Consider the following 58,412-nt stretch of genomic DNA (forward strand, 5'->3'; position numbering starts at 1 on the left):
CTCTATAATTTGCTCTCCTTTTGCACTCTCTCACCACTCTCTTCACCTTTCTTTTACTCTCCATATACTCTACTCTTCTTATAACACTTCTGCTTTGTAAAAACCTCTCATAAGCTACCTTTTTCTCTTTTATCACACCCTTTACTTCATCATTCTACCAATCACTCCTCTTTCCTCCTGCACCCACCCTCCTATAACCACAAACTTCTGCCCCACATTCTAATACTCCATTTTTAAAACTATTCCAACCCTCTTCAACCCCCCCCCCCACTACTCATACTTGCACCAGCCCACCTTTCTGCCAATAGTTGCTTATATCTCATTCGAACTTCCTCCTCCCTTAGTTTATATACCTTCACCTCCCTCTTACTTGTTGTTGCCATTTTCCTTTTGTCCCATCTACCTCTTACTCTAACTGCAGCTACAACTAAATAATGATCCGATATATCAGTTGCCCCTCTATAAACGTGTACATCCTGAAGCCTACCCAACAACCTTGTATCCACCAATACATAATCTAACAAACTACTTTCATTACATGCTATATCATACCTTGTATATTTATTTATCCTCTTTTTTATAAAATATGTATTACTTATTACCAAACCTCTTTCTACACATAGCTCAATTAAAGGTTCCCCATTTTCATTTACCCCTGGCACCCCAAATTTACCTACTACTCCCTCCACAACATTTTTACCCTCTTTAGCATTGAAATCCCCAACCACAAGTACTCTCACACTTGGTTCAAAACTCCCCATGCATCCACTCAACAATTCCCAAAATCTCTCTCTCTCCTCGACACTTCTCTCTTCTCCAGGTGCATATATGCTTACTATAACCCACTTTTCACATCCAACCTTTATTTTACTCCACATAATCATTGAATTAAAACATTTATACTCCCTCTTTTCCTGCATAGCTTATCCTTCAACATTATTGCTACTCCTTCTTTAGCTCTAACTCTATTTGAAACCCCTGACCTAATCCCATTTATTCCTCTCCACTGAAGCTCTCCCACCCCCTTCAGCTTTGTTTCACTTAAAGCCAGAACATCCAGCTTCTTCTCATTCATAACATCCACAATCATCTCTTTCTTATCATTCACATAACATCCATGCACATTCAGACATCCCACTTTGAAAATTTTCTTATTATTCTTTTTAGTAATTATTACAGGAAAAGGGGTTACTAGCCCATTGTTCCCGGCATTTTAGTTGACTTTTACAACACGCATGGCTTACGGAGGAAAGATTCTTATTCCACTTCCCCATGAATATAAAAGGAAAAGTAATAAGAAACAAGAACTATTATGATAAAATCAAAGAAAACTCAGATGAGTGTGTATAGATAAACGTGTACATGTATGTGTAGTGTGATCTAAGTGTAAGTAGAAGTAGCAAGACATACCTGTAATCTTGCATATTTATGAGAGACAAAAGACACCAGCAATCCCACCATCATGTAAAACAATTACAGGCTTTCATTTTACACTCACTTGGCAGGACGGTAATACCTCTCTGGGTGGTTGCTGTCTACCAACCTACTATTCCTTATACAGTGGACCCCCGGTTTACGATATTATTTCATTCCAGAAGTATGTTCAGGTGCCATTACTGAACAAATTTGTTCCCATAAGGAATATTGTGAATTAGATTAGTCCATTTCAGACCCCCAAACATACACGTACAAATGCACTTACATAAATACACTTACATAATTGGTCGCATTGGGAGCTGATCGTAAACCGGGGTCCACTGTATAATTCTTACACTTTCTTTTGTCCCCTTTTCTTTATACAAGGAATTATGCATGGTCCCTGCCAATTCCTAGATACCTTTCCCCCTTCCCTTTCACACATTTATTGAACAAAAGCACCAATCATTCAAAAACTATATCACCCTCTGCTTTTAACATATGTCTTTATCCCATTAATCCCAGCTGTACTACAATTTTATTTTACCCACTGCCTTATACACCTTCCCCACACTCACATCTGGCTCTCCTTACTCCTAAAAGATGTTATACCTCCCTGGACAATGCATGAAATCACTGCCTCTCTCTCTTCATCAACATTTAACAGCTCCTCAATATACTATTCCTTTCATCTCTCCAATACCTCCATCTCCCAATCTAATAACTTCCCTCTTTTGCTTTTACCTGTTAAATCCATTTATTCCCTAGGCTTGCTCAACTTATTAATATCACTCCAAAACTTTTTCTTATTCTCAGCAAAATTTTTTAACAGAACCTCACCCATTCCCATTTGCTCTTCTTTTACGCTCCCTCATCACTCTACCTCTCTTTTACTCTCCATATACTCCACCTTCCTCTGGAATGGTAATTTTTTCTCTCTTATCACTCTCTTTACCTCACCATTCCATCAATCATTCCTCTTCCCTCCCACACTCACCCTCCTATATCCACAAACTTCTGCTGTACACTTAACTCTGCTCCATACCTCTTCAACTTTCTCCTCATTACTTATACTCTCAATAGCTCATCTACTCCCAACAGTTGCTCATATCTTACCCTACCTACCTCCCCCTTTAATTTATAAACTTTCACTTTTCTTTTACTCACTAATGCCATACTCTTTGTACCTCTCTATTTCTAACTCTCACCGTAGCTGCAATTTAAAAAATGCATTCAAATATATAGAAGGAAAAATGCTGGTAAAAATACCATACTGTGTAGTTTATAAGGTAAATCTAAATTATAGTAGTTATTAAATATCTGCATCTTAAAAAAGTAAAGTTATAAAACATGAAACAAAATGGATTCATGAACTGAGAAATATGAATTATAAAGAATGACTTAAGATATTAAAATACAGAAGATAATAGATACATACTAAACAAAAATTTATAAAAATATGGAAAAGAATATAGTACTGTACAAGTATTTCTTGGAGCTAGCAATGTAAAAGTAACGTACAGCAATGGAATTGGAATGATATGTAAAGCCCAATGTGTGCAAAATGTTTTCACTAATAAAGATTTTCTCTCCTTCTAAGTGCCAAGAAAGCCAAATCAATATAAAATGATACTGGAAAATATTTCTTCACAGTACAGTATAACAGTCTGAATAAAATCTGAAATTATGTACCCAAACAGAAGATTTGTACAAAAAACTTAAAACACGAGGGACTTTACAAACTGTTGTTAATACAACATAATTAAAAATAGGTATTGATACAAAATATATCAGGGCTCCAAATACCAGGAATAAACTATGAACCTTACACATTAGCATACTTATTACAGTACAGAATATTGTAATTTCCATTACAGTACAGTACAGTATTAATACATCAATAAAATTTTTATGATTTATATGTTGTACCTGCTGTACTCGCCAACAATTATTTCATCACAGTCCCAACAGATATAGCTATCATTCTTCGCACTTTCTGGGATGCGTGTGAGCTGCAGGGCATGTAGAGCAGTGATCACTTCAACATTAAACTCGCCTGAGCCAAGTTTCTTGTACAAGGGTTTGCCCTCTACAGCTTCACCACAAACTACACATTCATCCGCCATTGTGTTTGCCTTCTAGAGTGGTGTTATTTTTTTTAGAGATGACACTTCTCTTGCATCTGTAAGAATATATTTATTTAGAAACATACTTAGCAATGACACACATGAACTACCTTATTCAGAAAATATATACACAAACATGAATTTTACAAAACACTGTACACAGAAAAACACTATGCATATGTAATTTTATTTAGGTACAGGTACACCTAATTACAATTATCATACATAGTTTAAAATGACTGATAAAAAAAAGTATGATAATAAATGTGGATTGATGGACTGCTGAAGTCTAACTCAAGCAAGCTGAAAGAATGTCCCCCAAGAAAGTAAGGAAATGCTGAATGAATGGATGATATTGGTAAAGTGTATACAGATTGAATTTGTAGATATAAGGAGAAGACTATAAGAAAATGAGAAGATACTATACATAGATAAAATATGGTATGAATGTTTGATGCATAAGTAGTCTCCTTGGAAAATTAATGACACACATTACAGTATGTATATAAGAACATAAAATAGGTGGAATAATAGTTTATGAAGCAGCCAAGACATTGCCATGGATAATTTGCTGGAATGATGGAAGTGTATAATAACAGTATTTTGTGATTCTATTTAGCATGAAGGATAACCTGAAACAATGTACAATCTACAGTGTAAAAAATCTTTCGTAAACATGTAATACTTCTTTTTCTTTCAACAAACTGGCTGTATCCCACTGAAGCAGGGTGGCCCAAAAAGAAAAACAAAAGTGTAGTTTTTTAAATTTAGTAATGTATGCAGAAGGGGTTACTAGCTCCTTGCTCCTGGCATTTTAGTTGCCTCTTATGACATGCATGGCTTACAGAGGAAGAATTCTGTTCCACTTCCCCATGGAGAAAGTAACAATTATTTAAACCAAAAATGTATCAGCATTATCTTCCTCCCATTTTCATTTTGGCACTTTTTCACCTTGTCTTTTTTTATAATTTTGATTTATTGAATAACTTTTCATCTTATTCCTCATCCCTGAAACAGAAAATTATCCTCACTCTACTAATGAGTGGAGCTGTAATTAACACTGTGTACATCAATATTTTCTTTGTAAAATATATATAAAAATGCAATGCTCAACAATTAAATTGATGTTGTGTAGACATATATAAATATATCTTGCAAAATAAATATCTTAACCCTTTTATTATGTAAGGTCTATGTTTTTAAAATTACAGTGGTAGTACCTTGAGTTTCGAACAGCTCCCAACTTGAACAATTATGTAAGTGTATTTTTGTAAGTGCTTTTGTAAAAAATGCTCTCAAAGTTGTTGCTGGCTACAACCCCAACTATGGTGCTAATGTGAGAATTGTGAGAATGATGTACATAGCCTATGTTAGGTAATTAATTCATTATGCTGCTCCCATGTTGATATTAGCTAGAGAAAGTTCTCTCCGACCCTTGGAGTTAATGCAAAATGAAGCTCTCAGAATTATTCTTGGTTGTCCCAAATCTACAAAGGTTCTTAATATGAGGAAGGAGCTTGGTATTTCTAGTATCAGTGATAGGATTGTTGAGATTAACACAGTACTTGGTATTAGAATGTTAAGAAATGAGCCAGACACTGTCACTATGAATCTTACCAAGTGTCTCGAAGTAAATACACACAGATCTAAATGGATTGTGAAAATGTGCAATTGCATTAAGTTTTATAACCTGCATGAACTGTATCACTGTAGACAACAGGAACATTTCACCCCTCCATGGAAGATGTGTTCATTTCATATCATATACCTGCAAGTCCCTCCCATGAAGCTCATTGCTAGTAATCCCTTCCTTAAATCACTTGTTAAAGCAACTGCTCAAGAAGAAATTTCTCTCCTAGCTGGTAGTAATAAGTTATCACAAGTTATATACACTGGTGGATCTAAACAGGAGTCTTCTGGCAGGGCTGCAGCTGCTCGTTGCCACCTCCCTAGTTAAGAACGATAATAAACTTGTTGAACTAGGCATAAGAATTAACAACTGGGCATCTACATTGCAAACTAAATTGTTTGCAATCCTAATGGCACTAAAGCTAACTTATGATACTGAGCTCCGACTCTATCATCGTTACTGATTCTATGTCATCACTGAATGCTCTTAACTCATGCTCATTGGAGAAGCCAAGTATAGATACTCAAAAATCAGGGACAAAGGAATTAATGTACAATTGCCATGGCCCCCATCACACATTGGATTACTCCTTCACGATAAAGTTGATATGTTAAGCCAAGAAGAGTACCCAGAAGGAGAATGTAGAATATAACTTTGGTATATCTGGCCCATGGCCGGGCTCAATGTAGATAAACTCTCGAAACTCTTCAAAGGTAATGGTATGTGTCTAGCATTAGGAATAATATTAGAAGTAAATGAAAATGATTGTTATAGGAATGCAGTTAGAAGCCTGGGTAGATCTATAACCCACTAAGATAACATGAACATAGATAAGTATGTTTATGGAGCAACTTGCAATGTGAACAGACTGACTGATGTTGTAGTGGCCAGGCTTAGGCTTGGTTACAAGTACCTTCTGGCAGTTTGGGAGACACAGATGATGATCAAACTAAATGCAAATTATGTGATCAGGCATATTGTCACTCTCTTGAACACTATGTGCTTAATTGCCCACTTATTGAGGAATGCAGAGATAGACAGTATAATAACCTATGTGACATGTCAAGATATCTTATTAATGAAAATAAGATACCAGATATACTAAGCAAATTTCCTAAATTTGTAACAGGTAAGTGAAATATAGATATGTAGATATAAATCCATATGTACTCCTGTTAACCCTTTGGGGCCTAGTTCCTAGGCCTTTTGTGTATCCATATGCTCTTGCACTACCGTCCACAGGATGGATATGGGGTGCACAATAAACTAGCCACTTCGGGGGCAAAATCTAATCTAAATCTTTTGTAAGTGTATTTTTGGGGGTCTGAAACGGAGTAATCTAATTAACATTATTCCTTATGGGAACAAATTCGTTCGGTATCAGCACTCAAACAGCCTTCTGGAACGAATTAAATTCGTAACTCTAGGTACCACTGTATAATTAACGCTTAAATGAAAAATAAGAGTACAGTGGACCCCCGGATAACGATATTTTTTCATTCCAGAAGTATGTTCAGGTGCCAGTACTGACCGAGTTTGTTCCCATAAGGAATATTGTGAAGTATATTAGTCCATTTCAGACCCCCAAACATACACGTACAAACGCACTTACATAAATACACTTACATAACTAGTCGCATTGGGAGGTGATCGTTAAGCGGGGGTCCACTGTAATTTCTAGAGTTCCAAAAACAATATACGTAACAGAAAATTATCTATAGTATAACCTAAGATAGTTTTAACTGGGTTCTAATTAAAAAAGTATGAAAGAGTCCCTTAACTGAGACATGTTAACTTGTATTAGTTATTAGTCATAAAATTTAGAGGATAGACATATTAATAGCTTAACTATTATTTAATAAGCTAAAAACAACAGTCAATCACAATATACCTGGAGTATACCTGAAGAGGATTTTGGGGGTCAATGCCCCCGTGGCCCGGTCTGTGACCAGGCCTCATGGTGGATCAGGGCCTAATCAACCAGGCTGCTACTGTTGGCTGCTTGCAACCTGACGTACGAACCACAGCCCGGCTGGTCAGGTACTGACTTTAGGTGCCTGTCCAGTGCCTTCCAGAAGACAGCCAGGGGTCTACTGGTAATTCTCCTTATGTATGCTGGGATGCAGCTGAACAGTCTTGGGCCCCTGACACTGTGTTGTCTCTTATCGTGCTAGTGGCACCTGCTTTTCATTGGGGGGGATGTTGCATTGCCTGCCAAGTCTTTTGCTTTCCATAGGGAGTGATTTTTGCATGCAAGTTTGGCACTAATTAATCCCTCTAGGATTTTCCAAGTGTATATAAACATGTATCTCTCCTGCCTGCATTCCAGGAAGTACAGATTGACGAACTTTAAGCGTTCCCAGTAATTGAGGTGTTTTATCACAGTTATGTGCCGTGAAGGTTCTCTGTACATTTTCTAGGTCTGCAATTTTACCTGCCTTTAAAGGTGCTGTTAGTGTGCAGCAATATCCCAGCTTAGATAGAACAAGCAACCTGAAGAGTGTCATCATGGGCTTGACATCCCTGGTTTTGAAGGTTCTCATTATCCATCCTGTCATTTTTCTAGCAGATGTGACTGATACAATGTTGTGGTCTTTGAAGGTGAGATCCTCTGACCTTATCACTCCCAGGTCTTTTATGTTAGTTTTTTGCTCTACTGTGTAGTTTAAATTTGTTTTATACTCCAATACAGTATTAATTTCCTCACGTTTTCCATATCAGAGTAATTGAAATTTCTCATCATTGAACTTCATATTGTTTTCTGCAGCCCATTTAAAGATTTGGTTGATGTCCGCTTGGAGTCTTGCAGTGTCTTCAATGGAGGACACTGTCATGCAAATTCGGGTGTCATCTGCAAAAGAAGACATGGTGCTGTGGCTTACATCCCTATGTCAGATATGAAGATGAGGAACAGGATGGAAACAAGTATTGTGCCTTGTGGAGCAGAGTTTTTCACTGTAGCTGCCTCAGATTTTACTCTGTTTACTACTACTCTGTTCTATTTGTTAGGAAATTATAGATCCATGTACCAACTTTTCCTATTATTCCTCTATCACACATTTTGTGTGCTATTACACCATGGTCACACTTGTCAAAGGCTTTTGCAAAGTCTGTGTATACTACATCTGCATTTTGTCTGTCTTCTAGAGCATCCAGGACCTTGTCATAGTGGTCCAGTAGTTGGAACAGGCAGGAGCGACCTGCTCTAAACCCATGTTGCCCTGGGTTGTGTAACTGTTAGGTATCTAGATGGGTGGCAATCTTGCTTCTTAAAACCCTTCAAAGATTTTTATAATATGGGATGTTTGCACTATCGGTCTGTAGTTCTTTGTTATTACTTTACTGTTGTTTTTAGCAGCTGTGAGACAACCTCTGTGTCCATACTCCCTCTCCATAGGATGTTAAAAACACACGATAGGGGCTTATTGCAGTTCTTGATGAACAAGGAGTTCCATGAGTCTGGGCCTGGGGCAGAGTGTACGGGCATGTCATTTATCGCTTCTTCGAAGTCATTTGGCAACAGGATAATACCAAATAGGTTTGAGTCTACTAAATTCTGTGTCTCACTCACAAAAAATTAATTTAGGTCTTCGGCTCTGTCTGGTTAGCGGCTTGCTAAAAACCGAGTCATATTAGGACTCGAGTAGCTCACTCATTTCTTTGCTGTCATCTGTGTAGGACCCATCTTGTCTAAGTAGGGGCCCAATACCGGATGTCACTCTTGACTTTGATTTAGCATAAGAAAAGAAATATTTTGGGTTTATTTCAATTTCATTTATGGTTTTTAGTTCTTCCCGCATTTCTTGACTCCTGTAAGATTCCTTTAGCTTTAGTTCAATGTTTGCTATTTCTCTTACCAGTGCCTTCCTTCATATTACAGACATATTGACCTCTTTCAGACACTCTGTTATTCTTTGCCTTCACCTGTATAGAGAGTGCCTTTCTCTTTCTAGTTTACATGTTCTCTTCCTTTTCCTTAAAGGAATATGCCTTGAGCATACGTCAAGTGCCACAGAGTTAATTTGTTCCAGAAGTAGGTTTGGATCCATGTTGCTTAGGCTATCTTCCCAGTTTATATCATTTAGGACCTGACTGACTTGGTCCCACCTTATGTTTTTGTTACTGAAGTTGAATTTGGTGAAGGTTGCCTCGTGACTGATCACATTTTGTTGGTCTGGAGCCCTGCGCATACATGTCTGAACCTCTATTATGTTGTATCTGAGTATATTGTCTTTGATATGGTAATATTTCATATCAGATCATCATTGTTAGTGAAGATCAGGTCCAGTGTATTCTCCAATCATGTTGGCTCTAATATTTGCTGGTTTAAAGTGAATTTGGTGCAGAGATTTAAAGGCTAGTGTGTATGTGAATTTTCATCTGAGCTGCCTCCTTGGTTTATCTCTGCTATGGCATTATTTGCTACATTCCTCCATTTTAGGTGCCCTAGATTGAAATCCCCCAGAAGCAAGATGTTTGGGGCAGAAACTGGAAGATTTTCCAGACAGTGGTCTATTTTCAAAGGCTTGTATACAACCACAATGACCAGGTTTTGGTTCTTGAACTTTACTGCCAAGACTTCAACTACATCATTTGAGGCATTTAGTAGTTCCGAGCATATCAGTGACTGTGATGTACAGGCCAGCTCCCACCCTGTTGCATGTTCACTCTGTCACATCTGTATAGGTTATAACCCAGAATCCATATTTCATTGTCAAGGTAATCCTTTATGTGGGTCTCTGTGAAGCAGTCCATGAATGAAAGGTATTTTGTTGTTCGTTGTGGGCTTTAGACCCTGTATGTTTGCAAAGATGAATGTCATCGTATTGGTGGCATGAGGGGGTCTTTTTTTCCCTGGCACTAGTATCTGTTGTTTTGGAGTGGAGGCCATTGACTATGATTCCGCTCCAAAAATTATCAGAGTTGGTGTACGATTTCTGTCATTTCCTGCCAGCTTTTTTCTTTCCTGGTGCTAAAAAAAACTCTCTCTTTGGAGTGGCTGTGGCTACCCAGGTTTTCCCATGGTCTGGATGTTCTGTATCTTCTTGTTCCCTTGAGGTGATGTGCCTGACAATATAAGTTAAAGCATTGTCTTTCCTGAACTTTAGAGTGACACATTTCAGGATGGAAAAGCTTACAGGAAGGAAGCTTGCATTTTCCTGTTGTCATATGGGCATGGCATTTTCTGGGGTGGTCAAAGTTGCACGTCCCATCTGTTTTTCCAGATATTCCATGCCTGCAGGATACGTAATGCATAGAATTTGCATAGGTCTGAGTTCTGTTTGCTTTGACAATGACAATTCTTTTTCAGTAAGCAAAGTATACAACAGTTATAAGAATTGGTGAAAAGTTAGTTACACAGATTTATTGGAATGCAGAGAGAACATTTTGTGAAGTCTTAAAATTAGCTTAAATTTTATAGTACAAAATTTTGTTGTGTGAGATTATCAGAATGTTATGCTACAAATATTATTACATGTTAACATTTTTTTTTACAACATACAGTATCACTATATCATGTCATAGTTAATACTGAAATGGAGAGAAGTTGTGGTTATAACATACCTGGATATATAGTGCTGAGTTTGTATTGGGCGTAATGCTGCTTTGCTCTAAATGAACAGGTTGCTTCTGATGTACTGAATCATGTTAGTTAATCTGTGCATAATTTATACTGAATTTGAGGCATTTCTTAAAATATTTTTGAAGCAGTTCACAGATAGGGATCTTTTAGCATGTTTTAGCAGAGTTCCAGATTTTAGGGCCTCTAATTTGCATGAGTTTCTAAATAGGTTGAGTAGTACATGAGGTATATCAGAAAGAGACTTGTTTCTAATATGGCAGTTAGTAAAGGTTTTAATCCGGGAATAAAATAAATATTGACCCAAAATGAGCCTGTTTACAAATGACATTTTGCTCTAAGAAGAGCCTTATCTAGTTGGGTCACTCTACTCAAGAGTTTTATCAGCTCACTGTACTCAAGACTTTTATCAAGCTTCTCTGCTCAGAGTTTTACCAAGTCAAATTATTTTACTCAGAGGAAAACATCATGTGCAAATAAAGGTTTACTCTGCATATATCTTTACTAAATTAGCACTTAAGAGAGGACACATGACAACTGATTGAAACATCATAATTTGTCATTTGTTCCAATCAGTTTTGTGACTTTTTTTTTTTTACCATATAAGCAAGTAAGTTTATTTAGGTACAGGTACTGACAAGTACAAGTACCATACATAGTTTAACATGTGTAAATTACCTAGGATAACCCCCCAAAAAAATCCGAAAAAGTGACTGATTTACATTGGTAAGTCTAGTCATCCAACACTGGTACATTAAACCTGAGTAAGGCTTAATCATACCTTTGAGAATGAGACCACAAAGAAAATAAATTACATTCGGTTATGGTAATTATATTATTTGGCTTTAGTGTCATCTTAAGCTAAATGTTAATAAATTCTCACAACTGCATGACTATTAATGTGGCAAAAGCACTGTAGCAATTTAGTTCAGAAATTTGTAAGCACAAGCACAAATATATACTTAACTTTGATCCATATCACTTACTTTTCTTTGTAATTTTGCAAGATATGTTGATTTTTACCAAGAGGTTCCTGACTGAGGTTGCTGAGGCATCATCCATGAGGTGAGGCAGCTAGGTAGGCTATCCTTAGCTAGCACAACCATTCCCCTTGCCTATATGCCAAGTGGTAGTGACAACCTGCCACTTTATACACCCTAGTGGATCACTTGCCACCACTGCAGCACTAGCACTAGCAACCTACGCCCGTCCTCGCTGATATAGAGCTTAAGCTTTACATTCGTCCATGTTGGAACTCTCGTGTCCCCCCGACACAAGTGTTGTAGCTATGTCTACCTCGCTTCATAGGTCATGACAGGCGTTCCTAGTCCTGCCACACACACCGAGGGAGGAGCTAGATGTAGTGATGGTGAAGAACACCCAGGTTACATACCCCTGGAAGGAGGGAGATGAGGTTGAAGTGATGGAGAGAGACAGCCACTCCACCCCAGGGTTCCTCTCACAATAAACAAGACAGCCGCCGCCACTGTAGTAAAAACCTGCCACTATGATAGTCAGTTGCCACCCACTGCCACAGATTACCACTGTCCCCCTACAGTTACACTCATATACATCACTCCCACTCCACACTGACAGTATACACTTGTATATAAGCGATATTATGTCCGATATATGAGAATGGTATGATGGGTCACCTGATACGCACTAGGCAACACCAACTCCATCACCAATTATACCTCTTATATATCATATTTTTCATCTTCAGACTGAATCTAACGCAAACTATTAACCTAATATAAATTTCTCCTATTTTATAACTGATAACAACATAGAATATTCCTTTGTTCTTGTCTGTGTGCAATCCAGGTTTAAGAAATTATCATTCTTTGTTAGACTAATCAGACAATGTAGACTTATATACAGAATATGTAAATCATTAAAAGCAACTACATATATAAATACATTATATAAAATACTAAAACGTTTGTGAGGGTCTGAGGTATGGTAAGCAGGCACTGTAAACACTTGTATTTCCATTCACAAAAATATGAATCATTGAAAAATTATCACCCATTATAGATCAACCTGTATAGATCCTCTATACTAAATATCAATAAATGATTGTACGATCGTGTAATGTCGTGGAGAATAAAACTTTTTTTTTTAAATAAGTGCGTAGCCGGACGGTGGCCGTGGACATAATGGCGTGATAACATGATGCCGTCTACTCTCACATCAAAACATTTTTGCAAAACTATCACCTGCTCTTAGATTTCTGCATTGACTGACTGCTAACACAACGTTCAAACATATATTTACATTTTGTTAAATTAAAATGATTATTACTATTGCACGTAGTTTTAATAAAGTTATGTTAGAGCAATAACACGAGCATCGACAGCTTCCACGGCCACCGTGGTAATACTCGCCGAAATTAAATCCAAATGAGCATTATCGAAGATTTTTGTAATTTAAGTATTTAATGCGATTTTTAGCAGAATATAGAAGTATTATGGGCTATAGTTTACAATTACTACTCGAAGGAAATCGCGCATTAGTTAACATTTCACCATATATACCAACTTTACACATTGCAGAATAAGTATTTCTTATGCACATTGTTATTTTGGGAGATATTAGCGAAAAAGGCATCTTCATCTTGGTCGTGTAGCACGTCGAGACAAACGTCTGATCGAATGTAAACGAAGACGTGTATACACCGATGGCGGAGTAAGGGTAGGGCGAAATTAAATATCAACACGATGGACACATGCAGAACTTGCCTGGTATGGGCCGGTGGACCTGCATCTATTACTCCACTCTAATGTTTTTATTTTTATTGATAAAGATTCGCCCACACAGTAGGCTTTAACAAGTTACGAACATACCTGGGAGAGAGGATGTGAATATATATATATATATATATATATATATATATATATATATATATATATATATATATATATATATATATATATATATATATATATATATATATATAGAGAGAGAGAGAGAGAGAGAGAGAGAGAGAGAGAGAACAAATGGATTTGTCAGTTAAAAATAGGAGAGGAGAGTTATTAAATGGAGAGTTAGAGGTATTAGGAAGATGGAGGGAATATTTTGAGGAATTGTTAAATGTTGATGAAGATAGGGAAGCTGTGATTTCGTGTATAGGACAAGGAGGAAGATAAGATAAGATAAGATTTCGTTCGGATTTTTAACCCCGGAGGGTTAGCCACCCAGGATAACCCAAGAAAGTCAGTGCGTCATCGAGGACTGTCTAACTTATTTCCATTGGGGTCCTTAATCTTGTCCCCCAGGATGCGACCCACACCAGTCGACTAACACCCAGGTACCTATTTGCTGCTAGGTGAACAGGACAACAGGTGTAAGGAAACGTGTCGAAATGTTTCCACCCGCCGGGAATCGAACCCGGGCCCTCCGTGTGTGAAACGGGAGCTTTAGCCACCAGGCCACCGGAAGAGCCAGTTGTGAGTGTGGGGGAAGTTCGTGAGGCAGTAGATAAAATGAAAGGGGGTAAGGCAGCCGGGATTGATGGGATAAAGATAGAAATGTTAAAAGCAGGTGGGGATATAGTTTTGGAGTGGTTGGTGCAATTATTTAATAAATGTATGGAAGAGGGTAAGGTACCTAGGGATTGGCAGAGAGCATGCATAGTTCCTTTGTATTAAGGCAAAGGGGATAAAAGAGAGTGCAAAAATTATAGGGGGATAAGTCTGCTGAGTATACCTGGTAAAGTGTATGGTAGAGTTATTATTGAAAGAATTAAGAGTAAGACTGAGAATAGGATAGCAGATGAACAAGGAGGCTTTAGGAAAGGTAGGGGGTGTGTGGACCAGGTGTTTACAGTGAAACATATAAGTGAACAGTATTTAGATAAGGCTAAAGAGGTCTTTGTGGCATTTATGGATTTGGAAAAGGCGTATGACAGGGTGGATAGGGGGGCAATGTGGCAGATGTTGCAAGTGTATGGTGTAGGAGGTAGGTTACTGAAAGCAGTGAAGAGTTTTTACGAGGATAGTGAGGCTCAAGTTAGAGTATGTAGGAAAGAGGGAAATTATTTCCCAGTAAAAGTAGGCCTTAGACAAGGATGTGTGATATCACCGTGGTTGTTTAATATATTTATAGATGGGGTTGTAAGAGAAGTAAATGCGAGGGTCTTGGCAAGAGGCGTGGAGTTAAAAGATAAAGAATCACACACAAAGTGGAGTTGTCACAGCTGCTCTTTGCTGATGACACTGTGCTCTTGGGAGATTCTGAAGAGAAGCTGCAGAGATTGGTGGATGAATTTGGTAGGGTGTGCAAAAGAAGAAAATTAAAGGTGAATACAGGAAAGAGTAAAGTTATGAGGATAACAAAAAGATTAGGTGATGAAAGATTGAATATCAGATTGGAGGGAGAGAGTATGGAGGAGGTGAATGTATTCAGATATTTGGGAGTGGACGTGTCAGCGGATGGGTCTATGAAAGATGAGGTGAATCATAGAATTGATGAGGGGAAAAGAGTGAGTGGTGCACATAGAAGTCTGTGGAGACAAAGAACTTTGTCCTTGGAGGCAAAGAGGGGAATGTATGAGAGTATAGTTTTACCAACGCTCTTATATGGGTGTGAAGCATGGGTGATGAATGTTGCAGCGAGGAGAAGGCTGGAGGCAGTGGAGATGTCATGTCTGAGGGCAATGTGTGGTGTGAATATAATGCAGAGAATTCGTAGTTTGGAAGTTAGGAGGAGGTGCGAGATTACCAAAACTGTTGTCCAGAGGGCTGAGGAAGGGTTGTTGAGGTGGTTCGGACATGTAGAGAGAATGGAGCGAAACAGAATGACTTCAAGAGTGTATCAGTCTGTAGTGGAAGGAAGGCGGGGTAGGGGTCGGCCTAGGAAAGGTTGGAGAGAGGGGGTAAAGGAGGTTTTGTGTGCGAGGGGCTTGGACTTCCAGCAGGCATGCGTGAGCGTGTTTGATAGGAGTGAATGGAGACAAATGGTTTTTAATACTTGACGTGTTGTTGGAGTGTGAGCAAAGTAACATTTATGAAGGGGTTCAGGGAAACCGGCAGGCCGGACTTGAGTCCTGGAGATGGGAAGTACAGTGCCTGCACTCTGAAGGAGGGGTGTTAATGTTGCAGTTTAAAAACTGTAGTGTAAAGCACCCTTCTGGCAAGACAGTGATGGAGTGAATGATGGTGAAAGTTTTTCTTTTTCGGGCCACCCTGCCTTGGTGAAAATCGGCCAGTGTGATAATAAATATATATATATATATATATATATATATATATATATATATATATATATATATATATATATATATATATATATATATATATATATATATATATATATATATATATATATATATATATATATATATATATAGGGAACGTAGTAATGTGAAAAGTCAGGTGAGATATGTTGAAACTTAATTCCTAGGTACACAAGAAACAGGTCGGAAAAATTCATGGCTTGGATTCAAGAAAGACTTTCCTAGCTTGGGCCAGTAGGCCTGTTGCAGTGCTACTCTGCTGTGACCTATAGCTTCCTAGCAAGATGCTCAGCTGTGTTGCAGAAGCTGTTGCTCTGGTTAAAGATGTTTGATATGCTAATTAGTTAGGATTCCAGACTCCTGTTTCAGTGTGTCTTCTTCTTTGACAAAGAATCTTGCACCATTGTAATTGATCACTTGTTTGTGTGAGTTTCTGTGTGAAACACAGATTGTTCAGGTGGTCCATTCTGCTGGCATATTGGTGTTCAGAAATGTGTGTGAAGGTCTCTTTATGTTTCTTCCGCGTATATTTGGTCATAGTCGTAAATTGGGATACCCTTGTCATGGTTAAGACATGTTGGTGGTATTTCTTATTGGTAATATTCTTCATTTGTGGAGGCATTGATGGATATTTGGAATTTGGTGTTGGAGAAAATAATGTAGATGTGTTTAGCAATGGAGTTGTTAGGGATGACAGCCAATAAACTTACGCTTAACGTTGACAAAACCTACTACATTATGTTTGGTAGCAGAGCAAGAGATGTGCAAATTAACATTAAGATCGACAACACTCTAATTGCCAGGCATAATGAGGGCAAATTCCTAGGCCTATACCTCGACAACAACCTGAACTTCAGCACCCATATCCAACACATAACCAAAAAAGTATCCAAAACGGTTGGGATCCTCTCCAAGATACGATACTACGTGCCGCAAACTGCCCTTCTCACACTATACCATTCACTTATATATCCATACCTCACCTATGTTATCTGTGCTTGGGGATCAACTGCAGCAACACACCTAAAGCCAATAATAACCCAACAAAAAGCCGCAGTAAGAATAATCACTAAATCCCATCCCTGGCAACACCCCCCCTCCCCACTCTTCATAGATCTAAACTTACTCCCTGTTCAGTACATCCACACTTACTACTGTGCAATCTACATCTACAGGACCTTAAATTCCAATATTAACCTTGACCTAAAACGCTTTCTTGATAGTTGTGACAGAGCCCACAGGCACAACACCAGACACAAACATCTCTATGATATTCCCCGTGTCCGACTAAACCTTTACAAAAATTCAATGTATGTCAAAGGCCCTAAAATCTGGAACACCCTACCTGAAAATTCCAAAACTGCAGACACATTCATCACCTTCAAAACTACCATCAGAAAACATCTTATCTCCCTGATACACCCTGTCAACTAATAATACGAATACCACCTGGTGGTTCACACTTTCACTCGCCCATTTGACCATAAACATGCGCTGTATAGTCCTTGTGGCTTAGCGCTTCTTTTTGATTATAATAATAATAATAATTGACCATAAACAGAAATATCAATCTCAATCTCAAAATAATGAATCTTAACTAGTCATAAGTTGGCCTGTGATACTCCAATACTGAAACTATGTATAGTGCCAAAACAAAAGCATTCACATTGCTAAACTCACAACTAGTATTTAGTCACTTAGCCATAATACCAACTTACCTCATAATATTGTAATATTTTAAACTTAGATTTAATATAAGTCTGCCCGAAATGCCTAGCCATGCAAGGTGTTCTAGTGGTACACTCTGTAATTATTATTTTACTACATGTAAACCACACAATAACCAAATTCTGTAAACTCAGCATTGTAATCCTTATAGAGAATAAACTTTGAATTGAATTGAATTGAAAAAAAAGAACAGCAGTTAATGGTAAACCCACATTATTATTATTATTATTATAATCAAGGGGGAAGCACTAAACCCGTAGGATTATACAGCGCCTATGGGGGGATGGAAGGCATTCAGGCTTAATTCAGGGAACTGGAGCACAGATCCAATTCCCTAGATCAAGAGCCCCTCACCAGCATCAAGGAGCCTTCCTTGAGGGGGGTAAACCCACAGGTAGACCGAAAATCTGCCGAAAGAAAATATTCATACATTATTTAAAAAAAATACAGTTCTTTTAGTTAGCTAGTTTAATATGTTTATTATGCACCCCATACCCATCCTGTGGGCGGTAGTCAAAAGATTACAGAGGTACATAATTGGTCCAGGGACTGGACTCCAAAGTTTTGATAGCTGAGCAAGTTACAGAGGTAATGAATTCACAATTTACAAAGGTAATGAACTCACAAATTACAAAGGTAATGAACTCCGGGTAGGTCTAGTCACAATCATGACAAGTTACAAAGGTATTTACAGATTACAGAGGTACGTAATGGATCCAGGGACTGGGCCCCAAAGTTTGGATGGCTGAACTAGGTACAAGGTAATGAACTCACAAGTTACAAAGGTAATGAATACTGTAAGAATGGTTACTTACGTTTATACATGGCTACAATCATGAACAAATTATAGTGTAATGAGCAATTCACACTTCCACACCCGGTCACAAGAACAGTTCTTTTATATAGTGAATTATGTAGGGATGAACCTAGGTTCCTTGACAATAAACTCGATAAAAACAAACTTGAATGAAGCTTGAGAGACAGAGGGCATAATGAAGACGCAACAGACGCCAGGGTTGCGTCATCTTGCGTCATTGATCTGCTGCCGCTGGTTCCTCGACACGTTCACACGTGTTGGGACCCAGGCAGGTGTGAACCACTGTCGTTAAGATATTTTGACATTTCCTGAGCATTTGTGAGAGAATGTCTCCGAATTCATCAGTTTTTCTAACATTTTAACATATAATAACGCAGGGTGTGACAGTAGCTCCCCTGGCAAAGTTTACAGTTACCTATGTAACATTAGCTGGTGGTGGAAACTCCAAGATTATTTAAGGTACATAAGGAAACTCCAAGAGGTTCCTGGAGGTCAACACTGCTCAGCTTCGATTGGGCTGCAGGATTATTATTATTATAATCAAAGGGGAAGCGCTAAACCCGGAGGATTATACAGCGCCTTGGGGGGGATGTGGAAGACATTCAGGCTTAATTCGGGGAACTGGAGCACAGATCCAATTCCCTAAATCAAGAGCCCCTCACCAACATCAAGGAACCTATCCCCCTCAAGGAAGGTTCCTTGATGTTGGTGAGGGGCTCTTGATTTAGGGAATTGGATCTGTGCTCCAGTTCCCCGAATTAAGCCTGAATGCCTTCCACATCCCCCCCCCAGGCGCTGTATAATCCTCCGGGTTTAGCGCTTCCCCTTTGATTATAATAATGATAATCCTGCAGCCCAATCGAAGCTGAGCAGTGTTGACCTCCAGGAATGCTGATCTTGTTGGATGTGCGCTAGACATGTGGCTCTCCTTGCATGAGCTGTATAGCCCTTGTGGCTTAGCGCTTCTTTTTTATTATAATAATAATAATAATCTCCTTGCATGATAAAATGATGATAGATGGGGTGACTAGTGCCAAACTTCCTCTGCATCAAGTCACTGAAGTTCAGTTAAGAACCTAAAGTAGTATGCCTCTACTTTCTCAAAAAAAAATCCTGTATAGAACTCTATCATAGGCCTTACTGAAGTCAATATACACGATATCATATTCGTTATTAAGATCTACACCTCAAATCCCTTAGTGAAAAAAGTTAGGAAATTCGTAAGACAGGAACGCCCCATTAGTAAGTTAATATTATTATTAAAGATTCGCCGGTAATCGGCCGGCCCGGGCCTTTTCCAAGTGGTGGCCCGGCCTTGGCTCCCTGTCTAGGGACTGTTTAAGACTTAAGTCTCCCATGAGAGGAGGCACAAGGACCTCATCATCTTTGGGACCAACTGTCCCCAGGCCTAACCGCAAGCTAGGCCTCTCTGGTCTGCCATCCCTGTCCCAGGGGAGCTAATGGGAATGACAGGCTTGTGAGCTGCTATCGTAAGGGTTCTTAAATGGAGATATCGTAGGTTGAAGGTAGACACACTTGCTGGATGGTAACTTATATTGTCAGACTGAGACGATGAGGGATGGAGCCCGCTGCCTTGCCTGTCTGCTGAATGGTCTGCCGCCGAGTGAGTGCGGAGCAGAGGTATGAGCCTACACATGTGCATCCCGTGACGTCACACAAAGCCACAGGCCTACAAGGGATTTCGTATCTAAAGCACATGGATGATACTAATATGCTATGCTATATAATACAGGGAATACAGGGATCAGCAACTATGCTGACACTGCAAGCTCCGGATCAGGCACCTACCCTACCCTAGAAGGGCTGGGCATGGTGTCGATCTAATAAGTTTTTTTTACAGTAAGTTTTTTTTTTAAGTTTATTCAGGTAAAAAAAAAATCTAGGTATAGGTACACATAAATACAGTTACATAAATGATCATGTATGGCAGCATATATGAAAATTACTTTGGATAACCCCCAAAAAAAGTTAGACTGACCTATTTCCACAGGGGCCTTTGTAATATCTTATTTAAACCTTAAAAGTTAAAAAAGGTAAAACAGTGCTGAGATTTGATCAAATTATCTTGGAAGGCGACTTCGAATAGCTTCGGCAGTTACTCCACTCAAGGGAGGTTCCTTGATGCTGGTGAGGAGCTCTTGATCTAGGGAATTGGATCTGTGCTCCAGCTCCCTGAATTGAGCCTGAATCCCTTCCATCCCCCCCACATGCGCTGTACAACCCTAAGGGTTTAGCGCTTCCCTGTGATTATAATAATAATAATAATAATAATAATAATAATAATAATAATAATAATAATAATTCGGCAGTTGCTGATTCCCTCAGTTCTCCCACAATGGAGGTTTGGCTAATTGGTCTATAATTCGAAGCTAACAAGTCTGTCTCCCTCTTGGTAGACAGGTACCACGTTTCCCATTTTCATTTATCTGGCACTATACCTGTTTGTAGTGATATGTCGAAAAGACTAGATAATGGTTTGCTAAATTCTTCCGTACATTCCTCTATAAATTACACACATTGGGCGTGTTTCTTTCCACCTGTTGTCTATGTTTCCCATCAGTAAAATGGGTACCTGGGTGTTAGTCGACTGGTGTGGGTCGCATCCTGGGACAGTGACCTAATTTACCCGAAATGTTCAGCATAACAAGGGGCTTTCTATATAGTAGTGTGTTACTGATGTCAGCTAGGCCTGTATACCATGTACATGTATTTGTAGTAAATAAATATATTATTATTATTATTATTATTATTATTATTATTATTATTATTATTATTATTATTATTATTATTATTATTATTATCTATAAATTACGTGCGTAATCAGTCATTAATGACTGATCGTGGGTAATTTATTTTCGTCCTGGCCTACATAATTTTTGATTTCTGGAAATTCGCTAGTATCTTCCTGCATAAAAACTGAGGAAAGAAGTGTTGAAAACTGTACACATTTCTTTATTACTGACAGTAAGCTGGTCTGAACAACTTTTACGTGGTTCTATCTTCACCTTAATCTTACTCCTATATACTTGAAAGAAACCTTTTGGATTGGTCTTTTATTCTGGTGTGACTTTAATTTCATAATATCTTTTGGCTTTTCTTATTCTTTTCCTTTATTTTTCTCTTCAATTAAATATATTGATTAAGTGTCCCCTCTCTTCTGACCTATGTGATGTTTTAATCTATTGTTTATCTATTAAGGCTATTTTTGTTTGATCTAATTTCCGTATCTGGAACATATGTTGCCTGGGCAGCTTGAAGTGTGCTTTGCAAAACGTCATATTGGTGATCATCTCCACCTACCTGCTTCACAGCATAATCACCTATCAGATCGCACAGGTCCGCTACACCCAGATAATCCCTCAGCCTCACAAAATCGGCTGAACGAAAATTAAAGACCTTGCCTTGAGTGTAGTAACTCCATGATATATTGGAACAGTGATTTGTGATCGGCTTCCTCAAACTTATTATTAACCTCAAGATTGTTAATTAGTTGAAGTTCTTTTCGAATTCCTACATTCCCCCCTCGAGGGAGGAGGCTGGTTGTTGCCGGTGAAAGGCCCTCCCTTTCCTCGGATCAGACCCGATTACTTTCCATTCCACAGTGGCTGTATGACCCGTACAGACTTAACACTTACCGTGAAAACAATAGTAATCAATGAGAGGAAAATGAGCAGTAGAGTAGTTCATTCATTTCTCTCGGGAATGTTGGACAACGGACGAATGTGCAGGTTTAGTGTTGAAAATACACATTCACGGCAAGTGCTTATCCAGCTGGGGGTCACAGAGCAACATAGTATTAATACTGCAGTCAAGACTATTGACGCTTTTAATCATGTGATGATTACGGATTTTAGACATGTGATGATTACGTGTTTTAATCATGTGATGATTACGGGTTTTAGTCATGTGATGATTACGGATTTTAATCATGTGATGATTACGGGTTTTAATTATGTGATGACCCTGACACTGCTCCAGGATGGTGTTATGAGACCCACCCCTCACACTGAATTATCAGTAAGTGTCAGTTAGTCAGTAAGTAAATACGTAAGTAAATTATTATTTATGCTTTGGTACATAACATACGACTGATTACCTCAATCTCCTCCTCTTCTTGCACCTCTCTGCTTTGTATTGGACTGATGAAGCCACTGTGTGGCGAAACGTTTCCTAAATAAAGATTCCCATATGGTGCATAAGTGTCTCAATCTTCAACATATAGAGGTTAAAAGACAGTACACATAGGCGGAGAGTGAGGTGTGAGTGACGCATGGTGACCTGAAGAATGTCATATTGGGATGAGGACTGGTAGGCGAGGAGATCATGCGACTCCTGTGTTGCTGGGTAGGTGATGCTTTGCCTGGTTGAGTATCATGTATATGTACTAGTGTTTTAGAAATTTTATAGTTTCCAGTGTTACGTTCTGTTGTGTCGGTGACGGCGATTAGCGAGGCTTCTAGACACCGTCGGCGTCTAAGGTCTTGTTCGGTGAGAACGAGTCGTGCCTAATCCCAGTTCATCAGATGCCCCGTGGAGTCCTCTACCTGGAGTTTACCTGGAGGGAGTTCCGGGGGTCAACGCCCCCGCGGCCCGGTCTGTGACCAGGCCTCATGGTGGATCAGAGCCTGATCAACCAGGCTGTTACTGCTGGCTGCACGCAAACCAATGTACGAGCCACAGCCCGGCTGGTCAGGAACCGACTTTAGGTGCTTGTCTAGTGCCTGCTTGAAGACTGCCAGGGGTCTGTTGGTAATCCCCCTCATGTATGCTGGGAGGCAGTTGAACAGTCTCGGGCCCCTGACACTTATTGTATGGTCTCTTAACGTGCTAGTGACACCCCTGCTTTTCATTGGGGGGATGTTGCATCGTCTGCCAAGTCATTTGCTTTCGTAGTGAGTGATTTTCGTGTGCAAGTTCGGTACTAGTCCCTCTAGGATTTTCCAGGTGTATATAATCATGTATCTCTCCCGCCTGCGTTCCAGGGAATACAAGTTTAGGAAAGTCAAGCGCTCCCAGTAATTGAGGTGTTTTATCTCCGTTATGCGCGCCGTGAAGGTTCTCTGTACATTTTCTAGGTCAGCAATTTCACCTGCCTTGAAAGGTGCTGTTAGTGTGCAGCAATATTCCAGCCTAGATAGAACAAGTGACCTGAAGAGTGTCATCATGGGCTTGGCCTCCCTAGTTTTGAAGGTTCTCATTATCCATCCTGTCATTTTTCTAGCAGATGCGATTGATACAATGTTATGGTCCATGAAGGTGAGATCCTCCGACATGATCACTCCCAGATCTTTGACGTTGGTGTTTCGCTCTATTTTGTGGCCAGAATTTGTTTTGTACTCTGATGAAGATTTAATTTCCTCGTGTTTACCATATCTGAGTAATTGAAATTTCTCATCGTTGAACTTCATATTGTTTTCTGCAACCCACTGAAAGATTTGGTTGATGTCCGCCTGGAGCCTTGCAGTGTCTGCAATGGAAGACACTGTCGTGCAGATTCGGGTGTTATCTGCAATGGAAGACACGGTGCTGTGGCTGACATCCTTGTCTACGTCGGATATGAGGATGAGGAACAAGATAGGAGCGAGTACTGTGCCTTGTGGAACAGAGCTTTTCACCGTAGCTGCCTCGGACTTTACTCTGTTGACGACTACTCTCTGTGTTCTGTTAGTGAGGAAATTATAGATCCATCGACCGACTTTTCCTGTTATTCCTTTAGCACGCATTTTGTGCGCTATTACGCCATGGTCACACTTGTCGAAGGCTTTTGCAAAGTCTGTATATATTACATCTGCATCGGTGTGGAATGTGAAAATTGGCGCGGCTGTGTTTGTTCGGCACCCAATTATGTGTTCGTGACCAGATGCTAAAATTTGGCAAATTTTTTGGTCGTGAACCGATTTGTTCGTGTTCGGAAATGTTCGTGACCAAAGGTTTCACTGTACTTATAGAAATAAAGATATTATATTATTATTATTATTATTATACCCGGAATCCTGCGGGCGGTAGTCAAAAAGATTACAGAGGTACATAATGGGTCCAGGGACTGGGCCCCAAAGTTTTGATAGTTGAACAAGTTACAAAGGTAATGAACCATTCACACGTCCACACCCGATTATTACTGCAATGAGTTATTAATGCAAAAATTAGCTTTATTTACAGTGAGCAATCATGGTATTTTTCCAGAATAGTTTGTAATACTGTATACCACTGGATAAAATACTTTGACATATCTTGAACATTTCTGAGTGAGTTGTCTTTGAATTCATTAATTGTATTATATATATATATATATATATATATATATATATATATATATATATATATATATATATATATATATATATATATATATATATATATATATATATATATATATATATATATATATATATATATATATATATATATATATATATATATATATATATATATATATATATATAATTTTCGAAAATAAAAACGGCAATTAAATAACATTGTTTATGAAAAATAAGGAAAAATGAGAAGCGTATTTCTAATGTTGATTCCATTTGATAAAACGTATTTTTTTATTCTTTCATTGAATATTAGAACACACAAATGGCTTCATTGGTTAGAGGAGTAATAAACCATGTGATTACAAAGGCTGAGAATTGCTGTCGAGGCTAATTTTTAAAAGTTAATTCAACACACAATTATGAAATATTTTTTCCCGCGCTGGACAACATGGCGGGTGGGTGCAGGTGTTGCTCTGTCTCACACACAAATTACCTCTTATTACACGTTGTTACACTCTCAGTACCTTGTCTTTATACTTAATTTGCATTATAGGTCACAGGAAAGATAGTGAGAACACTGCATGGCGGAGTTAAGTAGTGTAAAAAGTGTATTTAGTGATAAGTTGACCTGAGTGGACCAGCATTTGCTGACCCGCCTTTTAAAAGTTGTTTATATTGGATAAAATTATAATATACCTTCCATCAAGGGGGGTTTGCTTTAATGTTGGTGAAGGGCTTTTGATCCAGTGAATGAGAACTATCCTCCCCCTCCATCCCTTTCTTTTGAACGAATCCTATTGCCTTTCATCCCTCTTATTCTGCAAGTGCTGTGTGACCCCTGCGGTTTTGATGCTCCCCAGAAATGTAATAATTATTACATGGTTTTCCTGTGATCGGGTTTGGTAATTATGGGTGAATGTTTCTGGTGAAGGCTCTGACACCCGGCTGGACGAGCCGTGTGTCTGCCGGAAATATTTGGGGTCTATATAAGTCTTTCTCAACTTAATAAATTAAAAAGTTTTAGTTTATGACAGTTAAAGAGGGCAACAGTTTACGATAATTAAAAAGGGCAACAGTTTTAACTTTTAGGTTGAAATATCAAGATATTACAAAGACCCTAATGGAAATAAGTCACTTGACTTTTTTGGGTTATCCTAAATAATAATAATACTATGTATGATAATTGTACTTATGTGTACCTGTGCCTAAATAAAATTACAATAATTAAAAAGGGCCACAGTTTATGATAAAAAGGGTTAGTTTATGATAATTAAAAAGGGATGCAGTTTACAATAATTAATAAGGACTTCAGTTTATGGCTTAGTTTATGACAGTAAGATTGTTAGGTTAGTTTAAGTTGGGCTAACAATGTTTCTTGATATTAGTCTACATTTTATACCACTTGCACAGCTGTAAAACCAACTTGATATTTTATTAATCAGACTTAAAAGTAATGATTGAAATCTGCCAATTAGCAGTTGTTTGCCATTATCTTAAAGATAATAAATCAAACTTCATAATTGCTTTGGCTCTGTTAGCTTTTAAAAAATTCCAGTCCCATTTGAGTACACCACTCATGGAAGTTCCTTGATGCTGGTGAGGGGCTCTTGATCCAAGGAATTCCTCTTCCTTGGATTGAATCGGATTGCCTTTTATTCTTCAAACATTGTATGACTCCTACGGGTTAATGCTACTTCCTAAATAATAATTATAATGATCCGACAATTATTTTTTATATTTATTTATGCATTTTTATTTTTTATTAACCACAATACAAGGATCTATTTTAAGAGAGCACCTCAGCCTACAGAGAGAGAGAGAGAGAGAGAGTAATCCTGTGATCTGTTGGACATTTCCTTCAGTAGTTTTCCCATTGACTGATAAGTTTAGTATTGCAGTTGCTGTCAAGAGTTACAAGTTAATATAGTTCATAATATCCCCAGCTGATCTCCACTTATGTATTCAGGCTCAATGCAAGCAATGTAGAAATTTAAAACAGTAGTCTGTAAAACAGCTGTGCATGTAACCTAAGTAAAGCATATTGTTAAGCATTTTATGCTTTAATGCATAGAACAAGTAAATTACTGGTTTTTTATTTCATTCCAATTTAGTTAGCATACTTGACATTGGTCATTGCATTTTAAAGGTAAGTTATTCATTTACATATGTAATAGCTCTAAGTATAGGCTCTACAATTGTCTTTATGCAGTACATATAGTATTTGTATTTCATGTACAGTGGTATCTTGACTTACGAGTGCCCCAACTTATGAGTTTTCCAAGTTACGAGCCGTCACTCGGTCGATTTTTTGCTTTGAGTTGCGAACCAAAATCCGAGTTACGAGTGAGCTTCAGATATGCCGCCACTAGTTAGTGCAGCGAATGCCACAACATCCACCCAGCATCCCATGTCTCACTCATTCATTGCACGTGGTTACCTCGCCATGGAAGTATCTCTCTCGTGTTGTGCATGCGTTTTGTGCTTTTAAGTTCAGCGATAAAGTGTAGCATTAAGAGTGTAGCAAGTAACTTAAGCAATTAAGTGATAGAGTTTGACGAATGAAAGTGACCAAAAAAGCACGAAACGAACTGAACTCCTCCAATCTCCCCTGCCTATCTTTTCCACCCTCCACCTCCGCCAGCCCAAGTCGTCTGATCTGGAGTTTACCTGGAGAGAGTTCTGGGAGTCAACGTCCCCGCGACCTGGTCTGTGACCAGGCCTCATGGTGGATCAGGGCCTGATCAACCAGGCTGTTATTGCTGGCTGCATGCAATCCAACGTACGAACCACAGCGAGGCTGGTCAGGTACTGACTTTAGGTGCTTGTCTAGTGCCTGCTTGAAGACAGCCAGGGGTCTATTGGTAATCACCCTTATGTATGTTGGGAGGCAGTTGAACAGTCTTGGGCCCCTGATACTTATTGTGTTGTCTCTTAACGTCCTAGTGACACCCCTGCTTTTCATTGGAGGGAAGTTGCATCGTCTGCCGAGTCTTTTGCTTTCGTAGTGAGTGATTTTCGTGTGCAACCTTGGTACTAGTTCCTCTAGGATTTTCCAGGTGTATATAATCATGTATCTCTCCCGCCTGCACTTCAGGGAGTACAGGTTCAGGAACTTCAAGTGCTCCCAGTAATCAAGGTGTTTTATCTCAGTTATGTGTGCTGTGAAGGTTCTCTGTACATTTTCTAGGTCAGCAATTTCACCTGCCTTGAAAGGTGCTGTTAGTGTGCAGCAATATTCCAGCCTAGATAGAACAAGTGACCTGAAGGGTATCATCATGGGCTTGGCATCCCTACTTTTGAAGGTTCTAATTATCCATCCTGTCATTTTTCTAGCAGATGCGATTGATACAATGTTATGGTCCTTGAAGGCGAGATCCTCCGACATGATCACTCCCAGGTCTTTAACATTAGTTTTTTCACTTTATCGTGTGGTTGGAATTTGTTTTATACTCTGGTGACATTTTAATTTCCTCACGTTTACCATATCGGAGTAATTGAAATTTCTTATCATTGAACTTCATATTGTTTTCTGCAGCCCATTGAAAGATTTGGTTGATGTCCGCCTGGAGCCTTGCAGTGTCTGCAATGGAAGACACTTGTCACGCAGATTCGGGTGTTATCTGCAAAGGAAGACACGGTGCTGTGGCTTACATCCCTGTCTATGTCAGATATGAGGATGAGGAACAAGATGGGAGTGAGTACTGTGCCTTGCGGAACAGAGCTTTTCACTGTAGCCACCTCAGACTTTACTCTGTTGACTACTACTCTTTGTGTTCTGTTTGTGAGGAAATTATAGATCCATCTCCCAACTTTTCCAGTTATTCCTTTAGCACGCATTTTGTGCGCTATTACGCCGTGGTCACACTTGTCGAAGGCTTTTGCAAAGTCTGTGTATATTACATCTGCATTCTTTTTGTCTTCTAGTGCATCTAGGAACTTGTCGTAGTGATCCAGTAGTTGGGACAGACAGGACCGACCTACTCTAAACCCATGCTGCCCTGGGTTGTGTAATTGATGGGTATCTAGACTGGTGGCGATCCTGCTTCAAAGGACCCTTTCAAAGTTTTTTATGATATGGGATGTTAGCGCTATCGGCGTGTAGTTCTTTGCTATTGCTTTGCTGCCCCATTTTTGGAGTGGGGCTATGTCTGTTGTTTTTAGTAAATACACTTTATAAAACCAGTTTATTTCTTTGCATTCTCTTTTATTATACTTTTATTCAATATTTCTTATTTATAAATACATTTTTCTTATTTAAAAACCCATAACCAAAAAATTAGGGTGGTTTTTTGGGGGCTGGAATGGATTAATGTCATTTCAGTTAATTTCAGTGAGGAAAATTGACTTGATATATGAGCAAATTGAGTTACGAGCTCGGTCATGGAACGAATTAAACTCGTAAGTCAAGGTACTACTGTAATTATGTACAATATTCCATCATTGTGCAGTTCTCCATTTAAATTTATTTTGATGCTGTACGATTTTGAGGTCTTCCAATATTTGTTTAGCTGTTAAGAAATGTAGAAACATGTATACTGCTGCTCTGTTTCATATTGAGTAGAGGTTTTTAAACATATGGTAATCTATCAACATGCCATTCCTCAAAGGGACTCCTCAATGTTCACAAATCCACTGCAAATGTATATAATTTCATGAATTTACATCATGGTGAATCCCATTGATTTTGGGTAGTGACTGTACTTTGTGTGTGTTGTGAAAGTGACTTTTTGAAGTATGTACATACTGTACTGTGTGTATGTGTACTCGCCTGTTTGTGGTTGCAGGGGTCGAGTCATAGCTCCTGGGTCAAGTCATAGCTCCTATGTGTGTGTGTGTGTGTGTGTGTGTATTGAAAAGGTGGTTGCTTTATTACAGTTTTTGGAGTTTGCTGTATCTTTGTGTTGTTCAAACCCTGCCAATGGTAATGCTGTAATCTAAAACAAGAACAACTTATTAAAAGCTTGTAGATTACTCGTGTAGAAACTAATATATACATGTATTTGAATGCTCACAATATTTATTTCATTACAGGTGTGTCAGGAATAGCCAAGAGCTCTCTCCAGTACTATGTCATTGATAGTAATGAAGCCCTGGAGTTCAAACTAGGTAAGAATTTAAGTTTAGTCATGATATTATTGCATTTGATAAAAACAGATTAATATGCTTTATGAAATAGTATTTATATAGAACTTACTGATACTGTATTAAAAGTGCTGGCATCATAAAAATAAATTTCTAAAAATTTCTAATAGTTGTATCACACTACCTCTTCTACTCTTGTATGAAATTGTCTTATTTTCTCTGTCAGTAGTACAACGCCAGGATATCTCCGTATTTATTTGTAATATTTTATGAATGTATGTGTAGTTTAGTGGTAGTGTTTGCCCTATAGCTGGAAGGACTTGATTCAGTCCCTAGGTGAAGTGAGAAGTATGGGTAAGTCTTTCTACACCTGCCCCTGTTCACCTGGTAATATAGATAGAGATACTCTCTCATACATAGAAGTTAGTCAGCTGTTGTAGATCTTACTAGGGGAGAGAACCTAAAAGCAATCAAATGTAAAGACCACACTGCTTGGCTTTCTTAAATTACCTTGGGTTAACCCTCAGGGGTTAATAATTCTAAGAAATTTGTTGTCTCCTTCTTATACTTTTTCCCTCATCTTCCAGTATAAGAGCAATTGCTGTTCACAAACTTTAATGCATTTTGTTGTAGGTTTTATAACATTTTAAGATTCTTTGATCAGGTTTCCAGTAGCTGTTTATATTGGCTAACCTAGTAACTGCCACTGATATTCTGTTTCCTATTCTTCGATTCCTGCCCAGTTTCATTACCTCGCACATTCATTGGTTGACCTCGAATAGCCACTCATTCTTTTTGGGTCTTGCTGCAGTCTTGTTCCAGTCCTCATGCTTTGTTGGCAAACAGTATGGAGAATCCTAATCCCACTAGCTGGTAATTTACATTTTTTAAGAACTGTATGCTACTTAAGACTGATCCTTGGGACTCCACCAGATGCATTTATGCTTTAAGACATTTTGTCTCCTGTAGCAGTTTTGATTTTTGTTCAACTGGTATGCCTTAATCCATGAGATTACTCAGGTTGACTCCCTTATATGTTCAGAGTACTATGTTGATAACCTACAGGAAATCTTGTAATATACGTACACTCTGCCCTTTATTTTCTTTCCTGCATGAATGTTGTTATCGTGTCATTTACCTTTATTAGGTTTGAGGCAGGACTTGACATTCCTGAAATTGTCCTATCTGATGAAGTAAATAATCTCGTGGTGTTTCAAAAGAGTACCTATTCTCCAGGAGTTCCAGTAATCTCCATATCTTAGCTTTACTTGTAACTTTCACCAATTTCCAAGGCATCTGGCAGTTCTCATCTAAAGCATTTTATGTAAAGGTTTGGGTACATGGCTTTCCCATAGCTTTAGGTTCTCCTTTGTGTCCATGGATGGTGATGTATATAGTAGTATGAGTTTCATTGTGTTGGATTTCCTATGGGGTCTCATTACTTGCTTAATTTTTTTTTCCTTCTTGTAATGGTTTGTCATTATTTTTGGCACTGGCTCTTGCATATGAAGACTCTGTTGAATCTTTATTTTAACCTCAACAAGTAGATCTTCATCTTTATTTATTTATTTGGCCATTTTCCTCTTTGTTTTGTTTGTTAGGCTTAGAGTCTTTTGACTTCACAAGGCCTATTAAGGTTCTTGTTTCATAATACTGTAATAATCATTTTAGGCTTTCCTGCATAGCTCATTTTTTTTTATTAGACCTCAGTCTACATTTTCTTATTTTCAGAATATTTTTGGTGTTCTTTGTGAGTGTAAGGTACTTCCATAAATAATGTGGTCAAGCATATTACAGGTAATTATTTATATTGCAGTACGATCTGTTGCTGACATTGATGATGACGAGTTGGTATTCAAACCTGACATGTCTCACCAGATATATGGAGACAGGTGAGCCTGTTATTTGACATTCATTTATATAATACATCCATCCTCTATAGATTTAAAAAAAAAAAAAAAATCTTATTTTACGAACTTGTGATTAGCAAACCTCTCGTGATAAAAAAATTCTTTAGAAAAAAAAGTACTTAGGAGTTAGCCAAATTTTTATTAGGAAATAGTTTGCTTCATACCTATACGTATAAGGTTCACCAGCACTTGGGGAAAGGGGATGGTCATAAATCCACACATTGACTCTTCAAGTTAATTTTTGTTAACAGGCTTGTTAATGTCATTATATCTTGTATAGAAAAATGGTGCACTGAATTTTAAGATGTACTTTTTGTTTAACCTATTTCCTACTAATATTCTTTTATAGTACAGTACTGTTTTATAATTTAGAGGCAAATACCAACAAGGGTTCAGTTTGGTTCCAAGAATTAGCAAGGTTACATTTAGTAAAGTACTGGTTTAAATTTATATTGTGGCATAGCAAACAGACTTATAATGTATGTATGGCAACCAACAAATAAACACTTGCAACTGTGCATAGCCAACTTAAAATATTCCCAGTAGATTGGAGCATGAGCACTTTTATTTTAAATTTTTTTCTACTAGTGTTGGCCAAGAGAGCAAACATTACACACTGGGTTGGCAGATTACATAACCATGGGAAAGCATTCATTGGGGTTTGTCTGTACAGCTAAATATACTGTAGTATATATTGTTAAAATCTCCATGGGGAAGTGGAACAGAATTCTTCCTCCGTAAGCCATGCGTGTCGTAAGAGGCGACTAAAATGCCGGGAGAAAGGGACTAGTAACCCCTTCTCCTGTATACATTACTAAATTTGAAAGGAGAAACTTTCGTTTTTCCTCTTGGGCCACCCTACCTCGGTGGAATACGGCTGGTACGTTGAAAGAAAGAAGAAGAATATTGTTAAAAAGAGTAAATAAACAATACTGTTATTGGAGTAAAGTTTGTTGTTCATTATTGCAGTGAACAAATATTTGGGTACAGTGGGCTTCGTGTCAAGCTGTATTACAGCGCAAGCCGTCTCACAACATACCTCGCCCACACTTTCGTAGAGAAGGTTGATCCTGAAAAGTTTGAGGGTGTTGAGGTATGTATTTTGCAAGGCTGTCTGCATTTTTTTATCACAATTTGCTGTTTGCAGAATGCATCAGAACCAGTTGAACTTATTGTATATCATTTATGTTGTGTTCATTACAGAGAATGATTAGATGTATCCATGATAAACGAATCTGTTTTCATTTACTGTTAATGATTTCTAAATTTTTGGTACTAGTAATCTGTTGTATGCATAGTAAACCTTGATACCTTGTTTATTTGTTAAAAGTACTGTGCAGATACAAAACAGAAATACTAATGATATTTGGTTTTCTGTCACACTTCTGCAATTGGTATGGTTGAAATTGATAGTTTTTCTAAATTAATTAGTTTATATAAATTACATAGGTGAAATGTATTGTCAGATTATATTTAAAATTTTCCTTGAAATCACTTAGTCCCTAAAATTGTTTTAATTGAAGAGCTAAATAACATTACTAAAACAACTTTCTATTGATCTGTTATCCTCATTTTTCCCATGCAAACAAACAACTTAACCTGACCAACCTTATAGTATTTTATATACATATATGTATTAACATTGAAACTAAACCAGAAGTAAATTTTCCTAGTACTGGCTAGTAAATTATACATATAAGGTCTGTAATACAAATTTTTGTAGTCTACATTATTTTTATACCTTGTGTATATAGAGAAGGTTGATTAGTTGAAGTCAGGTTGGATGACAAAAAGAAAATTGATGCTAGACCATGACAAGTCTGTAAAATTAATTTTCAGCCAGATGAAGTTATAAAGCCAATAGCAGAGCGAATCCCACCAGGATACCTGACAAACTTAAGTGATTTCTCTGCAGCACTACAGAAGGATGCCTCTTTCAAACCATTTGGGGAAATGAAGCGAAGATTTAAAATACAGTTGGGTAAGTTTGAGCGAATTATGCAAGTGTGAAGGAGGGTGATCTTCTCTTGGGGATTTGATGAGCTGTTGAATTCTGAGCATAGTAATATCCTTAAAAAAGAGTTTCAGGGAAATGGGTTAGCTAGACCTGGGATTTGGAGATAGGAAGTGCTATAGAGTATTTGCGTGTTGAAAGTACGTAATGGAAATGATGAAATATAATTGAGTCATGAACAAATGATGATGTTTCTTCTCTTCTGTAAAGACAGCTAAAAAGCAAGGTTAACCTTCCTGGATGGAGAATTTTTTTTTTTTTTTTGAATATTCTTAAAAGAAACCACAAATTTTTGTATTACATTATATGACACCTTGTTTTTTATATACAAAAAGATTCAGTTTCTTCATGGGGAAGTGGAGAGTCATCCTTTCACTGGAAGCCATGTGTGTTGTAAGAGGTGACTAAAATGCCAGGAGCAAGGGGGCTAGTAACTCCTTCTCCTATATAAATTATTAAATGTAAAAAGAAGAAAAGCTCACTTATTTTTCAGGTCACCCTGCCTCAGTGGGAAATGCCTGGTGTGTTAAAAAAAAATCTTGATAATTATGCAAATCAACTAATGCATCATTTATGAATCAGTATTTGAGATAGCTTCTTTCATATTGCCCCTCCATAAAATATGTATATTGTGAGTGTTAGACAAATAAATGGAGTGAATGGAGACAAATGGTTTTTTGGGACTTGATGAGCTGTTGGAGTTTGACCAGGGTAATATTTTATGAAGGGATTCAGGGGAAACTGGTTAGCTGGACTTGAATCCTGAAGGTGGAACGTACAGTGCTTGCACTTTTAAGGAAAGGTTTGGGATATTTGCTGTTAGTGACATCTGAACTGTCGTAGCTGAGCTCCTCTGCAAAGACAGTGATTATGTGAGAACGATGGTAAAAATTTTTTTTTTTTTTTTTTTTGGGGGGGAGTCATCCTGTCTCAGTGGGAGACAGCCGACATGTTAAAAAGAAAAAAAAGAAAGATATTGATATTAATTTCAAACTAAAAACAGTTTCCTTTGTTGATATTTATTTGCAAATCATTGTTGCTTCCTGCTGGTGTGTAAATTGACCCTACTCTTATATTGATGTATTTCATCTGTGTAAGAGTGGTAAATAAGTAGAATATGTACATGTTTATAGAGGGGCAACTGATATATCGGCTCATTATTTAGTTGTAGCTATAGTTAGAGTAAGAGGTAGATGGGACAAGAGGAAAATGGCAACAATAAGTAAGAGGTGAAAGTGTATAAACTAAGGGAGGAGGAAATTCGGGTGAGATATAAGCAACTATTGGCAGAAAGGTGGGCTAGTGCGAGTATGAGTAGTTGGGGAGGTTGAAGAGGGTTGGAATATTTTTAAAAATGCAGTATTAGAATGTGGGGCAGAAGTTTGTGGTTATAGGAGGGTGGGTGCAGGAGGAAAGAGGAGTGATTGGTGGAATGATGAAGTAAAGGGTATGATAAAAGAAAAAGTTAGCTTATGAGAGGTTTTTACAAAGCAGAAGTGTTATAAGAAGAGCAGAGTATGTGGAGAGTAAAAGAAAGGAAAAGAGAGTGGTGAGAGAGAGTAAAAGGAGAGCAGATGATAGTGGGGAGGCACTGTCAAGAAATTTTAATGAAAATAAGAAAAAAATTTGGAATGAGATAACCAAGTTAAGAAAACCTAGGGAACGAATGGATTTGTCAGTTAAAGACAGAGTAGGGGAGTAAGTAGATGAGGAGATGGAGGTATTGGGTAGATGGCAGGAATATTTTGAGGAATTTTTAAATGTCGACGAAGAAAGTGAGGCGGTAATTTCATGCACTGGCCAGGGAGGTATACCATCTTTTAGGAGTGAAGAAGAGCAGGATGTGAGTGGGGGGGAGGTGCATGAGGCATTATGTAGAATGAGTGGGTAAAACAGCTGGAACTGACGGGATCATGACATAAATGTTAAAAGCAAGGGGGGATATAGTGTTGGAGTGGTTGGTATTTTTGTTTAATAAATGTATGAAAGAGGGGAAGGTACCTAGGGATTGGCAGAGAGCATGTATAATTTTTTTCTTTTCTTTCCAACAAGCTGGTCGTCTCCCACCGAGGCAGGGTGACCCAAAAAAGAAAGAAAATCCCCAAAAAGAAAATACTTTCATCATCATTCAACACTTTCACCACACTCACACATTATCACTGCTTTTGCAGAGGTGCTCAGAATACAACAGTTTAGAAGCATATATGTATAAAGATACACAACATATCCCTCCAAACTGCCAATATCTCAAACCCCTCCTTTAAAGTGCAGGCATTGTACTTCCCATTTCCAGGACTCAAGTCCGACTATAAGAAAATAATTCCTTTATATAAAAGGAAGGGGGACAAGAGAGATCGTAAAAATTATAGAGGAATAAGTTTACTGAGTATAGGTAGTAGGTTGGTAGACAATAACCACCCAGGGAGGTACTACTGTCCTGCCAAGTGAGTGTAAAACGAAAGCCTGTAATTGTTTTACATGATGGTAGGATTGCTTGTGTCCTTTTTTTCTGTCTCATAAACATGCAAGATTACAGGTACGTCTTGCTACTTCTACTTACACTTAGGTCACACTACACATACATATACAAGCATATATATACACACCCCTCTGGTTTTTCTGCTATTTTCTTTCTAGTTCTTGTTCTTATTTATTTCTTCTTATCTCCATAGGGAAGTAGAACAGAATTATTCTTCCCTAAGCCATGAGTGTTGTAAGAGGCGACTAAAATGCCGGGGGCAAGGGGCTAGTAACCCCTTCTCTTGTATAAATTACTAAATTTAAAAAGAGAAACTTTCATTTTTTTTTTTTTTTGGGCCACCCTGCCTTGGTGGGATATGGCCAGATTGTTGAAAAAAAAAACGAAGTTTACTGAGTATACCAGGAAAAATGTATGGTAGGGTTATTATTGAAAGAATTAGAGGCAAGACAGAATGTAGGATTGCGGATGAACAAGGAGGTTTTAGAGTGGGTAGGGGATGTGAGATCAAGTGTTTACATTGAAGCATATATGTGAACAGTATTTAGATGAAGGTAGGGAAGTTTTCATTGCATTTATGGATTTAGAAAAGGCATATGATAGTTAACAGGGGAGCAATGTGGCAGATGTTGCAAATATATGGAATAAGTAGTAAGTTGCTAAATGCTGTAAAGAGTTTTTGAGGATAGTGAGGGTCAGGTTAGTGTGTGTAGAAGAGAGGGAGACTACTTCTCGGTAAAAGTAGGTCTTAGACAGGGATGTGTAATGTCACCATGGTTGTTTAATATATTTATAGATGGGGTTGTAAAAGAAATAAATGCTGGGGTGTTCAGGAGAGGGGTGGGATTAAATTATGGGGAATCAAATACAAAATGGGAATTGACAATTACTTTTTACTGATGATACTGTGCTTATGGGAGATTCTAAAGAAAAGTTGCAAAGGTTAGTGATTGAGTTTGGGAGTGTGTGTAAAGGTAGAAAGTTGAAAGTGAACATAGGAAAGAGTAAGGTGATGAGGGTATCAAATGATTTAGATAAAGAAAAATTGGTTATCGAATTGGAGAGGAGTAGTATGGAAAAGTAAATGTTTTCAAATATTTGGGAGTTGACATGTCAGCAGATACATTTATGAAGGATGAGGTTAACCATAGAATTGATGAAGGAAGAAAGGTGAGTTGTGCATTGAGGTATATGTGGAGACAAAAAAACATTATCTGTGGAGGCAAAGAAGGGAATGTATGAAAGTATAGTGGTACCAACACTTATATGAGTGTGAAGGTTGGGTTGTAAATGCTGCAGCGAGGAGGCGGTTGGAGTCAGTGGAGATGTCCTGTCTAAGGGCAATGTGTTGTGTAAATATTATGCAGAAAATTCAGAGTGTGGAAATTAGGAGTAGGTGTGGAGTTAATAAAAATATTAGTCAGAGGGCTGAAGAGAGGTTGTTGAGATGGTTTGGTCATTTAGAGAGAATGGATCAAAGTAGAATGACATGGAGAACGTATAAATCAGTAGGGGAAGGAAGGCAGGGTAGGGGTTGTCCTCGAAAAGGTTAGAGGGAGGGGGTAAAGGAGGTTTTGTGGGCGAGGGGCTTGGACTTCCAGCAAGCGTACGTGAGCGTGTTTGATAGGAGTGAATGAAGCTGAATGGTATTTGGGACCTGATGAGCTGTTGGAGTGTGAGCAGGGTAATATTTAGTGAAGGGGTTAAGGGAAACCGGTTATTTTTATACAGCCGGACTTGAGTACTGGAAATGGGAAGTACAGTGCTTGCACTTTAAAGGAAGGGTTTGGGATATTGACAGTTTGGAGGGATATGTTGTATATCTTTATACATATATGCTTCTAAACTGTTGTGTTCTGGGCACCTCTGCAAAAACAGTGATTATGTGTGAGTGAGGTGAAAGTGTTAAATGATGAAAGTATTTTCTTTTTGGATCACCTGGCCTCGGTGGGAGACAGCCAGCTTAAAAAAAAAAAAAAATGTTAAGCAGCAACACAGTGGAAGTGAATGTCATATGTGGGTTCAGAAATAGAATGACAAGGCTTGGTCATGTCAGTCATTCAAAAGTTAAGAACTGGAACTAATATCTTGAGTTCACTTGCAAACTCAATAATTGCATCACAGGGAGCAATATTGGATTAGATTTTTGTTTTAAATATGAAGACCTTTATGAATGCTAAATTTGGGTCTTGGGCTAATACATTTATTTAATGTTTCAGAAGAGGGTGAGGAAAAGACATACGAAGTTTATCTTTGTGATATCTCGGCCACAGGATTTTTAGATTATCACGAGCGTATCCAAACATTCCTCTTGTGGTACATTGATGCAGCTTCCTACATAGATGTAGATGATGACAAATGGAGATTTTTTGTTACGTAAGTTTCAGCATTTAGTGAAGACGTGTGTGTTGTTAAATATGGAACTGGCACTGTCAGATGAGTATAAATAATAGCCTCGCCTAACAATTTAAGTAAGTGTTTAATTTTTCCCTAGTACCTTTGTATCTTTTTCTTCACTCGTTTTTGTGCTTGTTCAGAGCACTACTTTTTGTCTTCCTCATGCAAGCAAGTGATGGCCATTAACTGTTATGATAGCCAAACTAGCACAATGAATTCTTTAATGTGTTTTAGGTATTTTGTTAAAATTTTTTAACTCTTGTATGTACATTCAAAACATCAGGGAAGATTATCTTTCATGGCTGTTTATCTCTTCAAACATGAGAAGCTTTAAGTTGAAATAAAGCAAAACATATATAAGCTCAAAATTGTTCTTCAAAGAGCTCTAACTAACCTTAAAGTTTTGGGACTGTGCTTTTTTTTTTTTTTCTGTACAGTGTTGTGTATCATTTTGCAAATATCTGACATTCTGCTCAACTTACTTTTCTTTTCCTAATAGGTATGAGAAGTATCTGGTTAATGGTAACCCTCAGTATGCCTTTGCTGGTTATACCACTGTCTACGAGTACTATGCTTATCCTGCTAACATTCGACCGCGCATCTCTCAGATGTTAATTCTCCCGCCATTCCAGAGATTAGGATTAGGAAGGGAAATGTTGGACACAATTTACACTCATTACAAAGATAATGCTAAAGTTCTAGATATTACAGGTAAGATGTGTGATTTTTGTGTGTTTATCTCTCTTCTTCATCTCTTCAACTTGTAGTTTCATGTTCCTGGTTGGGAAAGTGCCCACCAGGAAAGGGGAAAATTATTTTAGGAAAAGTTTGGTAAAATTTACTCCATGATTCCTAATTTTTCATGTTACCTTCCATATACTTAAACTCAGCTCTGGGACCTCATTATTTTCTTTGACTTTTTTTTTTTCTTTGTTGGTTCTGCAACTTGAAGCAATGGCTGCAGATCATGTTAATTAATTGCAAAGAAATAGTGTTACTGTATTTAAATTCCTTTTTTTTTTTGTGAATCAAGAATTTCAATTGCCAAAAAGTCCCATATTAGCCCTTTCACTGTTCATATCCCCAGTCTGAAACTTGTCCACAGTGTCCAAGAATTTTCCAAAAAAAAATTTATTTTTCTTACGAAATGGTGTAAAATATTTTTCTGAAGGTAATAAAACAAAAAGTACAAAAATTGATGAAATTACGGTTTCACTAATTCTGCTGCGTCAGCAGTATTTACGCATCAGCGATTTTGTCCACTTTGAGTCCTATTTTAGGCCAATTACATTGTTCCAGTCCACTAAATTCTTAGCTATTTTGCTAGTATGTCTTCCATTTTATTGACTGAGCACAAGAAATTGCCCTATCAACTATTTCAATTAAATAAAGTGATCAGAAATTTATAATTTGGCCAATTTCCAGAAAATTTCAAAATAATCCAACTTCAAGATAGTTTAGAATAAACAATGCAGTCATTCCCGGTACTAAAATAACATTTCCTCTATTCATTGGCTATGTTCCGAGGCTTTACACAGTTGCATTTTGATTTTTTATTCATAAAGAATTTTTATTCACAAAAATAGATTTCCTCTCTCTCTGTCTGTCTCTCTCTGTCTGTCTCTCTCTGTCTGTCTCTCTCTGTCTGTCTCTCTCTGTCTGTCTCTCTCTGTCTGTCTCTCTCTGTCTCTGTCTCTCTCTGTCTGTCTCTCTGTCTGTCTCTCTCTGTCTGTCTCTCTCTGTCTGTCTCTCTCTGTCTGTCTCTCTCTGTCTGTCTCTCTCTGTCTCTGTCTGTCTCTCTCTGTCTGTCTCTCTGTCTCTGTCTCTCTGTCTCTGTCTCTCTGTCTCTGTCTGTCTCTCTCTGTCTGTCTCTCTCTGTCTCTCTCTCTCTCTCTCTCTCTCTCTCTCTCTCTCTCTCTCTCTCTCTCTCTCTCTCTCTGTCTCTCTCTCTCTCTGTCTCTCTCTCTCTCTGTCTCTCTCTCTCTCTGTCTCTCTCTCTCTCTCTGTCTCTCTCTCTCTCTGTCTCTCTCTCTCTGTCTCTCTCTCTCTCTGTCTCTCTCTCTCTCTGTCTCTCTCTCTGTCTCTCTCTCTCTCTGTCTCTCTCTCTCTCTCTCTCTCTCTCTCTCTCTCTCTCTCTCTCTCTCTCTCTCTCTCTCTCTCTCTCTCTCTCTCTCTCTGTCTCTCTCTGTCTCTCTCTGTCTCTCTCTCTCTGTCTCTCTCTCTCTGTCTCTGTCTCTGTCTGTCTCTGTCTGTCTCTGTCTCTCTCTCTTTTTTTTTTTTTTTCAACAAGTCATCCGTCTCCCACCGAGGCAGGGTGGCCTAAAAAGAAAGAAAATCCCCAAAAAGAAAATACTTTCATCATCATTCAACACTTTCACCTCACTCACACATAATCACTGTCTTTGCAGAGGTGCCCAGATACAACAGTTTAGAAGCATATATAAAGATATAAAACATGCCCCTCCAAACTGCCAATATCCCAACCCTCTCCTTTAAAGTGCAGGCATCGTACTTCCCATTTCCAGTACTCGAGTCCAGCTATATAAAAATAACCGGTTTCCCTGAATCCCTTCACTAAATATTACCCTGCTCACACTCCAACAGCTTGTCATGTCCCAAAAACCATCTTCATTCACTCCTATGTAACATGCTCACACATGCTTGCTGGAAGTCCAAGCCCCTCGCCAATGAAACCTCCTTTACTCCCCCCCTCCAACCTTTTCAAGGACGACTCCTCAGCCCTCTTCAGCTGTATGTAATATTTTTTTTTTTGTTTTGTTTTTTTCTCTCTCAACAAGTCGGCCGTCTCCCACCGAGGCAGGGTGACCCAAAAAAGAAAGAAAATCCCCAAAAAGAAAATACTTTTATCATCATTCAACACTTTCACCACACTCGCACATTATCACTGCTTTTGCAGAGGTGCTCAGAATACAACAGTTTAGAAGCATATACATATAAAGATACACAACATATCCCTCCAAACTGCCAATATCCCAAACCCCTCCTTTAAAGTGCAGGCATTGTACTTCCCATTTCCAGGACTCAAGTCCGACTATAAGAAAATAACTGGTTTCCCTGAATCCCTTCACTAAATATTACCCTGCTCACACTCCAACAGATCGTCAGGTCCCAAGTATCATTCGTCTCCATTCACTCCTATCTAACATGCTCATGCATGCTTGCTGGAAGTCCAAGCCCCTCGCCCACAAAACCTCCTTTACCCCTTCTTTCCAACCCTTTCGAGGACGACCCCTACCCCTCTTTCCTCTCCCTATAGATTTATATGCTTTCCATGTCATTCTACTTTGATCCATTCTCTCTAAATGACCAAACCACCTCAACAACCCCTCTTCTGCCCTCTGACTAATGCTTTTATTAACTCCACACCTTCTCCTAATTTCCACACTCCGAATTTTCTGCATAATATTTACACCACACATTGCCCTTAGACAGGACATCTCCACTGCCTCCAACCGTCTCCTCGCTGCTGCATTTACCACTCAAGCTTCACATCCATATAAGAGTGTTGGTACTACTATACTTTCATACAGTCCCTTCTTTGCCTCCATAGATAACGTTTTTTGACTCCACATATACCTCAACGCACCACTCACCTTTTTTCCCTCATCAATTCTATGATTAACCTCATCCTTCATAAATCCATCCGCCGACACGTCAACTCCCAAGTATCTGAAAACATTCACTTCTTCCATACTCCTCCTCCCCAGTTTGATATCCAATTTTTCTTTATCTAAATCATTTGATACCCTCATCACCTTACTCTTTTCTATGTTCACTTTCAACTTTCTACCTTTACACACATTCTCAAACTCATCCACTAACCTTTGCAATTTTTCTTTAGAATCTCCCATAAGCACAGTATCATCAGCAAAAAGTAACTGTGTCAATTCCCATTTTGAATTTGATTCCCCATAATTTAATCCCACCCCTCTCCCGAACACCCTAGCATTTACTTCTTTTACAACCCCATCTATAAATATATTAAACAACCATGGTGACATTACACATCCCTGTCTAAGACCTACTTTTACCGGGAAGTATTCTCCCTCTCTTCTACACACCCTAACCTGAGCCTCACTATCCTCATAAAAGCTCTTTACAGCATTTAGTAACTTACCACCTATTCCATAAACTTGCAACATCTGCCACATTGCTCCTCTATCCACTCTATCATATGCCTTTTCTAAATCCATAAATGCAATAAAAACTTCCCTACCTTTATCTAAATACTGTTCACATATATGCTTCAATGTAAACACTTGATCTACACATCCCCTACCCACTCTGAAGCCTCCTTGCTCATCCGCAATTCTACGTTCTGTCTTACCTCTAATTCTTTCAATTATAACTCTACCATATACTTTTCCTGGTATACTCAGTAAACTTATTCCTCTATAATTTTTACAATCTCTTTTGTCCCCTTTCCCTTTATATAAAGGGACTATACATGCTCTCCGCCAATCCCTAGGTACCTTCCCCTCTTTCATACATTTATTAAACAAAAGTACCAACCACTCCAACACTATATCCCCCCCTGCTTTTAACATTTCTGTCATGATCCCATCAGTTCCAGCTGCTTTACCCCCTTTCATTCTACGTAATGCCTCACGTACCTCCACCACACTTACATTCTGCTCTTCTTCACTCCTAAAAGATGGTATACCTCCCTGGCCAGTGCATGAAATTACCGCCTCCCATTCTTCCTCAACATTTAAAAGTTCCTCAAAATATTCTCGCCATCTACCTAATACCTCTCTCTCCCCATCTACTAACTCCCCTACTCTGTTTTTAACGGACAAATCCATACTTTCCCTAGGCTTTCTTAACTTGTTTAACTCACTCCAAAATTTTTTCTTATTTTCATAAAAATTTCTTGACAGTGCCTCTCCCACTCTTTCATCTGCTCTCCTTTTGCACTCTCTCACCACTCTCTTCACCTTTCTTTTACTCTCCATATACTCTGCTCTTCTTATAACACTTCTGCTTTGTAAAAACCTCTCGTAAGCTACCTTTTTCTCTTTTATCACACCCTTTACTTCATCATTCCACCAATCACTCTTTCCTCCTGCCCCCACCCTCCTATAACCACAAACTTCTGCCCCACATTCTAATACTGCATTTTTAAAAATATTCCAACCCTCTTCAACCCCCCCACTACTCATCTTTGCACTAGCCCACCTTTCTGCCAATAGTTGCTTATATCTCGCCCGAACTTCCTCCTCCCTTAGTTTATACACTTTCACCTCCCTCTTACTTGTTGTTGCCACCTTCCTCTTTTCTCATCTACCTCTTACTCTAACTGTAGCTACAACTAAATAATGATCTGATATATCAGTTGCCCCTCTATAAACATGTACATCCTGGAGCCTACCCATCAACCTTTTATCCACCAATACATAATCTAACAAACTACTTTCATTACGTGCTACATCATACCTTGTATATTTATTTATCCTCTTTTTCATAAAATATGTATTACTTATTACCAAATTTCTTTCTACACATAGCTCAATTAAAGGCTCCCCATTTACATTTACCCCTGGCACCCCAAATTTACCTACTACTCCCTCCATAACATTTTTACCCACTTTAGCATTGAAATCCCCAACCACCATTACTCTCACACTTGATTCAAAACTCCCCATGCATTCACTCAACATTTCCCAGAATCTCTCTCTCTCCTCTACACTTCTCTCTTCTCCAGGTGCATATACGCTTACTATAACCCACTTTTCACATCCAATCTTTATTTTACTCCACATAATCCTAGAGTTTATGCATTTGTAGTCCCTCTTTTCCTGCCATAGCACAACATTATTGCTACTCCTTGTTTAGCTCTAACTCTATTTGAAACCCCTGACCTAATCCCATTTATTCTTCTCCATTGAAACTCTCCCACCCCCTTCAGCTTTGTTTCACTTAAAGCCAGGACATCCAGCTTCTTCTCATTCATAACATCCACAATCATCTCTTTCTTATCATTTGCACAACATCCATGCACATTCAGACTTCCCACTTTGACAATTTTCTTCTTATTCCTTTTAGTAATCTTTACAGGAAAAGGGGTTACTAGCCCATTGTTCCCGGCATTTTAGTTGACTTTTACAACACGCATGGCTTACGGAGGAAAGATTCTTATTCCACTTCACCATGGATATAAAAGGAAAAGTAATAAGACCAAGAACTATTAAGATAAAATCAAAGAAAACTCTGATGAGTGTGTATAAATAAACATGTACATGTATGTGTAGTGTGACCTAAGTGTAAGTAGAAGTAGGAAGACATGCCTGTAATCTTGCATATTTATGAGAGACAAAAGACACCAGCAATCCTACCATCATGTAAAACAATTACAGGCTTTCGTTTTACACTCACTTGGCAGGACGGTAGTACCTCCCTGGGTGGTTGCTGTCTACCAACCTACTACCTATTAATATTAATATTATATTATTTTATTAATATTATAATTGTATAAAAAATATCAACGCATTTGTAAATGCATATTAGATCTGCCATTTGACATGTATTGGATGCTTGACATGATTTGTTTACTCTTGAACATTGGCAAAAATTGAACATTTCTGCTACTCTGAGCTCAATTTCAAGCTATTTTCAATCCTGAAGCCAACAAAAATTATCTCTATTTAAGTTGTATATTTTCCATTCAATCATACGAGACCAAGAAAATTGAGAAACAGACGTAAAAACCATGTGAAAATATACCGCTAAATCACTATTTTAAACCAAAAACAGTTGCAGTTTTTTCCTCATTACACACTGTACTGCGGGATTTTATTTTTTTTGTATGGTTCACACTTATCACATAGATCCATTCTCTCATATCTCGGCCCAAATTTATTGCTCACAGCTTATCTGAGTGAGCTGAGCTCATGGTGTAATACTACGGCACTGACTGGCCTCAAAGCTGTAGTACTATGGCAGTCAGCAAAAGGATTAATAAATTGTTTTAGTAAATATTTCTTGCAACCAAGGGAAAACTCCCATTTTAACCTGACTTATTAAATAGTAGTGTGCTTTCATTAAACAGTGAGACCTTTCCCTTACATTACTGTACTGTGTTATATATTATAAAATAATTAATTTTTTTACAGTGGAAGACCCATCAGACAACTTTGCAAGATTAAGGGACTTGGTAGATAGCAAGAATTGTTTGAAATTAGATAGTTTTCAGTCCAAAAAGCTTTTAAAAGGCTTTTCAGAGGCCATGGTAGAAGAGGCCAAGAAAAAATTGAAGCTCAATAAGGTAAGTAGTGTTTATATAATCTAATGCTGGAATGTAGTGCACTGGAAACTTTACGCAATTTTTGTTTAAAAAAAAAAATTACACTATCACTGAAAATCAAGAATAGTCTTGTACTGTTTCCTGTTAGGTGTTTTGATAAATTTAAGTTAGATCTTTGACTAAACCAAAAAACTTCTGAAAATTTCACAATACTTTTATGGAATTATTGAGAAAAAAGTACTGGTGTTTCCTAAATTTAATCCTTTTTCAGCGTCAGGTACGAAGAGTATATGAAATCCTTAGGCTACGTGTAACAGACAGATCAGACAAGGAAGCCTACAGATGGTATAGGTTAGATATCAAGAATCGTCTCAATGTACAGTATAAGGTATGTTTTACACTTTTACAATACCAATTGAGCATCTTATCGATGTGTATAATCTCTTCGCTTTGTGGTTACTGGTTGAAAGTGCAAGGTGTTGAAGTTAGTTGTTTATAGTATGTGTATTTTTTGTAAGACATGTATTGTTAGCCAACTGTTCTGTGTACATGTGTGTTAAGGTACTTTTTCATCTTGAGCTTGGGGTGATGTGGCCCACAAATACACTTTTCCATTTGTGGATTAAGTTGAGTCAGTGTTGGATGCATGGTATGCTCAAGACAACTGTATTGCATTTTTGTGGAAGTATGGAAGTGGAAGTCTTCAAGGAGTATTTTATTGAACAGCTGTGGGACAATAAATACGTAATGATGAATAAATTCCCAGACTGATTTTATTTACTTGCTGATTTAACACTGAGTAGAACTGGTAAAAAGTATATGAAGGATTTTGTAGTTACAGTATTTGGATTTTTTTTTTTGCATATTACATTTGACAGCATGCTGTTGTGATTCCAATATGTAAATTATCTATTACAGATGATGCTTTTGTTGCATTTAATTACATTGACCAGCAAAGGTTTGAGTTCACTTTTAAAGACCTGTGTTTCTAACCAATTTTGGGATGCTGAAATCAAATCGTAGCTTAGTTTTGGTTCTGTCGTGGTGTTCTGTTTCTGTGAAATAGAACCCCATGATAAATAACTTCACCAAGACATAGCCATCATGATGGACATTGGTGTGGGAAATCAATAGTGAACACAAGCAAAAAAAGGCTGTAAACTGTGATGTAAATGTTTGCATGACTGTATGGAAATTTCTTTTATTTTTGTTATGCATATACATAATGAATTTACATTAAGAAAGTTCTGTCACAGCAGTAGGGCCCCGCTGTATGGCATTTCGCCTTACAGCGTATCACTAATACGGACATTTTAAATTAGTAGGACCAAAACTTGCTGTATGGCTCCCTCACCTGACTTTCTAATACGGTCACCACGCCCCACCTGTTTATTTACATTCTCTATGAGGTCCGTGAGCATCGCGTCTCATTACGTCTGTTTGGAGGGGTCATCTAAACTGTTGTATCTGCACACTTCTGGCAAGACAGTGATAGTGTGAATGATGATGAAAGTGTTTCTCTTTTGAGTCACTTTACTTAAAAAATGTTTCAAAAGGTTTTGGAGCAATTTCCTCTACTTTCCTTCTAGTTATCAACCACTGTTAAAATTATTTTCAAATATTCCTTTGTATGGGGGGTTTAAATTTATATGTTTTTTGAGTACCGCTGACACTAAGAAATATTCATTATTTATTTCCAGTGTGTTCAGTTTTCACATTTCCTGTTTCGCAATTTTGGATTCCATTTTGTCATGCGAGACATTGCACGGCAAAAAAGAGTAAGCACAACATGGTCAAAATTTGAATTAGTGAGTGTGTAAATTAGGAGAAGGTATGAAGTTAATAAAAGTATTAGTCAGAGGGCTGAAGAGGGGTTGCTGAGGTGGTGTGGTCATTTAGAGAGAATGGATCTAAGTAGAATGACATGGAGAGTGTATAAATCTGTAGGGGAAGGAAGGCAGGGTAGGGGGTCGTCCTCGAAAAGGTTGGAGGGAAGGGGTAAGGGAGGTTTTGTGGGCGAGAGGCTTGGACTTCCAGCAGGCGTGCATGAGCGTGTTCGATAGGAGTGAATGGAGACGAATGGTATTTGGGACCTGACGATCTGTTGTAGTGTGAGCAGGGTAATTAGTGAAGGGATTCAGGGAAACCGGCTATTTTTATATAGCCGGACTTGAGTCCTGGAAATGGGAAGTACAATGCCTGCACTTTAACCCTTTGAGGGTCTACAGGCCCTCTCCGAAACTCGTTCTCAGGGTCGGCCAAATTAAAAAAAAAAAATTATTATTTTTTCTTATTAAAAAATATTTTTTTTTTCTAAACATTATAGGCTAAACAAAAAAATTTTACCGTCAATGCTTACCGAGATATGGAGGCGTGAAGTTTGCCAAAATTGAACAACATCTGGTAACATCGCCGACTGCCGTCACCCGGTATTTTTCTATTTACTTTTTTATGTACTATTTTCAATTATTTTTCAATTTTCCTTTTTCTGAGTAACTTTTATGGCCTCTGAGGCCAACATGATCAGTATTTTGTAAGTTATTTCTTTTTCAATACTACACAATAAGGGCATAAACACTGTTGTCATTATTTTGTTTATAGAAAATATTTACACAAACAAACGATATGAAATGTTGTTTATTACTATTTTTCTATATTTTATATACACATATACAGTCACAGGGAATGTTTCTAGAAGTTCTGCAGCCTGTGGAATTCTTTGAAACATGGTGTCATGCACAGTGGTGTTTTACACTCCTCACACATAAAACGAGTGTCTCTGCGTTGTTGTGGGCATTTTTTTGTATGTGCACAGACGTAACACCTCTTCCGAGCCTTTTTCTTGAAAGCAGTAGCAGGCAGTTTTACCAGGAAGTGATCACCATGCTTCAGACGAGCAGGTAGTTGTTGATAATTTGGTGGGCGGTCAATTGCAGGTGCTGTTCCTTGGTACTTGAATACTATTTGTCTGATGACAGACAAACAGAATTTGCCGTACTGTGGTTTGTTTCTGGTCCTCATCTTATACATATTATAAGCATTGAGCATGGAAATGTCCAGAAGATGGAAAAAAGAGTTTTATGTACCACTTATAACTCTTGCGAACACAATCAGCAAACCCAATCTGCATGTCACATTTGTCCACTGAATGCATGTTGAAGGTGTAATCAATCACAGCTACAGGTTTTAGAATGGGTTCATTACTCTCTCTATGCTGCCTGCCACTGTCTGCCATTTCATTAGGGTGAACTGATGACAACAGTGTGACATCTCGTTTGTCATGCCACCGAAATGCCATGATGTCATTGGCAGCAAACGCCTGCACCTCACCTCTACGAGTGCCAGCGTCAAACCTGGGCATATGTTTCCGATTTGCACGCACTGTGCCACACACATCTGTCATGTTCACTCGCAAAAAAATCACTGAGTGAGGGGCTTGTGTACCAGTTATCTGTATATAATATATGCCCCTTACCAAGGTATGGTTCTATCTTTGTTCTAACCACATCACCTGAGATGCCCAATAACTTCCTGGTAATTTTGCAATGTATAACTTCCAGTGTACACAATAATATCCAATACCAGACCACTGTAACAATCACAAAGCACAGATGACTTTATACCAAAGCGTTTCCTCTTGCTTGGTATGTACTGCTTGAAAGAAAGTCTTCCTTTGAACAGAATCAAAGACTCGTCAATTACAAGCTTCCTGAAGGGATAAAAATGCGTACTGAATTTCTCTTTCAGATACACAAACACATTCCTAATCTTATATAACCTGTCATTTCTGTCAGGCCTGGTTTTGTCTGAGAAGTGAAGCATACGTAACAGCACAAATCGATTCACTGGCATTTTATCACTGAAACCTGGGGTTGCAATCAGGCGGTCTGTTGACCAATATGATTTCACTTTGTGCTTATACACATGTGGCATAAGCATTATTGTGGCAAAGAAAAGATACATCTCAGCCACAGTTGCCTCCTTCCACTGGTGTAGACGTGATTTTGGTGAAAGTAATGTGTTTGCCATGGTGTACTCGTAGTATGTGTTGCTTTCCATGACAATACTTTCTATCAGTGGTTCGTCAAAGAATAACTCGAAACATTCCAGTTCAGTGGCATTGTTCCCAAGTGTACAAGATGGCCGTATTCCACTTTGGCTGTCATCAAATTGGTGGGCATTTGGAACAAAATTGACAGTTCCTGCCAATCCCAGGTGCGGTCTGCTGGTGGGTACTGGACAATGACAGGTGGTTGTGGTTGTGGAGGTTGTGGTTGTGGAGGTTGTGGTTGTGGAGGCTGGTGTGGTGGGTGGGTGGGGGATGGTGGCCTTTGTTGTAGATCAGCTGAGGCAGCGGCGTGGGTGGCAGCATGGCCCACTGCTGGTGCCTCACCGCCGGCACCACTACCACCACACACATTTTCCATCCCAATTGCAACAGTATCATCGTCATTTTCACTCTGTTCCTGTTGTACAGCCACGGGATGTACTCCGAGATACACTCCTTCCCCTTGGAATAGCATATGGCACACTAAAAGAGCGCATATATCGTCGTATATACTGACGCTTCACTGGGGAATATTGCACTTCACTATCACTACTGGAGCTAGTTTGAAAAGCTTGTAGTTCATATTCACTATCACTATCATCACACATGCTCTCATCTGAGTCTGGGATTTGGGAAAATAGAAGTTTCCTCTTGGATTCTGGTACAACTGAACGTGAACAAGACGGCCCAGCACCAGAGGTGGAAGGCTGAGGGTCGTCTGGGTTTTCCTCACTATTACCGATATTATGGTCATTAGTTTCGGTCAAAACCTTGAAACTCGTCTTCACTGGCACTTCCATCTATATTAGAACTGTCACTAGGGAACAAAAGTGTCCCAATTCGCCGAGGAGTGAGGAGCTTCTTACCGCGAGGCATGGTGGATATTGTTTACTAAGATGGCGTTCCCACAATGCACCACTGGGTCCCAGATTTTTTTTCTACCACGCACACCGACCACACAGACCCATTCTCTCACATGTAGGCCTACCAGCCTTTTCCCGCGAGATTTGACGGCGCTAGAATTTGTGCGTACTAGTACGTCAAAAACCCCTGCGCATAAGACGTACTAGTACGTCCGAAACCCTCAAAGGGTTAAAGGAAGGGTTTGGGATATTAGCAGTTTGGAGGTATTTGTTGTGTATCTTTATATGTATATGCTTCTAAACTGTTGTGTTCTGAGCACTTCTGCAAAAACACTGATTATGTGTGAGTGAGGTGAAAGTGTTGAATGATGATGAAAGTATTTTCTTTTCGGGGATTTTTTCTTTTTGGGTCACCCTGCCTCGGTGGGAGACGGCCGACTTGTTAAAAAAAAAAAAAAAAAAATCTATTCCTTAATGGTGGTATTTAGTGGGAACGTGTAGATATTGTTTTTTGCATCTGTAAGTTAGGCTCAGAGCCCCATAACGAAGTGTAACAACTTTAGCTTCATAGCTCAAATTTGTTCCATGCCTTCATTTTTCTCATTTCAGTTTGGTGTTTATTTTCTGCCTCAGTGCCTTGTATGTCTTAGAACATTTCGTGTGTTTCACTTTACAGCGGTAGCCCAGAACCTACCCTGCTGTATAAGCGTGGTCCTCCTGTATTTTGTATAATGTTATTTTGACATAAGTGAGCTACACAACTTTAATTTCTCTTGCAAAAATAGCCTGCACTGATGATGATTCGGTCTAACTTGGTCCATTAACGAGTGTCACAGAGACGTGAGCAGGAAAAGAGCCAGAATATATACGAGGGGGGGGGGGCCAGAGAAAGGCAGTGGTGGTGGTTATGGTTGCGATGGTGGCAGCAGTGGCGATGGTAACTTTTTACTTTTTAATTTCTCTTTGCAGAAAGAAGATCGTGATATGGAAAAACTTAAGAAAGTCTTGAGACCAGAGGAGTTTGCTGCTACTATGACTGTTACAAGTAAAGATCAGCGTTTGGAGAGTTTGGAGCGTCAGTATGCGGAGTTGGAGGAGCATTATTTGCATGTGTTGGAGCGTTTGGCTGGTTCTGACCTTTCTTGACAAACTGGAAGTGATCATTTGGTTGACTGTCTTTAACTTGTTAATTTACAGTTTGCCAAGATTTTCTTTTTTGTCCCGAAACCTTTGAGAATACAAATATTTCGTGTAGGTAAATAAATTTTTTTTCAGAATGATGATGTCACTTAATTATTTTGTATCCTAATTTTTTGAAATTAAAGAAAAACTGAGATCAATTTTGGTTAAACGTAATGGTAAATGCTTATATTACTTGATAATCGTGATTGTATACATGTACTCTTGCAATGCTCAGAATGGGATAATGCTTGATGATCTTCCCCAAACATTGTTGTCATCTATTTCTATACCTCCAAATGATTACAATAAACAGGCATTTCCATTTTGTGGTGAATCATAATGAGGACAAAATTTGCTTTGAGTATTCAGAGTCATAGAAATTTATGAAGTTGAACTGGTGAAACACATGAAGCGATTAACAGGAACCTGAAGTAGGAAAAAAGTTTCAAAGCTTACCAGTTCATTAGCCCTAAGTTATAGATGGCACATGTATGGCAGTAGAGTTTGAGAAAGATATTAAGTTACAACCATATTTTCATCAAAATATTTATTTTCATTTGATTGAAAGCAAAATGTAAAGGTTGTTTTGTATAGCTCAAATATTGGCCAATAATTGTGTACATTGCAAAACTAATGTAATACATGTAAAACTTAACTACCAACAATTAGTTCACTGTTATCATAACCAGAAAACAACACTTTATACTACATAGTATTACTTGCCAGATGGAATTAATTGATTTGGAAACAAAAGTACTGATTACATATGCAAGTTTGTAATAATGTTTAAAAAGAAGGCAAATTGTATATACTATTCAGTGTTTAGGTTGTGAGTCAACTTTAATTCCTGGTAAAAAAAAAGATAGAGAAATCTTAGCTGAAGTGATAAACTGGTCTACAAAAATTATCTTGGATTCTAGACAATTGAAGGTGTAGAGATAGCTGTTGCAGTGTTCGGAAAAGTCTGTATAGATTTGCATGTGCCGGTCTGCTTTGAGCTTTGGAAGATGTATAATACAGTAAACCAAGATACATTATAATTTAATTTTCAAGAAAAACAATAGTGCACTGTACCTGATTTTGCATCGATGCAGGTATAGATTTCTCCCTTCACAGGTCAGTAGGTTACTGTCAGTAGTACAATATTATTGTAGTTTTTACTGCATAATTATTTCCATCTTTTTTCACCCTCACCTTGTTTCCATTTTGCACTCATGGTGTGATGCATTACCCTTGAAGACTGCAGCAAAAGTAAAATATTTTGGTTATTTCAAAAGCCGTCCAGTTAGTTTTTTGTGCTTAGATAGTTGTCGTTGACTTGCAGAAGCATTGTGAATGTGGTTGAGAGGCGATTAGAATTTCATTATGTAAAGGATTGATATCATAGGACAAAATTTTACAGATAAGGGACTTGTTTAACCGCTGAAATAACGTGAAGGGTATTGAGAATGATCTTGAGATGGCAAGCCACACATTGTGAACTGCACTGATTCTGGTTTCATGTTTCCAGAACTTGTGTGGATATTGACTGGTAGCAGGTGAAAAGTTGAAGGAATTTGTACAGTGTTCTAAGCAGTTTGAAGTTTGCAATCCACATTACACTTTTTTTTTTTTTTTTTTTTTTTTTTTTTTTTTTTTTTAACCTTCAGAGAACTTTTACAGTGAGCAGCCACTGCAAAAGTAGTACAAATACAATTGAATTAAAACAAAATTTTTTTTGACTTGTACCCATTGTTGTTTGAGAGTTGTATTTGTTAAAATAATGTGCTTGTGCTTTCTCAGTTGGAGAAAATTAATAATTCTTTAGAAGTTTAGTGAGGCTTTTGTATCTGTTTTTGTATTTGGATTTTATACATAGTAACTGACTATGAGCATCAGGAAATTTAATAGAATATAAAGCATGTAAATGAAAGTAAATGTTGTGTACCATAGTAAGAATATAAAAAGTTTTATTGTATTGTTTGTCAGCTATTATCAAAGTGTTAGCTACTGTATTTTACAAGCAGTTACACTGAATCATTATATTAAATGCTTTTGACATTGTGATAATTTTTAAGGGATTTGTGAAGAAATTATTGGAGGATAATACAGGTAATTATTTTGTAATCCTGATTTTGGCAAGTACACACTTTGATATGGCTTAGTCTTGGGTAACATTAAGTCACTTAAAAAGTAACTTGTCATAAACTATAACAAACTTGATGTCATTGAGATCTGCCAATCAAAGCACATGTTTTAATGTCATCAATCACATTTTATTGCTAGCTGTATTTCATGTCATAAAAATGTAGTGTCTACATTGTATTTTTGTGGGACCCTACAGTGAACATATGCTTTTGATATTAGTAATGCTACTAGTTAATATTCCATAAAAAAGAATGAAAATAGAGATTGCAGTTAAAGTGATATACAGAACAAATCATGTATTATGCTAGGACATACAGTGCATGAAGTTGCTGTGACATGAATTAAAAAGCTTAGTGAATTTCATAAGCAGTTGTTGAAAAAATGTTGAAAATTTAATGTACAGTATTTAAATGTTACTTGAAAATTTTACAAATTTTTAAATGTATGTTTATGGCCAGCTTGGCATTAAAGAATATTTCAATTTGTGAGTAATAATACAACTTTCTGTGCATGTTTCAGTGTTTTTCTAAAACATACATATATATTATAATGGTAATGATTTACTTGTCTTGATGTCTTTAAATTATGAGTTTGTACCAGGTTTTTGAAGAAAGATTGGTGGGGCTCTGTTGGGAAATGTGTGCATCAAGCTTTTGAATTTTGTCAAGACATTGAGTCAACTCTTCATACTTAGGGAGCATCTATTGACAAAACTTCTACATCCACACTTGAAAGGTTTGATAAATTCATCCTGGAAAAGACTAGTGGGAACATTTAAGAAATTTAAATTAGGATAATTGTTTAGTGTTAATAGGTAACAAAGGTGCATGTTGCAGAACAAGCTCTTATTAGGAAAATGTTTTGCTCTTATTTAGAGCACATTATGATAAAGCTTGACAGTAAAAGCTTGTCCTGCAATGTGTTTTCTTCACTGTTGTTGGTAGTGTGACATGTAGATTGAATGGTGATAAGTATACATGTGATGGAGATTTCAGTAGTTACATAAGTGTACAGTACTTTTGTTAAGTATTCTTAGATACAGTACACTACATGTATATAAAATATATTTTTGCTTTTAGATACTGTATCTTTGCTGATGTAATTTTGGAAAAGTTTTCTTTTTTTTCCCCAACAAGTCGGCCGTCTCCCACCGAGGCAGGGTGACCCAAAAAAGAAAGAAAATCCCCAAAAAGAAAATACTTTCATCATTCAACACTTTCACCACACTCACACATTATCACTGCTTTTGCAGAGGTGCTCAGAATACAACAGCTTAGAAGCATATACGTATAAAGATACACAACATATCCCTCCAAACTGCTAATATCCCAAACCCCTCCTTTAAAGTGCAGGCATTGTACTTCCCATTTCCAGGACTCAAGTCCGACTAAATGAACATAACCGGTTTCCCTGAATCCCTTCACTAAATATTACCCTGCTCACACTCCAACAGATCGTCAGGTCCCAAGTATCATTCGCCTCCATTCACTCCTATCTAACACGCTCATGCACGCTTGCTGGAAATCCAAGCCCCTAGCCCACAAAACCTCCTTTACCCCCTCTTTCCAACCCTTTCGAGGATGACCCCTACCCCTCCTTCCTTCCCCTATAGATTTATATGTTTTCCATGTCATTCTACTTTGATCCATTCTCTCTCAATGACCAAACCACCTCAACAACCCCTCTTCTGCCCTCTGACTAATGCTTTTATTAACTCCACACCTCCTAATTTCCACACTCCGAATTTTCTGCATAATATTTATACCACACATTGCCCTTAGACAGGACATCTCCACTGCCTCCAACCGTCTCCTCGCTGCTGCATTTACTACCCAAGCTTCACATCCATATAAGAGTGTTGGTACTACTATACTTTCATACATTCCCTTCTTTGCCTCCATAGATAACGTTTTTTGACTCCACATATACCTCAACGCACCACTCACCTTTTTTCCCTCATCAATTCTATGATTAACCTCATCCTTCATAAATCCATCCGCCGACACGTCAACTCCCAAGTATCTGAAAACATTCACTTCTTCCATACTCCTCCTCCCCAGTTTGATATCCAATTTTTCTTTATCTAAATCATTTGATACCCTCATCACCTTACTCTTTTCTATGTTCACTTTCAACTTTCTACCTTTACACACATTCTCAAACTCATCCACTAACCTTTGCAATTTTTCTTTAGAATCTCCCATAAGCACAGTATCATCAGCAAAAAGTAACTGTGTCAATTCCCATTTTGAATTTGATTCCCCATAATTTAATCTCACCCCTCTCCCAAACACCCTAGCATTTACTTCTTTTACAACCCCATCTATAAATATATTAAACAACCATGGTGACATTACACATCCCTGTCTAAGACCTACTTTTACCGGGAAGTATTCTCCCTCTCTTCTACACACCCTAACCTGAGCCTCACTATCCTCATAAAAGCTCTTTACAGCATTTAGTAACTTACCACCTATTCCATATACTTGCAACATCTGCCACATTGCTCCTCTATCCACTCTATCATATGCCTTTTCTAAATCCATAAATGCAATAAAAACTTCCCTACCTTTATCTAAATACTGTTCACATATATGCTTCAATGTAAACACTTGATCTACACATCCCCTACCCACTCTGAAGCCTCCCTGCTCATCCGCAATCCTACATTCTGTCTTACCTCTAATTCTTTCAATTATAACCCTACCGTATACTTTTCCTGGTATACTCAGTAAACTTATTCCTCTATAATTTTTACAATCTCTTTTGTCCCCTTTCCCTTTATATAAAGGGACTATACATGCTCTCCGCCAATCCCTAGGTACCTTCCCCTCTTTCATACATTTATTAAACAAAAGTACCAACCACTCCAACACTATATCCCCCCCTGCTTTTAACATTTCTGTCATGATCCCATCAGTTCCAGCTGCTTTACCCCCTTTCATTCTACGTAATGCCTCACGTACCTCCACCACACTCGCATTCTGCTCTTCTTCACTCCTAAAAGATGGTATACCTCCCTGGCCAGTGCATGAAATTACCGCCTCCCTTTCTTCCTCAACATTTAAAAGTTCCTCAGAATATTCTCGCCATCTACCTAATACCTCCCTCTCCCCATCTACTAACTCCCCTGCTCTGTTTTTAACGGACAAATCCATACTTTCCCTAGGCTTTCTTAACTTGTTTAACTCACTCCAAAATTTTTTATTATTTTCATTAAAATTTCTTGACAGTGCCTCTCCCACTCTTTCATCTGCTCTCCTTTTGCACTCTCTCACCACTCTCTTCACCTTTCTTTTACTCTCCATATACTCTGCTCTTCTTATAACACTTCTGCTTTGTAAAAACCTCTCGTAAGCTACCTTTTTCTCTTTTATCACACCCTTTACTTCATCATTCCACCAATCACTCCTCTTTCCTCCTGCCCCCACCCTCCTATAACCACAAACTTCTGCCCCACATTCTAATACTGCATTTTTAAAAATATTCCAACCCTCTTCAACTCCCCCACTACTCATCTTTGCACTAGCCCACCTTTCTGCCAATAGTCGCTTATATCTCGCCCGTTTAGTTTAAAATATTATTGGGTGTGGAATTATGTCAGTATGTATTGGCATATTTTTGATTGAATATATCATCCTGGCTGTGTTAATTGTGTTAATAATCTGTCGTCATATGAACACCCAGGTGTGTTTTAACGTTTAACTAAAATGGCTCTTACAAACTTTTCCCTATTGAACTCGTGTTACAATAGTCACCTTGTTGCTGATAGTAATGGCAAAAACAAATAGAAATGCCATTACAGGTAAGGAGGTTATTTTTCATAATATAAAATAGTTTATGTAAATATCCTCAGCTTAATCAGAAACAATTAACCTGTAAAATAAAAATGATTGATATTGTATAAATTTCTCCAAAAAAATTTTACTTTTTATTTTTCAAAAATCATTGTTGAGAAGGCATTTTCAGCAGTTTTTCCCTTTTTTTAATTAACTGTCATGACTGGCTGTACCTTGATATAACCAGTTGATGTAACTGTACTAATTAGTACAGTTACAATATTCTTTAAAGTACAGTGGAACCTCAAAAATCGAACTTAATCTGTTCCAGGAGCTAGTTCTAAATTCGAAAAGTCTGAAATTCGAAGCAATATTTCCCATAAGGAATAATGGAAATACATTTAATCCGTTCCAGAAACCCAAAAATATTCACACAAAAAATACATTTTATA

General features: G+C 38.0%; 2 protein-coding genes across 8 annotated transcripts in view; one reads left to right on the top strand and one right to left on the bottom strand.

Moving 5' to 3' along the window:
• Positions 1–12,924, bottom strand: part of LOC128694648 (uncharacterized) — a 78,134-nt gene extending 65,210 nt beyond the window's left edge. Inside the window, exons 1-3 of one of the 5 annotated variants that reach the window (XM_053784822.2) lie at positions 12,800–12,924; positions 11,740–12,148; positions 3,346–3,598 (exon numbers count right to left, since the gene is read on the bottom strand). In XM_053784822.2, the coding sequence (XP_053640797.2) occupies positions 3,346–3,542 (197 nt within the window). In that variant the 5' untranslated portion in view covers positions 3,543–3,598; positions 11,740–12,148; positions 12,800–12,924. Of the gene's footprint in view, positions 1–3,345; positions 3,599–7,063; positions 11,708–11,739; positions 12,687–12,799 lie in introns of those variants that run through there. The other 4 variants (XM_070095836.1, XM_053784819.2, XM_070095834.1 and 1 more) reach the window with 4 other exon arrangements.
• Positions 12,925–25,212: 12,288 nt separating this feature from the next.
• Hat1 (histone acetyltransferase 1) lies at positions 25,213–54,692 on the top strand. 3 transcript variants are annotated; one of them, XM_053784816.2, is made up of 10 exons: positions 25,213–25,270; positions 29,847–29,921; positions 31,714–31,789; positions 32,777–32,900; positions 33,647–33,788; positions 38,520–38,676; positions 39,197–39,408; positions 45,831–45,982; positions 46,233–46,349; positions 51,842–54,692. In XM_053784816.2, exons 1-10 carry the CDS (start codon positions 25,264–25,266, stop codon positions 52,016–52,018), a joined length of 1,239 nt encoding a protein of 412 aa, XP_053640791.1. In that variant the 5' UTR covers positions 25,213–25,263; the 3' UTR covers positions 52,019–54,692. The 3 variants fall into 3 exon arrangements, with proteins under 3 accessions (XP_053640791.1, XP_069951943.1, XP_053640790.2); XM_070095842.1 differs by lacking the exon at positions 25,213–25,270 and adding an exon at positions 25,722–25,795; XM_053784815.2 differs by lacking the exon at positions 25,213–25,270 and adding an exon at positions 28,375–28,509.
• Positions 54,693–58,412: the final 3,720 nt, after the last annotated feature.

Source organism: Cherax quadricarinatus, chromosome 51, assembly GCF_038502225.1.
Source record: "Cherax quadricarinatus isolate ZL_2023a chromosome 51, ASM3850222v1, whole genome shotgun sequence".
NCBI lineage: Eukaryota > Metazoa > Arthropoda > Malacostraca > Decapoda > Parastacidae > Cherax > Cherax quadricarinatus.

Bases quoted from the DNA above. Each gene is read 5' to 3' on its own strand.
- Hat1 (XM_053784815.2), top strand. From the start codon at position 28,401: ATGGAAGACACTTGTCACGCAGATTCGGGTGTTATCTGCAAAGGAAGA. The intron at 31,790-32,776 runs GTGAGCCTGTTA...TCATTATTGCAG, and splicing joins CACCAGATATATGGAGACAG to TGAACAAATATTTGGGTACA. The intron at 45,983-46,232 runs GTAAGTAGTGTT...ATCCTTTTTCAG, and splicing joins AAAAATTGAAGCTCAATAAG to CGTCAGGTACGAAGAGTATA.